At 39.7% G+C, this 72089-nt stretch overlaps 1 long non-coding RNA gene, 1 other non-coding gene and 1 pseudogene across 2 annotated transcripts; 2 read left to right on the top strand and 1 right to left on the bottom strand.

Annotated features, from left to right (window-relative positions):
- Positions 1-20295: 20295 nt before the first annotated feature.
- LOC112300138 (U6 spliceosomal RNA) lies at positions 20296-20402 on the top strand. Its single transcript, XR_002974362.1, has one exon. It is a non-coding gene; the product is annotated as a U6 spliceosomal RNA (small nuclear RNA).
- A 7473-nt stretch (positions 20403-27875) lies between these two features.
- On the bottom strand, positions 27876-28661 carry LOC112300023 (heterogeneous nuclear ribonucleoprotein A/B pseudogene; annotated as a pseudogene).
- A 3740-nt stretch (positions 28662-32401) lies between these two features.
- On the top strand, positions 32402-62226 carry LOC128780002 (uncharacterized). The gene is made up of 4 exons (XR_008426004.2): positions 32402-32528; positions 51850-51915; positions 53726-53861; positions 62122-62226. It is a non-coding gene; the product is annotated as an uncharacterized lncRNA (long non-coding RNA).
- Positions 62227-72089: the final 9863 nt, after the last annotated feature.

Raw genomic sequence — 72089 nt, 5'->3', positions numbered from 1 at the left:
TGTGAATCTAGGCTGGCTGTTGCTAGTGCCAGGCCTGAGACACACTGAGGCCAGCTGTTGCTTGTCTGAGAGGATTTAGGAAGTTGTGGAGCGTGATCCAAGACCAGCCATTAATATGGAAAAGCAGCTTGGGTGGGCTCGTACGTTGGGTGGAGCAGAGTCTCTGGGGATCTCTAACGTGGGTCAGAGTGTTAGCCAGGTTGATGGAATCTCAGATATGGCACCAGCTTGCTGGCTCTGTAGCCGTGGGGGGAGGGTTAGAAAAGGGACAATGGCCTCTGCTGGCCCTGATGCCAGACACTTCAGTCCCTCCCTATATGCCACTGGTGCCTTTCAAGGTGCTACCGTGGGGCTGGAGCTCAGAGGGAGTGAGTCTGAGTAGGTAAGTCCATGTGTGGGTTCTTTAAGAGGAACTGTTTGGGGCTCCAGCAGTTTCTTCCACTGACTCAATCCCCACTGGTGTTTGCAGCCAGAAGTTGTGGGGACTTACATTCCTGGCACTGAAACCCTGGGCTTGGGGCCTGGTATGGGGCTGGGACTCCTTGCTCCTGAGATATTCCTCCTGAATTTTCATCCACCACAAGTGGGTGTGGGACCACCCCATTCTGCATCTGTGCCCCTCCTACCAGTGTGGATGGATGTTGTTTCTTTAATTCTGTAGTTGTCAGAGTTCCATTCAACTCACTTTCTGCCAGTTCTGAGTGACGGTTGTTCTATATTAGTTGTAATTTTGATGTGGTTGTGTGAAGAGGCGAGCTATGTCTGCCTACGCAGCCATCTTGACTGGAAGTTCATTATTCATATTTTTAAACTTTTTTCCTTCCTGTTAAAGAATTTTCTTTAACATTTCTTTTAATACTGGCTTGGTGGTGATGAACTCTAGCTTTTTCTTTCCTATGAAGGTTTGCTTTTTTAAAAAATTTTACTTATTTATTTTTAAAGAGAGAGTGGAAGGGAGGGAGAAAGAGAGGGAGAGAAACATCAATTTGTGATTGCCTCTCACGCCCCCAACTGGGGACCTGGTCTGCAACCCAGGCATGTGCCCTGATGGGAATTGAACTGATGACCTTTTGGTTCATAGGCTTGCACTCAGTCCACTGAGCCACACCAGCCAGGGCTATTGTGTTTTTTTTAGAGAGAGGGAGGGAGAGAGAGAAAAAGCATCAATTTGTTTTTCCACCTATTTTTTAAAAAGATTTTACTTATTTATTTTTACATAGAGGGAAAGGGAGAGAAACATTTATGTGAGAGAGAAACATCGATTTGTTGCCTGTTGTATGCATCCTCACAACCCAAGCATGCACCCTTGACCAGTAATCAAACCTGGCAACCCTTTACTCAGGAGGTTGACATCCAACCAACTGTGACACACCAGTCAGGACTGCCATTCCACCTATTTATGCACTCACTGGTTGACTCCTACATGCTGGGGATTGAACCCACAACCTTGGAGCATTGGGAAGACACTGAAAGCAACTCAGCAATGCAGCTGGAACCTCTTAAAGATTATTTAATGTAGATTTTGAAACCATATCAACCAACTTTTCATATTTTGTTACATTAAAATCCATTGGTCTACCTTATATTTTAATAGATCTTTTACCTGCACATAATTTTATAACATCATGCATTGACAATTTGGAAAATACTGGTTCGCCGAGTTATTCGGGTCTTTCAAATGTTGACACAGTTCATTACATGATGTCAAAAAATTGCATTTGTTAATGTCACCACTGCTCTCATCAGAGGTCTTAAAAAGTGTCTGAAAGCTCCCAAGACTATGGTAGAGGTACAAGTTTTCCAAAATTCTAATTTTTACTTGAAAGCTCAACATTTTTAAATGATCTACAAATTTAATGAAGTTATAAATATTTTCCATAAGTCATTAAGAACTACCAAAGATAACATATTTAGCATCTTCTACATGTCAAGCCTAATGATAGGGAAAGCTCAAATTTTATGATTGGTGCCAGATACTGTCAGTTGGTTTCCTGAAGCGACAGTCTCACTTTGTCCATTTTCAAGAAAATGCCAGCCAAATACCCAAATCTGAATAGCCATAGTTTATGTCAGTCATTATTTCAAGAAAAATCCTGTTTCATGAAAAAAAAGCAACTAGTGCAGCTCACAACTCCATCTTGCATGTGCTTTTCTTTGGGACAATCACTGTATTTCGGTATGCAACAGAAACGCTTTATCTGTACTTCCTGTTTCATTATGGAGAATATTGGAAAGCCGTGTGCTCAAGGATGGAGATTTGATAATATTTACTGCTTTATCAAGGGCATTCTGAAGTGTGCGGTAGTGAAAAGACACAGTGACTGCTAGTACAGTTTGCTGCCGCTGCCACTGCCTCCATGAGCACTAAGGAACCAGCAGTTTTACCCACCCTCACTTTTTCTTTTCCTTCCACCTTTGCTTTTGCACTGACAGTACAAATGGCAACACAGTAAAAAGGGCAAACAATGTCTTAATATTATTATGAAAATAGTTTTGCATTTCATAGAGTCCCCGAAAGGGTCTTGGGAACCCTCTGGGATCTATGGACTACATTTCGAGAATATCCGAATGTCTTCTCCAAGGCACATACCTACGAGTGGTATCATAAATGATGTGTGTTTGTCATCTTAGTAGTTACTGCCAAATCTCTTCCAACATGGCTCTGCTAGTTGATGCTTTCTTTCCCTAGCAGAGTGTAAGAGGTCTCATTTTTCCTTATTCTTCCCAACACTGAGTATTATAAAACTTTAACTTTTTCCAGTATGATAGGTAGAAAATAGAATCTCATAGTTTAATTTTTAGTATTCTGATTAATAGGGAAGTTAGACATCCATTTATGTTTATCAGCCAGCTGTATTTTTTCTGTGATACACCTGCTCATATCTTTTACATGTTTTTCTATGTTCTCTGTTTTCTTCTTATCCAGGATAAAGAAAAACATTAGTGCTTTGATATATAGATATATAGATATATATATAAACACACACACATATATATGGCATATATGTTGATATATATCATATATATAATGTGAGGGATATATATATATCAATATATATGATATAGATATAGATAAAAAATTTTCTCCCAGTTGGTTGCTTGCATTTTAACTTTGTTTATGGTATCTGTTACTGACTAGAAGTATTAAAAATTTTGAAGTCAGATTTATCGATCTTTTCTGGCTTTTGATTTTTGTGTTTTGTTTAATAAGGTCTCCCATATGCCAAGGTCATAAACATTCTTCTGTCTTCTAAAACTCATATAGTGATTTCTGCGTGCTTGCTTACATCTTAAATCCACCTAGGATTTATTTTTGTGGATGGTATGAGAAACCTATATTTTTTTGTTTTTTGTTTCCAAAGAACTGTCTGTCTTGGAACATGGCCAAAAATAGAGGGATCTTAGAATTTTGAATCTCCAGGACTCCTCATTTGAAGTCTTGTCCATGATGTGCTCCAACCTCAGTAGTTGGTTGCATTCTGCAGGACACACCTGATGGGGGAGTGGCATTTCCTACAAAGAAGGATCTCATTCAGAGCCCAGCATTACCACACTCAGCTCTAATCCACTAATCAGCGAGAACTTCCTATATGGCACTGGCTCTTTCCTGACCTACCTCCTAATGCTCGGAAGAGGTGTATATACAGGGTCCAGCACAAATACGGCCCCTTTTTATTACAAAATCATAAGCATGTAATTCTGTACATAACAACATCACACTCAAGCACACCATATGATATTTTTGGTGAAATGTTCAAGTTAAAACTATACATTATTACACCCATATTACTACCCTACCAACCACACTCAAGCAGGTATTACTTCTGCCAGACCCTGTATGTGAACTTAATATCTTCCTAGAGAAATCCTCATCTGGATTTTTTTTGTTTGTTTTTTTCCTCATCTAGGTTGACCAAGGGGGAAGGGAAGGCCTAGTTCCAGGTATCTTCTGGAAGGTGGAAGTGGAAGAGTTGCCTGGCCCAGACAAACAGCCCTTAAGGCAAGATAGCAGAAAAATTACTGCTAGACAGGTGATCTGTCTAGACTTACTCTGGAGAAGAGTTTCTTTCAGCCTTTTCTTGTCATAGTGTGAAGTCCTAAGAGTTTTGTTGGGGCCAGCCATCTTTTCCTTAGGATCCAGTTTGTTCCCCAATTTTTTCCTTTTAAAGTGGGTATATTAATTTCCTGTTGCTGCTATAACAAATTACCACAAACTTAGTGGCTTAAAACAGCACAGATTTATTGTCAATAGCTCTGTGGTCAGAAGTTTAAAATAGCTATTTTTTTCATTATAATATATTGCTTGTGCTTTTCACGTGGCTTTTAACTTAATATTCAAATTTAAATTTATGAGCTTTGGCTCATTCATTGACTGAATCAACTACTTTTGAGGAAAAACAAGCTCTGCAATATTGCTACGACTTAGATCTGAGTGAGCCATGAAGGCTGTCTGTACACTTTGTATGGCTGATGCTGATATAACCCCTTCAGGTCTCACCAGGCCCAAGATGGTCAAAATAGGTATTTTTTTAGAAAAAAAGATTTTATTTATCTATTTTTGAGAGAGAGAGGAAGGGAGGGAGAAAGAGAGGGTGAGAAACATCAACGTGCAGTTGCCTTTCACACACCCCCCGCTGGATACCTGGCCTGCAACCCATGCATGTGCCCTGACCAGGAATCAAATGGATGACCCCTTGGTTTGCAGTCCAGCGCTCAGTCCACTGAGCCACACCAGCCAGGGCTAAAATAGGTCTATGGGACTAAAATCAAAGTGTCGCTAGGGCTGTGTTCCTTCTGGAGGCTGTAGGGGTGAATCTATGCCTTGCCTTCTCCAGCTTCCAGAGGTTCTCTGCATCCCTTTGCTCATGGTCCCCTTCCATCTTTCAAAGCCAAAAATGTCCACTCCAACTTCTACTTCTGTTTTCACATCTCCTTCTCTGACTCACCTGCCTCTCTCTTTCACTTATAAGGACCCTTGTGATTATGTTAAGGCCACCAGGATAATCTAGGAAAATCTCCCTATTTCAAAGTCTTTAACTTAATCACATCTTCAAATTTTTTTTTTTTCTCTGCAAAGTCCTTTTTGGCATATAAGGTAAAATATTCATAGGTTCTGGGGATTATGACATGGATGCTTTTTGCTATTTAGCCTACCACAGTGAGTTGCTTCAGCAGAAGACTATGCTTATTTGTTTGATATTGATTTATAGTAGGGAGAGAAATACCTTTGTTTTAGGCTTGCAGGATTTTCCATAATAGAATTTGTAACCCTCCCATAATAATGTTCCTAACATATTCTATCTGACTTTGGTTGGATATACAGCAGTAGGGGGTAGAAGAAGAGAAGCTCATAAAGGAAGTTGAGGAATAGGAAGAGATGTAGGGGGAAAATCAGGTGGGTGAGGCATCATGAAAGCCAAGGGAATAGAGTATTAACAGAAGGAAGGAAGGAGTACATTTAATACTGTATTAAATGCTGCCGAGGGACCAAAGTCAGCTGAGGACTGACAGGCATCTGTTAGATTTAGTTACCTTTGTAATAGCTATTTTTGTGGATTGACAGGAAGTGGGAAGAGCACTGAGTACACAGCTCATTCAAGAATATTCAAAATTTTTCTGTGAAGGAATAGAGAATGGCATGATAAAGTTGAGAAAAGGTTGTTTTCCCCCTTAAAATTGAGAGAGACTTGAATCTACTTAAATGATGATGGAAAGGAGCCAGTTGACAGGATGAGGTTTATGATATAGAAGAAACTTCGAATTTCCATGGGTTCAGTGACCTGATTCCTAAATCTGTGGTTCGAATCAGAGCTCTCTCCCAAGTCCCAGACCGGTGTAAGCTAACTCTCTATTAAACACATCCACTTGGAAATCCTTCTCAAACTTAAAATGTCCAATGGTTGCCAGATGGGAGGCGGGTTGGGGGGCTGGGTGAAAAAGGTGAAGGAATGAAGAAGTACAAATTGGTTGTTACAGAATAGTCACTGGATGTAAAGTATGGCATGGGGAATATAGTCAATAATATTGTAATTACTTTGTGGTGCCAGGTGGATACTAGACTTATCAGGAGGAACACTTTGTAAGTTATATAATGTCTAACCACTATGCTGTACACCTGAAACTAATATAATATTGAGTGTCAACTGTAATTGAAAAATTAAAACATTTTTAGAAAACCCCTCTGTTGTTTCTTGCCTGCCCCCTTTTTATCATTTCTCTTGTGGAGTACTAAAGTAACTTTCAAAGTGGCCTTTTATGCCCACATCTACTGTCCAATCAATTTTCTGCACAGCAGCTCAACTAATCTTTCTAAAACATACAGGTGGCTCTAAGCTTTAAACATTCCCTATTGTTTCATCTTTATTAATTCTGTGCTTCAACCCTGGTAAATGAGTTCCAGTTCCCAGAGAAAGTGATGTTCTTTCATAAGCCTGTGCCTTCACACATATAATTCCCTCTGCCTGCAATACCCTCTTCATCTTTTTGTTCCCACTCACATTTTTCTTGGCTAATTTCTACTCGCGTTTCAAAACTCATTTCGGGCTTTCCTTTCCACTTCCTCTGGGAAGCCTCCCTTGTTTCTCACAGGCTGGGACTAGGTACCCCTCTCTGTATGTTCACAGCACCAGTGCTTTCCGGTACGCCTCTGTATTCTCACAGCACCTCTTCCTTCTTTACTTACCATACTGTATATTTTCTGTAGATGACTCATTCTTTTTTTATTTTTCAACTACAATTGACATTCAATTTTATTCTGTATTAGTTTCAGATGTACAGCATCATGGTTAGACAGTCATACTTTACAAAGTGTTCCCCCTGATATTTCCAGTACCTACGTGGCACTGTACATAGTTATTACAATATTATTGTCTGTATTCCCTATGCTGTACTTTACATCCCCATGACTGTTTTCTAACTACCATTTGTACTTCTCAATCCCTTCACCTTTTCCACTCAGTCCCCTAATCCCTCTCCTTTCTGTCAACTGTCAGTCTGTGTCTATGGGTCTGTTTCTGTTTTGTTTGCTGGTTTATTTTGTTCTTTAGATTCCCCAGTCCAGAATACCTTCCAGGGTTATATATATGTTGAATTCATTTGTCTTGTCACTTTAGTCTCCTTTAATCTGGTATAGTTCCTCAATCTTTCTTTTTTTCTTTCACGATGTTGGCATTTTTGAAGAGTACAGGTCAGTTATTTTGGAGAATGTCCCTTAGTTTTGGTTTTTCTGATGTTTCCTTATTATTAGCTTCAGGTTTTGCATTTTTATGGGAATACCATACAAGTGATATGTTCTCAGTGCAACAGAATAGGAGGTACATGATTCTAGTTTGTCCCACAATCAGTGATGTTAAGTTTGACTATTTGATTAAAGTGGATTCCACTAGGTTTCTCCATTGTAAGTTTACAATTTTTTCCTTTTATAATTAATATACAATTTGTGAGGGGATACTTTCAGACTGTATAAATGTCTTGTTCCTTATCAAACTTTCATTCAATAGTTTAAAAACATTTTTAATTAGCCCTGACTGGCATGGCTCAGTGGATTGTGTGCCGGCCTGAGCACCAAAGAGTTGCTGGTTTGATTCTCAGTCAGGCCAGAGCCCAATCCGTTGAGCCACACAAGCCAAGGCCTGTGCCAAATTTTTAATTAGATTGATTTTTTTGTTGTTGAGTTTATGCATTCTTTATATACTTTGGATATTAACCCCTTAGTGGAGGTGTTGTTTGCAAGTATCTTTTCTCATTTCGTTGGTTGCCCTTTTATTTTTTACAAAGAACTCTTTATTCATTCATTTTATTTTCCCAGGAAAAAGAGAAGGGAAAAAGTCAGCATGTGTATTACAAAATTATACATAGCAAGTAGAAGTACCCAGCACAGCAAAATCACCTATCAAGTAAATAGTCCCCAGTAATGGAGGTCACCAGTGCCCAAGGGGGCTCAGTCTCCTGCAGTTCAGAAATGAGGGGAAGGAATCAGGGAAAGAACATGTTTTGTTGATGGTTTCTTTTGCTGTGCAGAAGCTATTTACTTTGTTATAGACCCATTCATTTATTTTTGCCTTTGTGGTCAAATTCATAAAATCCTCTAAAACCAATGTCCATAAGTTTAGTACTAATGTTTTCTTTTATGTAATTTATGTTTCAAATCTTATATTTGGGCCTTTGATCCATTTTGAGTTAACTTTTGTGTATTCACCCAATAGTCATTAACATTCATTGATGATTCTTGTCTGAATCAGCTATTGCTATGATATTTGAGAAATAGTGATTTTTCTGAGTACATTTCTAGTTCTTCACTCATTAGTTGCATTCTACTGTAATGAAGAGCTTTCCCTTTACCCCATACATTCATTGATTGATTATCAGAATGGACACATGGATTCTTATTTACTGCCTGGGTTGTAATGTTTTACTGTCATTATTCAGTTTAATGCTTAAATTGGCCCATATTTGGACAGTGGGAGCCCATTTAAGCTGATTTCCGTGTCCATTGACATGTCCGTACCATTCTTTAGCACTTCTTTATTTTCTGGGACAATAAGATTATTTCAGAGTTATCTTGTATTTTCCCTCCCCTAGCCCTTGAACCAACTATTTCTCCAAGGAGCACTGACTCCCTTAACTGAGGAATGGTATTTAGAAACTAAGATCTGGGTGCTATGTATACTTATTGCTACTGGAGTATCACACCTTTTGGACTTTTTAAGCAGAGAGACCTAGGAGTTATCCCAGGCTTTTGAATCTCTCTCAGTATCCCCACCAAATGATTATCTAGGTCTGTGCTTGAATACTTCATTATTTGAGAACATTTCTCCAAAGACAGCGTTTTCCATTATTGGGCAGCTCTGATACTTGATATATTTGAAAACAGTGGTGACTGGTTTCCTCTGCTAAGTTTTGTCTTCTCTGCACTGAACATCTGCAGTTCCTTTATTGCGTCATCATCATTCTGATTATTCTGTTCTGTTCATACTTCAGTTCATTAATATCTCTTTTTAAAGATTGGCATCTAGAATGAAATGTATTATTCCAGATACAGAGGAGTGGCTCAATGACTATTCTAGACCCCATGCTACTACTCATGCAGATCAAGATTAATTTAGCTTCCTTCCTTCCTTCCTTTCTTCTATCTTCTTTCATTCCGTCCTTCCTGACAGCCGCATCAATCACTCTGTTGACTTATGTTAAGTCTATATAGGTAGTTGAAATCCCTAATACTTGAACTCTGCTGCTGTGTTCATCCATTTGGTACTTTCACAGTTGTATTTTAGGACCTAGTATAAGTCTTTAAGTTGATTTCTTTCTTTTCAGCTTGTTAAATTTGGCCTATTATTCCTGCTTGTCAAGTTTATTTTGAGCTTTGAGTGTCACCCAATTGTACTACCTGTGTCTTAACAGCTTATCATCTGCAAACTTGATTAGTATGCCATTAGTTTTGTCAGACAAGTAACTGTTTAAAAATATCAAGAAGGGCAGGGTAGAACTCACATCTTTTCAGCCTGCCTACAGACTTTCTCTTATGCTGAAATCGGTCCATCAAATAAAGGCTGTTGCTGTTTATCTACCTTTAGCTTTTGTTGTATATAGGATCTGAGGCAACAGACCTGTTGTAATACACAAAACAGGTCCAATTTCTAGTTTTTTTTAACTTTAAAATATTTATTTATTTATTTATTTATTTCAAGGTGGATTTAAAAAAAATGTAATCTTTGTATTTTTTCCATTACCTTTTAGTCTCCTTATACCTTATACCCCCCTCCCCCCAGCAATCACCACACTGTTGTCCACATCCATGAGTCCTTTTTCCTTTTTCCTCAGTCCTTCTATCCCCTAACCTCCCCTGCCCTGGCTAGTTGTCATCCTGCTCTCTATCTATGAGTGTGTCCCCGTTTTCCTTGTTAGTTCAGTTTGTTCATTAGATCCCACATATGAGTGAGATTATATGGCATTTGTCTTTCTCTGACTGGCTTATTTCACTTAACATAATGTTTTCCAGGTCCATCCATGCTGTCACAAAGGGTAGGAGCCCCTTCTTTCTTTCTGCTGCATAGTATTCCATTGTGTAAATGTCCCATAGTTGTTTTATCCACTCATCTACTAATGGGCACTTGGGCTGATTCTATACCATGATGATTGTAAATAACACTGCAATGAACATAGGGGTGCTTGTGTCTACTTTTTTTCATAGGGTCAGTGCTTCAAGGTGATAAAGAGGCTTGTTTATTGTAAAGTGGGTACCTTTCTCATTGTCCAAACTTATTCTTGAGTGCAAATTGGCCTGGCCTGGCTCAGTCTTAGTCTTTGTTCGTACCAGAGGGCAAAGAGAAATGTTTCAGGGAACAGGGCATTCCCACCTAAATCAGCTCACCTAAGAAATTTTAGGGGTCATCTAGTTCAAGCTTCTGAAATTTGACTAAACCTCCTATTAATGTGCTCTTCTTTTTAAATCTGCTATACCAGTCAATAAGTACTTATACACCTTATTTAAAAAAGGGAAGTTGCCTTAATGAAGGATGTTCTCAGAATTTCAAATAAGGATGGGGAAGGTCTTTGTCTTAAAAGGAAGTAAAATTAAATATAATGGATAAAAGTAGCTATCTGAAAGCATACATCGACAGAATTAACCTACCTTAAGCAAGAGCATCTAAGTTTTCTTTTAATGAGACTAGGCTATTTTTCAAGTTTCCATGAAAGACCAGAGTATAGTCTCGGGAAGAAGAGAAAATGTAATAATGCAAAGAAACCCTCACTTACTTAACTGCATTGTAAGTTGGCTGTCTAAGATAGTGTTCTGTGAATAAAAGGATGAAGAGCAGTTGTCTGCAAGGAGCCTGGAAAGTGGAAGAATGATATTTTGTTTCTTTAGCCTTTTCTGGGAGTTCTTTTGATTTATTTTTCATTACTGAGGTAATATGTGAATATTTCTTATAAAAATATTAAAACATCACAGGTGAGAATAAGTTTCTTTTCATCAGTTGTCTTGCCCCCAGTTCTGGTTAAATAGGCTTTAAGTTTTTTAATTAAATTTATTAGGGTGACATTGGTTAATAAAATTATATAAGTTTCACATGTACAATTTTGCAATATATCATCTGGATATTGCATTGTGGTTTCATCATCCAAAGTCAAATCTCTTTCTGTCACCATGTATTTGACCCCCTTTACCTTTTACTACTACTTTCCCCACCCCTTTCTCCCTGGTAACCACCATATTGTTGCCTATATCTATGAGTTTTTGTTTGTTTGTTTTTCTTGTTAGTTTATTTGTTACTTTCAGTTTAATATCCCACATATGAGTGAAATCATATGGTTCTTAACTTTTTCTGTGTGACTTATTTTGCTTAGCATGATATATTCAAGATCCATCCATGTTGTTGCAAATGGCAGGATTTCATCTTTTCTTTAAGTATATTTATTGATTATGCTATTACAGTTGTCCCAATTTTTTCTCCCCTTTATGCTCCCTCCGCCCTGCATCCCTCCACCCTCCAGCATTGCCCACCCCACTTAGTTCGTGTCCATGGGTTGTACATATAAGTTCTTTGGCTTCTCCATTTCCTATACTATTCTTAACATCCTCCTGTCTATTTTATGCCTACCAATTATGTTTCTTATTCCTTGTACCTCCCCCCCCATTCTCACCCTCCCCAATGATAACACCCCATGTGATCTCCATTTTTGTGATTCTGTTCCTGTTCTGGTTGTTTGCTTAGTTTTTTTGTTTTTGTTTTTTAAGTTCAGTTGTTGATAGTTGTGAGTTCATTGTCATTTTACTGTTCATAGTTTTTGATCTTCTTTTTCTTAGATAAGTCCCTTTAACATTTCACATAACAAGGGCTTCATAATGATGAACTCCTTTAACTTGACCTTATCTGGAAAGCACTTTATCTTCCCTTTCATTCTAAATGATAGCTTTGCTGGATAGAGTCATCTTCGGTATGTGTCTTTGCCTTTCATGATTTCAAATACTTCTTTCCAGCCCCTTCTTGCCTGTAAGGTTTCTTCTGAGAAATCAGCCGATAGTCTTATGGGCATTCCTTTGTAGGCATTCCTTTGTAGTCTCTCCTTTCTTCTTGATGCTTTGAAGATTCTCTCCTTCTCTTTAATCTTAGGTAACTTAATGATGATGTGCCTTGGTGTGTTCCTCCTTGGGTACAATTTCTTTGGGACTCTCTGGGCTTCTTGGACTTCCTGGAATTCTATTTCCTTCGCCAGATTGGGGAAGTTCTCCTTCATTATTTGTTCAAATAAGTTTTCAATTTCTTGTTCTTCCTCTTCTTCTGGCACCCCTATGATTCAGATTTTGGAGTGCTTAAAATTGTCCCAGAGATTCGTAAGCCTCTCCTCATTTCTTTGAATTCTTGTTTCTTCACTCTGTTCCAGTTGGATGTTTATTTCTTCCTTTTGTTCCAAATCGTTGATTTGAGTTCCAGTTTCCTTCACTTCACTGTTGCTTCCCCTGTATATTTTCCTTTATTTCACTTTGTATAGCCTTCATTTCTTCCTTCATTTTGCAACTGAGCTTAATCAATTTTGTGAGCATCCTGATTACCAGTGTTTTGAATTCTGCATGAGATAGTTTGTATATCTCCTTGTCACTTAGTCCTTTTTCTGGAGTTTTGATCTGTTCTTTCATTTAGGCCACATTTCTTTATCTTGGGGCACCTGTTATATTGTAAGGGGACAGAGCCTTAGGTATTTGTGGGGGTGGGGCAATCCACATTACTGCCATTATGGTACTGTCTGTGGGGAAGGGGTCAGAGAGGGAACAATGGTGCTCACTCACTCTGCTCTAGTCCCACTTTCCCATGAACTCTCCTGTGAGACTGGGAGTTTCTCCTGCCTTCCCAACCCTCACAGAATTCCATAGCTAGAGGTTTTGAGTCCTTAGTTTCCCAGCCAGGCAGCCCCCGCCTCACCCATATGGTCTGCCGCCTTGCTGCAGGTCCTACCTCCCCCACCCCCGCCACCGGACTCCACTCTTCCTACTGACTGGACGAATGTTTCTATAACTCCTTGGTTGTCAGAGTTCCATGCAGTTTGATTTTTCTGGTGGTTCTGGTTATTTATTGTTTTTAAATTGGTTGTACCCTTCTTTTGGTCATGCAAGGATGCGAAACGTTTCTATCTATGCCTCCATCTTGGCTGGAACTCAGTATTTCATCTTTCTTATGGCTGAATAGTATTCCATAGTGTATATGTACCACATCTTCTCTATCCAATCATCTATCGGTGGTCACTTCGGTTGTTTCCATGTCTTAGCCACCATGCCTAATGCTGCAGTGAACATAGAGGTACATATATCTTTACAAATAAATGTTCTCAAAAATATTTTGGAAGATTAAATAGGCTTTTTACAGAAACATCTTGAGTAGAGAAAGATAGTCAGGTCATATAATTTAATGGGTATGTATTCCTTCTGGATACAAACTTGTTTTAAAAATGTGCTCATAAATCCACCTTTTAATATATAGTCTGGCTTGCTGAATATGCTTACCCCCCTAAAGGGACTGCCTTGTACCAGGTCCTGGTTCTTGAGATAAATCTGTTTCCCTTTGTTAATAAATACATTAGCATATAATCCGGCTAATTGTGGGATTGGCTAGTTTGGCTTGCCAAGCACCATACCCTTGACCACTGTGATGCCACAAAGATATGCCTACCTAGAGGTCATTCTTCTATAGCTAGCAACTAAGCCTCCTGATGTTAAACAGTGCTTTGACTTCTGTGTGTATAGTGGGAGATACAAAGGGAAAACAGCTTCATTAGGAGCCTATAGTTTTACTGGTAGACTAGACATGCATGTGAGGCATTTCTTGAAGAAGACAATATTATGTATATATTATAACATAGGACAATATATATACATAAGTAAAGGGTTAATTAGACAGCATAAATGAGTGGTATACAAAGTCACATTCTTCAGTTCCTCTCATCTCTCCTTCTTCCCCTTCATTCACCTTTTATCTCCTCACCTCCTACTTTTCAATTTATACTGATCGGACTTTTCTTCTGCCATTGGCCTGGAATTGTGAGAGGTGGAAGATATGGTGCTATGGGGAGCTGTGTTATCCTTTGCTGTTTTTTTCGTTTGGGTTATCTTGGCTTCAGCTTCTTACTACACACTCACTTCACACAAATGTATGTCTAACCCAGACCTTGTTCCTGAGCTTCAGACCCCATGTATCCATCTGCACACATAGATAGGCATCTCCAAGTCACTATCTCTTGTACTCTGTCTAAACCTGTTCCTCCTCATGTGTCCCTTATCTCAGTGAATGGCACTACCATAAAATCAGGGGCCCAAGCCTAGAACCTTCATACCACACTCCCTCTAGTTATTCTACCACCAAATCCCTTCAGGTCTATTTGTTAAATGTCCATTGTATCCATATTCTTCTCTCTATTCCTACTGTTACTAGCTTGGTGCAGGCCACTATCACCTCTCACCTGAACGATTGCAACTGTCTCCTAATTATTCATCTGCCCCCACTGTTTCTTACTTCCAAATTAGTCTCCACTTTACAGCCAGACAACACTTTCTAAAATACAACCCTTCAGTGACTTCCTAGTCCCCTTAAGAGAAAGTCCAAAATTCTTTGAGTAGCTTACAAAGCCCTGTATCTTGCTCCTGCATCAGCTTCATTTATCAAAACTCCCCATCTCAAACTCTATATCTGTCATTCTAAGCCCCATTTTCCATTCTTGGAGAATGTCATGCTCTCTTCCTGTAGAACCCAAACCTTCATATATATTCCTCCAGTGTCTGGTGGTTCTACTTTTAGTGGTGCTGTGATTGAGCAGCAAGTGTGGATCGGTGAAAGCTTGATCCTTGCATTGTAAAGTTCCTCATTTGTCTTTCTCCTGTTGCTTTTAGCATCCATTGATGATCATTATGTGAATCAGTTACTTCATAAGGTTTCAAACTGGTGATTTTTTCCAGTTCTGTCATTCCTTCTACATGCATTAGCTAGAATTCTTTTGTCAAGAATTTCCTCTTACCCACTAGGTTTATTTGGTATCCTAAAATACAGTTTGTACATGATTGGCGAGGTAAATGTTAAATTCTTTTGTGATTGTAGTTTTTAAAAGTTTATTTAAATAAGCGATTTGGAGTTTTGGACAATTTTATCAGAGACACCATTTAGAAGTAGTGGCTATGTTTCCAGAATAGCAGATAAAAGCCTACCTAAGTATAAATGAAACATTACATATAAGCAATGAAAAATAAAAAATATTTTTGTAATATTAGATATTAAACAAAAAAATCAAATGAATTTTTAAAGTTTAACTTGAGTGCTAGTACTTGACAGAAAGGCAGTCTTAATTAGAGGAAGAAAAGGTAGATGGATACTTATGGTGATTTGAAGGGATCTCCTGAGTACTTTCAAGAGCTTTTAGAATTTGTTGGCACTGGATCTAATGTTTAATTTCACTAAGGATTTAAGCAATTTCCATTTCTGTGACTGGTGTAATACCAACACTGCTCTTATACTCAGCAACCTGGGCCCACTCTCAGGGCAAATTTTCAGTTCACAAATCTCTGGAGAGAGGCAAATCTTTCAATATAACAAGCATTAGAGGTGAATTATAGAGTTTGATGTGGGTGACTGAAACTGAGTTGAGGAGAGTAAAAGATAATAGGAAGGACTTTCATGATAGGACTTTAACGTCTGAGGAGGGATGGGGGACAGGACTAGGGTGAGGCAAATGAGGTGCCTGTAGTGCTGAATAGTGTTTCTTGACCCAGAAAGTGAGCGCCTCTTTAAATGCTGTGCTGTGGGGCAGTAACTCTGAGGTCTGTCAGCCAGAAGCAGGGCAGTGAGAGCCATGAAAGGACTAGATATTAAGGCTCTAGGAATCCTATTATCAGAGGCCCTGGGTACAGGAGTTCAAAACTAAGCAAAGACTCTAAGGCTGCAGATAAGAAACCAGATATTATGTGATAGGAAACTAAGGCTCAAAACCAAAGTGGACTGAATATGGGAAGCCAAAAATGGCTTCAAAGAGGAGACCTTTACTGGAATTATAAAACTCTTGTCAGACCAGAGAAGTGTGGGGGTGAAGTGTGATAACAAAGACAGAGGAGTGGGGAGGGGACAGTGAGGAGAGGGGATTACAGGAACTACTATAAAGGACACATGGACAAAATCAAGGGGGAGGGTGGAGGTGGGGTAGGAGGTGGGTTCAGCTGGGGTGGGGTGGAGGGATGGGAAGAAAAGGCACACAACTGTAATCGAATAACAATAAAAATTAAAATAAAAAAAAAGACAGAGGAAACAGCAGATGCAGAGGCATGGAGGTGTGATAGCTTTAATGGATGGAATTTAGGGTGTGGTCAGAGATGAGGCTGGGAAACATGTTGTGGAGGGCTACATATACCATGCTGTAGATTTTAACTTTATTTCTGTGGACCTTGGGGAACCATTGAAGGTATTTTATGGTTGGAAGTTACCTGGTCAGATTTGTAAATTTAAAAATTATTAAATATGCCCTGACTGGTGTGGCTGGACATCTTTGCACAAAGTGAAAGGTTACCAGTTTGATTCCCAGTTAGAACACATATCTATATTACAGGTTTGGTCCCTGGTTGCAGAGCACATGAGAGGCAACCGGTCAACGTTTCTCTCTCACATTGATGTTTCTTTCCTTCTCTTTCTCCTTCCCTTTCCCTCTCTCTAAAAAAATTATGAAAATATTTTGAAATTTACTCATAAGTAAATAGCATAATGAACCCTCATATACCCATTAATCACCTTCAATTAACAAGATTTTTCCAGTTTTGTTTCAGTTACCTTTTTTCTTCCTCTTTCCATTCTTTTAAAAAATTTAGTGAAATATTTTAAAGCCAATCCCAGACATCATGCTATTTCACCCCTATTTATCTTCAGTATGCATGTCTAAAAATTACAGATACTTTCTTCTATAACCATGCTGTCATTATGTTATCTTACAACATTAATAATTACTTAATAGCATCTAATACCCAGCCCATTATAAAATTTCTCAGATTATCTCAAAAGATTGTCCAACAGTTGGTTTGTTCATATAAGGGTCCAAACAAGGACTCTACATTACATTTGATTATCTCTTTTTTTCCAGCTTTATTGAAGTTGCTATAGACTAAATGTTTGTGCCCCCCCCAAATTAATATGTTGGAACCTAATCCCCAATGTGATGGTATTTGGAGGTGGGCCCTTTGGGAGGGAATTAGTTTATGAAGGCAGAACCTTCATGAATTGGATTAGTGCCTTTATGAAAGGGACTCCACACAGATCCCTTGCCCATTCCACAATGTGAGGGCACAGTGAAAAGAGGGCAGGCTATGTACTACCAAGCAGGGTCTCAACAGACGCTTCATCTGCCAGTGCCTTAATCTTGTACTTTCCTTTCTCTAGAGCTGTGAGAAATAAATTTCTGTTGTTTACAAGCCACGTAGTGGACAGTGTTTTTTAAAGCAGCCCAGACAGACTAAGGCAAAGTGTAAATGATAATTAAAAATTGGATATGACTTGATGATTTGATATAGATATACTTTGTGAAGTATTTACCACAATCAAGGGGGGAAGGAGGTAATCCGGGAAATGTTGGTCAAGGGCTACAAAGTTTCAGTTATACAAATGGTTATTATCTCTAAATCTCTCTCAATCTAGACCAGTGTGTGCCTCACTTTTTCTTTTTCAAGCCATTGACTTATTGTACAAAGTGGGCTAGTCGTCCTATGGAAAATCCCACATTTTGGATTTGTCTGTTTTCTGTCTTGTGTTGTCATTTACTTTATTCCTCTGTACCCCAACCCATATATTTCTATAATGGAAGTTAGCTTTAGAGGCTGGATGATATTCAGGTTCAACTTTTTTTTTTTTGGTCAAGAGTACTTCACAGTAGTTGCCATGTAATTCACTTTGAGTCACATTTGGAGACACATGTCTAGTCCACCTTAAATGAACAGGTAACAGATTTATTCAACTTTTCATCTAATGGTATAATTCCTTGATGATCATTGGCAGAATTATTTCACTAGCAGTTTCAAAATGGTGATTTCCTAATTTTATCTTCTACATTAATTAGCTGAAATTCTTCTGAAAGTAAACTCCCTCATCAACTAGGACTATTGGGTTACCTGTACAAGGAAGGCAGGAGAGATGCTTAATTCTTGATCTTGGACTTGATTACCAATTTTCACAATAAAGACTTGGTGCCATAGTTACTTCCAATGATAGCCAACGAATTGTATGTATTTGTTCTTTCTCTATCATGAAATCATATTTTTCAAAAATGTATTCAATGGGTTTCAGTTAATTGCATTCATCATTCTTGTTAATGCTCAAATTGTCCCATCTTTTACCAAAGTGTTGCCTCCCATATCCCTCTGACACTACTCATTGGGGTTCCATAGCTTGCTTGATTTCTGGCATAATGTTTATATTTCCTTCCCCACACCTGCTGTTTCTCTAAGGTGCCCTAGTTTATATACATAAAAATTTTTAAAGGCTTAATTTATTCTCATTCAAGAGAGAGGGGAAGGGAGAGACAGAGAAACATCGATCGGTTTCTTCCTGTATGCACCACAACTGGGGAATCAAACTTACCACCGAGGCATATACCCTGACTGGGAATTGAAACAGCAACCTTTTGTTTACAGGATGATGCTCCAACCAACTGAGCCATGCTAGCCAGGATGAAAAAGTTTACTTCGAAAGTTACAGAGACAGAAGAATGGCCCTTGGAGCTTAGGAGAGAGAAAGGCAAAGGTCATGAACCTGGGGGAGAAAAAGAAGAAGAGGGGAAAGGCTCAGGTGTGCTTCTGGGGTGGAAAGTGAGCCCATTTTCTTTTTTTAACAATAGCTTTATTGAGGTATAATTTACACAGTATAAAATTCACCTATTTAAAGTATGCAATTTAATGATTTTTAGTAGATTTATAGAGTTGTGCAACCATGGCCACCATCTGATTTTAGAACCTTTCCATAAGACTATAAGATCTCTTGTACCCTTTGTCAGTCAATGTCCTTTCCCTCCTCTAGCTGCAGGCAGCCACTAACCTGCATCTGCAAATCTACCTCTGTAGATTTGCCTTTTCTAGAGATTTCATGTAAATGGAATCATACACTCTATAGCCTTTGTATCTGCCTGCTTTCTCTTAGCATTGGTTTTTTTATTTTAATTGAGATGTAATTCACATACCGTAAAATTCACCATTTCAAAGTATATAACTCAGTGGTGTTTAGCATATTCACAAAGTTGTTTAACAATCACTACTATCCGATTCCCGAATATTTTCATCACACCAGAAAGAAACTATACTGGTTGGCAGTCACTTCCCTTCCCCCGCAATCCCCCTCCAGACCCTGGCAAACAATAATCTACCTTCTTTCCCTATGAATTTGCACACTCTGGACATTTCATATAAATGGAATCATACAGCATATGGACTTTTGGTCTGGCTTCTTCACTTAGCATATTGTTTTCAAGGCTCATCTGTGTTATCCATTATATGAATATACCATATTTTGTTTGTCCATTCATCAGCTGATGGACATTTTGGGTTATTTCGACTTTTGGGATAACGTCAACGTAAGAAATTTACTCATTTCAAACGTGTTTAAACCTGTTCAAAAGTTCAAACCTGTAGAGAATTTTTATGAGTTTATTTGAGTTAAATTGATGACATCACGGGAAGCAAACTCTTGAATGTTCTGAAGGATGACACTTTTGCAGTTCCTTTTATACCTTTGGAATTAAGGATGAACCTTAAGAAAGATAAATATGGGAGAAAGCTAGGCAGGAAAAGCTCTATGGTCAGAATACAGGAAAAATAACAACAGTATGTGTTCTCTTGAGGGTGGTTACCCTTCCAAGGGGTCTGAAAAGAGGAATTTCAAAGGTGTGTTAACCTACTGCACAACAACAATGGATAGGGCTTGCTTATGTTGAAGATAAACCTTTTATGTGCCTGGGGCTTGACTACCCACCATTACCTGTCCGGTTAGGAATTTATGATTGGATCACTCTGTGAGGTTACTTTTGGTGAGATTCATCATAGAACCCTCTTTTTTTGTTTATAGTGATATGGTAGTTAAGTCTGTGTTTAACCTTTGAGAAATTGTCCTGCTGTCTTCCAAAGCAGCTGCACCATTTTACATTCCCTCCAGGAGTGGATGAGGGTTCTAGTTTTCTCCACATCTTTGTCAACACTTGTTTACTGTCTATCATTTTTTTTAAATCATAGCCATCCTAGTGGGTATACCACTTCGGAAAGCAGTCAGTAGTTCCTCAAAAGGTTAAGCTTAGGTGCTTGCTTTGGCAGCACGTGTACTAAAATTGAAACAATACAGAGAAGATTAGCGTGGTCCCTGTGCAAGGATGACACCCAAATTTGTGGGGGGAAAAGGTTAAGCTCAGGTTCTGATCCCCACCCTCCCACTCCCAGAGATTCTTGTAGTTTTCTTGCTTTTTAAAATTTGTTTAGTGACTTGCCTGGATTAATTCTACAGATTCTGTCTCTTCTTCAGTGTGTAGCCCATTGAAGTTTCTGCTCTGCTTTTTAGAAATTCTTTTTATTTCTGGAAAGCCTTGCTTCCTAGGTATCACACCTGGGTCAGGATAGCTCAGTGAACAGCCAGTCATTTGGTAGAGGTTGTCCTTTAAGGGACACCTTGGGCCAGTGTTGTCTTCCATCTTTTGTTGATGGAATTGTGTGTGAGTTGGGAAGCATATTCAAAAAGTTCAGGGAGTTTACAAGTTTCTCCTGATTTTTACTTTCTGCTAGGCCTTCTCATGTCTCCTCTATATCTGTGTAGGTCTTTAAGTTCAGCCAGGGAAATGGAGGTGGCTAGGGTACTCTCCAGTACCCCGTGATTGACTGCAGCCTTGCGTGTACGCATAGTCTTCTAGACCACCAAGGATAAGGATGGAGCTGATCAAGTCCCCCTAGGCCTGTCTTGTTTTCTTGATCTCTCTGCTAAATTTTAGCAAGCTTGTTGTTCTGTTGCTTGCCCCCAGTATTATTGTGACCTCAGGTAACTGATGTTGGTTTTCCCTGATCTAAGGAGTTTGCTGTTATTTTCAACACCCCTGGGCATGGGACTTTTTGTGCTCATTCCTAAGCAAGTAATTCCAGTCCAGCAGCCAAGTTGTTGGTTTTTAGGACTTTGCCCTGCCCTGTCCTAGTAAAATCAGCTCCAGGGGACGTGAATTCAGAAGGGACATGAACAGCCCCAAGCTAAAACACCATAGATATCCACTGTTCTTACCCAAGGTTCAGTAGGTTTTCTTAAACACTTCTTAATGCATTGTTTAATTTTGGTTTATTTCCATAGACTTGCTGAGACCCTCATGCTGCCCTTCCTAAAGTCCTGCTTAATTTATGTTTTAAAAGATCGTTCTGGTAGCGGTGGAAGATCAGTTGGGTGGAGGGGAAGCTGGTGGGATAGGGTAGGGTAGGATTTTACTCAGTAGTACTTTGTAATTTATAAATAGGAGTGGAAAAATAGAAAGAGTTGGGTTGATTTGCAGGTGGGGATTGGCAGTATAAGGATGGCAGAAAATCAAGGGGATAGGAGATTGAAGAGCACTGGCTACTATCATTGAAGTCTTACTGTCCATGGAACTTTTCCTGGGTAGAGGAAGAGGTGAAGGGGACAGGGACATGGTGCTCTTGGGAAATAGGTGAGGCCTTGAGGAAGTTGAAGGTGAAATTCAAGACCTTGAGGAAGTTGAAGGGGAAATTCAAGGAATGTAAGGTGTAGGAGGTGTAGAAAAACTAGTAGTTCAGAGAGTGGGTTCTGTGTTTGGTTTTGGAGGTAGAGCCATTACAGTTGTCACTATAGAAAGGGACAGTTGAAATGGAGTTGAGATGAAATTCAAATCAGAGTTGTCAAGGAGCTGTGAGGTTTGGGTGGTAGATCATTAAGGGGGATGATGAAAGCTTTCAGGATGAAACGAAAAGGGCAAACAGTTGTTCCCAAAGTCTTCAGTGAAGGTAGGGGAGAAACCTGACGTTGATGTGAAACACTGAGAGGGTGGTGAAATTGAATAGCATGAACTTTGAAGAAAGGCAGGCTGTTGAGGGAAGATGGTAAAATAATACTTTGAGGATCCAATGGAGAAGATGCTAATGTAATCTTGATTTATGGGGAAAGGTAAGTAAAGGAAATAAGCAAACATCAGTTAAGAGCTCTGCAAAGGAAACAGTAGAATTTGGGACATGCAGTGTTAAGGAGAGGTGATAGAGGCTGAATGGATGAGCAATACCAAAAGCAGGAAAGTTTTGTGAAATGGTGGATAGTTTTTTTTTTTCACTTAACCATAGGGTGCAATTAGAGGTATAATAGATTATTGGAATCTGTGTGGTTAGTTTGAAACTGGAATATAACTAGAGCCATTATTTTAAAAAATATTGTTAGTTAGATGATATGCTAAGGAAACTGAACTGATTTTGTTTAGATTTTAGGGAAATTTTGGAACTGGTATTGGTAACTGGGAAACAATTTGACAGTTTTGGAATACTTTGACTATGACAAATGTGAGATTGGTGTATAATTAGTAAGTTATTAATGACACCATTGAAATTGAAGTTACCTATAGGTCATCATTTTGATGGGAATATATTCAGTAGACTGGATGAATTTTGGTCTTTCTGTAATTAGAAAATTGAAGCTTTAAAAATCTATTGACTTTTGGGAATAATATTTTTCTATTCTTTTCCAAAACCATCTGCAACCTACAATATATAGAGGACTGCCTAGGATCTGCTTCAGTGTGAGGGTTTTGATCTCAATCGCCCTGACTCTATTTGACATGATTCTGTCTATGTATAAGTAAGATATATGTAGCTAGAAGAATAGGAGAAGAGAAAAGGTAAAGCAAAAATAAGGCTGAATTAGAGATGTAAAGCTCTGTCTTGAAAACCTGAAGATTAGCTACTGTGACAGTAATGTGGCATATTTTCAGTTCTAGCTATCATTTGTTGTAAACTGAAAGAACATTGACATAATTGGATACAGAGGTGCGTAAGTGCTGGCAATGGGATGGAGGTAGGAAGTCGGTTAGCTGGCAAGGAACCTGAGAGCTAGCAGTTTTTATATTAATACTGTCCTTTTGGTATTGGTTGATAACAGCAGAAAAATATTTGTGATCACTCTGGGGACTTATTATATTGATTTCTACTGTTATAATATGGATGTGCATAATGGTTACTCTTATAAATGTAATATTTCTTTTTTGGCATTCTAGCAGCCATCAGAAAAAAGATCACACAAAAGCTATTGCCTGTACAGTCCTCTCAATCCTTTGTGACATGGGATATTGAGCTTTCAGGCTGTTAGAATTCCAGTTCATGGGACAATCTGTATCATTCTGGTCTAGCCAGGTAAGTAGTCCCTATGGACTACTTTCTTGTTCTCTACCAAAGGACAAGAAAGAAAAAAAGCAAAGAAGGTGAATATAGAAAAATATAGATATGAAAAAAAGAAAAATATAGATATGATTCTTAGACCCTGGAGGAGAAGTTCAGACCTGAGCCTTAAGCAGTAAAACGGGGGTGAAGAGAACCTCAGGGGTTACATTCAATCTCAGTAGAATGGTATCCATGAAATATAAACACTGGAAGAATGAAGTCTGTTTTGTGACCTGGCTTGACTTCAAGAATGAAGAAACTTAGACTGAACTGCAATAAAAATATCTGTGAAGGCAAGATTAAAAGGAAGGAAGTATGCTTTGAAGTTAAAATAGATAGAAATTTAAGTGTAATGAAGTATCTTTTATGAATGAAATATTACCTGTATCTACATGATAGTCATATTTTAAATATTTCTTTAATATTTAATAGTTAAGAGAATGAACACTGGCTTTCACTTGCTAGCTGTGTGATCAATGGGGAAATTACTTACCTGCCCCAAACCTCAGTTTCTTTATCCACCAAATAAATTAATGAGACTTTTATGGTTATTTAAGAATTAAATGAAAACCATATCTAAAGCATATAGCATGATGCCTGGCATATACGTAGAGCTCAATATATAGTCACTGTTATTAGGCGGTGGAAGGGAGAGTTAATGAGATGGATGTTCAATAATGTGATGAATTATTCTTCACAGGTAGGTATGCAATTAGCTATTTCTTGTCAGAGCAGCTTGCAGCTTGGAGTTTCAGGATCAGAACCTCTTGGAGATCAGGCTACAATGAGTGCTAATTAGGCCATTTTGAAGGAGGGTAATTTCCATTGTTCCCTGAGTTTGTAACAAATTAGATCTTTCTATACACTTTCCTGCCAGAATAGTACTTTTTAAAAGATTTTATTTATTTATTTTTAGAGCGCAGAGAAGGGAGGGAGAAGGAGAGGGGGAGAAACTTCAATGTGAGAGAAAAAATCGATCAGTTGCTTCTCGGTCACCCCAACCGGTGGCCTGGCCAGAATAATGCTTTTAACATTAGTATTTTTAGTTCAAGTTACCAGGAGTGCCTGTAATATTTTTGTTCCTTTGACTTGGATCTTGAATTTGGAGAAGATGGTGAAATGATGGACAGGTCAGGTAGACAGGCCATACTAGGTGAAAATAGAGGATGGTAAGAGGATCAAAGGTAAAGATTCCTCCATAGTCAGTGCAGATCACCTTTTGAATCTAATTCATTTAGGTCACTTGTCTGCATAGAGCGAAGCAGAGTGCCTGCAGTTGAAGTGTCACAGGGATCCTAAAATAGAGGTCCTAATGAGGCTCTCTTGCCCTCCGATTTAAGTTAAGGAGGACGAGATAAGCTTCTCAGTCGGGATAGCTTTTTATATGGACCTAGTTTTGTTAGGCTTCAAAAGGAGCCATGGAAGAGAAAGGTTAAAGGTACAGGATTTTTTGTTGTTGTTATTTCACATTCTGCTTGAAGAGTCTCTGATTTAAGACATGTTTTTTCCTTTTAAATACTTTATTTTTTAGAGCAGTTCACAGCAAAATTGAACGGAAAGTACATAGTGTTCTGGTACACGCATTGACCCCACACATGCACTGCCTCCCCCACGATGAAAATCCTGCACCATCCTGTACATTTGATATAACTGATGAGCTTATATCAACAGATCACAACCACCCAAAATCCAAAGTTTATGTTAGGGTTCACTCTTGGTGGTGTACATTCTGTAGGTTTTTATGAATGTATAATGACATCTATCCACCATTATAGTATCATACAGAATAATTTTGCCACCCTAAAAATCTGTGCTTTGCCTATTTATTCCCCTCTAATCCCTAGCTCCTAGTAACCACAGATCTTTTTACTGTTAATATAATTTTGATCTGATTTTCAAAAACAGATTTATTGAAGTGTAACTCACACACCCCACAATTCACCCACTTAAAGTGTACAATTCAATTGTATAATTCAATATATTGATCTTTTCAAGGAAGCAGGTTTTGGTTTCATTGATTTTTTCTACCAATTTCCTGTCTTCAGTTTCACTGATTTCTGCTCTAATTCTTATTATTTTTATTAAAATTTTAAGTTAAGTTTATTGAGAGGATATTGGTTAGTAGGATTGTATATTTCTTCTACTTACTTTGGATTTAATTTATTTTTTTCTTGTTTTCTAAGTTGAAAACTTAGATTATTGGTTTTAGATCTTCTTTTCTAACGTAAGCATTCAATGCTATGAACTTCCCTCTAAGCAGTGCTTCCGTTGCATCCCACAAATTTTTGAGAAGTTGCGTTACCGTTTTCATTTAGTCAAAATGTTTAAATTTTTAAATTTCTCTTGAGATTTCTTCTTTGACGTGTGTGTTATTTAGAGGTGTGTTGTTTCATCTTCATATATTTTGAGATTTTCCAGTTAACTGTTTGTTATTGATTTCTGGTTTAATTTCATTGTGGTCTGACAGCAGAAATTATATTGTTTCTATTCTTTCTTTTTTATGTCTTTTTCTTTAAACATTTTATGTATTTATTTTTAGACTGAGGGGAAGGGAGGGAGAAAGAGAGGGAGTGAAACATCAATGTGTGGATGACTCTTGTACTGGCCTGCAACCCAGGCATGTGGCCTGACCCAGAAATTGAACCAACCAGGGCTATTCTTTTTTTCTTTTTTAATGCTCACCCAAGGACATGCTTATTGGTTTTAGAGAGAAGGGAAGGGAGAGAGCGAAAAAGGGAGAGAAACCTCGATGTGACAGAGGAACATCGATCAATTGGTTGCCTCTCGTTTGTGCCCCAACTGAGGGCCAAACCTGCAACCTAGGCATGTGCCTTGACCAGAAATTGAACCCGCAACCTTTTGGTTGATGGGACAATGCTCCAACCAACTGTGCCACACTGGCCAGGGTTCATTTCTGTTGTTTAAAATAGTATTGTTAAGGTGTGTTTTATGGCCCATAATTTGATCATTTCTGGTGAATGTTCCATATGAGCTTGAGAAGAATGTGTATTTTTGCAATGGTTAGATGTAGTAAACTATAGATGTCAATTACATCCAGTTGGTGGTAAGTTCAACTATGAATGTACTGGTTTTCTTTCTTTTTAAAAAAGATGTTATTTATTTTTAGAGAAGGGGAAGGGAGGGAGAAAGAGAAGGAGAGAAATCAGTATGTGTTTGCCTCTTGCACACCACCTACCAGGGACCTGGCCCACAACCCAGGCATGTGCCCTGACTGGGAATCAAACTGGCGATCCCTTGGTTTGCAGGCCAGTGCTCAATCCACTCAGCCACACCAGCCAGGGCTCCTTACTGATTTCTGACTGCTGGATATATCCACTTTAGATAGAGGCATGTTGAAATCTCCAGCTAAGATACTGGATTCATCTATTTCTCTATGTAGACTTCAAAGCAAGGAAAGTTATCAAGGATAAAGACGAGCACTCTGTAATGATAAAAGGGTCACTTCTCCAACAAGACATAATAATACTTAACATGTGCATGCCTAAAACAAAGCATCAAATTATTTTATTTATTTCAGTGAGCATAATACCATCTAGGTCTATCCTCACTGTCACAAATGGTAAGATTTCATTCTTTTTATGGTTGAGTAATATTCCATTGTGTAAATGTGTCACAGCTTTTTATCCATTCATCTACTGATGGACACTTGGGTTCCTTCTATATCTTAACTATTGTAAATTATGCTGCAGTGACCATATGGGGTGCATATATTCTTTCAAATTAGTGTTTTGGGTTTGTCTGGATGGGGGGTGTTATGTTTTTATTTCAAATCTTGGACTGGTTCAATATTCATGTTGTGGCAAAACCCAGATACTTTATAATACATTAAATTCTCAAAGGTACAAAAAAGTAAAGTAAAATGAACACTTCCTCCATTATAGGAAATGTATGACAAAGATAATATAAAAATAAAAGGTGGAAAAAAATTGACACAGATTTTCTAAGATAGACCTCTTTACAACCAGGGTCCACAGGTCCAATCTCCAAGGAGGCAGCAAAAAGCAGACCTTGCCATCTGGTTCTGGGTAACCCCATAATAAAATCAGTGCACAGTGCTGCTCTGGCTGCTGAGACATCACACGTTGCCTAAAAGAATTAGAGCTCTGGAAACAGTAAACAAAAGAGTGATTTCTGGGGTGGGGGGTAAATAAATGCATTTGGGAGAGGCCATAGGAAGTATACCAAGTGAACCATGGCTGGTGTGGCTGAGAGTGGATTGAGTATGGGCCTGCGAACCAAAGGATCGCTGGTTTGATTCCCAGTCAGGGCACATGCCTGGGTTGCGGTCCAGGTCCCCAATGGCGGGTGCATGAGGGGCAACCACACACTGATGTTTCTCTCCCTCTCTTTCTCCTTCCCTTCCCCTCTCTAAAAACAAATAAATAAATTCTTTATTTAAAAGAAAAAAGAAAGTATACCAAGTTAAATTCACTACATAATTGTCTGTACGTGTTCACTCGATATCCAGACAAAATGTGTGCTCAGTGCAGGACTCCCTCAGTAACTTGTAGTTATTGTAATGGCCACCGTGTTGCTGACTTTTCCCAGAAATTTGTGCTACCCTGACTGTACTTGTAGCCTGAGCCATAGCCATAATAGCTACAGGGTGAGTAGTCATAGCCACTATCATCCTCCTGGGGAGTGGGAGCCTTGATTCCAACTCTGACTCTCACCTCCTCCACTTTGGCACCCAGCACTGCTACCTCTGTTCCCTACTTGCAGCTCCTGCAGTCTCCAGAGACATACTGGTGCTGTTGATAGACCTCTTTGTCCTGGGGCACTTTGATTTCAAACTTATCTCCACTGATGGCATGGAACTTTTTCTCTAGGGCCTTCTTCACAGGTTCTTCTTCTTTAAAGGTGAAGAAAATAAAGTCTTGTCTTTTGTTTGACTTTAGATCCATTGGAAGCTCAATGGCCTTCTCCCCAAACTTGACTAAGTATTCTCTGATCCTCTCAGTGGCTTTGGGATTCAGACACCGCAGACAAAAATTGTCTTTACTAGGTCCTTCTTCATGGTCATGTCCTTTTTGTGGTGAATGACATGGCCATCCAGCTTGTGCTCCTTCTGGTCTAGGACCTTCTCCACACTGGCTGCATCTTTGAACAGGGTAAACCCAAACCCTCTTAATGGGCCAGTGTTGGGACTTATTGTACAGTCAGTGACCTCTCCAACTTTGGCAAAATAATCCCTTACGTCCTTTGTACTGGTAACCCAGCTCAGGCCAACAAAGAACATTTTTCCTATATCCTCCCACATTGTTCCTGATGTTGATCTGGCTGCCCTTGGTGCCTTTCTGGTCGCCTGCATGGATAGTTACTTGTCTGCCTTCCTCAGGGGAAGCCTCATGCCCATTGGTGCCTATCACCTCCATAGGATGCTTATTTGTTTTTCTAAAATAATTTTATTTATTCATAGAAAGAGGGGAAGGGAGGGAGAAAGAGGAAGAGAAACATCGATGTGTGAAACATCAATGGGTCGCCTCTTGTGCACCCCCAACTGGGAACCTGGCCTGCAACACAGGCATGTGCCCTGACTGGGAATCTTACCTGCAACCTTTTGGTTTGTAGGCTGGCACTTGAGTCATACCAGTCAGGGTGGGATGCTCCTCATTTGTTTCCCACATGCCAGGCCAGATGTGGGGAGGCTCCTGGCCGGGAGTCCTCCTCGTCCCTACCTGCCTGGAAGATGCCCAGGGTCCACTGCTACGCCCAGGCTCGAGCTACCTGGCTTCGCCACCATCCCCTGACACGCGCTGTGACCAGGTGTGCTCCACCGTATTACTGCCATGAGTACACAACTGAACCCACTGACCAACAGTCTCCCTGGAATGTCTGTCTTTAATTGTGTGGTTTTAATTGAGTTTTATGTGATTGCATTTTGTCTCTTTCTTAGCATATTGATTATAGTCCTTTTTTTTGGTCTTTTCCTAGTGATTTTCAATATACATTTACAGCTAATCCAAGTCCACATTTCAGGTAAAATTATACTGCTTCCCCAGTAGTGTGAGTGCCTTATAATAACAAAATAGTCCTGACTCCTCCCTTCCATCATTCGTTTCATATCCAGACATACACACACATAAGTGTACATAATTGAATTCATTGTTGCTGTTATTATCTTGAACAAATTGTTATCTGTTAGCTCAATTAAAAATAAGAAAAATTTATCTATTTCCATGTCTCTGGTTCTCTTTTGCTCATTTGTTTTGTTGATTAGGTTGCTCTTATAGGTGAGATCATAGGGAATATTGGGGGAAAGGAGAGGAAGAGTCAAGTCAAGGAACATGTATAAAGGACCCATGGACAAAGCCAAAGGGGGAGAGAATTGAGGGTAGGAGGTGGGGGTGGGTAGGGCAGGGGAGAGCAATGGGGGAAAATGGGGACCATTATAATTGAACAATAAAAATTTTTAAAAATACATTAAAAAATAAGAAAAATTTCTTCTGTTCCTTTTCTTCTCCTTCTGGTATTCCCATTATGCATATGTTACACTTTTTTTGACCCACAGTTATTACATAGGCTGTTCTGGCTTGTTTTTTCAGTCTTTTCCACTTTGTATTTCATTTTTTGAGGTATCTATTGATATTTCCTTAAGGTGAGAGATTCTTTCCTTACCAATGTGCAGTGTACTAATGAGCCTGTCAAAGACATTCTTAATTTGTTACTGTTTTTTATCTCTAGCAATTCTTTCTGATTCTTTCTTAGAATCTCCATGTCTCTGATTAAATTATTCATCTGTTCTTGCATATTACCTACTTTTTTACATTAGAACCCCTAAATGTTGATCATAGTTGTTTTATTTTTTTATCCTCACCCGAGGACATTTTCTTCATTGCTTTTAGAGTGAGAGGAAGGGAGAGAGAGAAAAATATCCATGGGAGAGAAAAGTATCAATTGGTTGCCTCCTACACACGCCTAGATTGGGGATCTGCACCTGGATGGGGTGGGGGGTAGTTGCATGTGCCCATCCCCAGACCAGAGATCTAACCCGCAACCTAGGTATGTGCCTTGACTGGGAATCGAACCCACAACCATTCGAATACAGGAAGATACTCCAACCAACTGAGCTATACCAACCAGGGCAATCATAGTTGTTTTAAACTCATCGTCTGATAATTCCAACATCTGGCATATCTGGGTCCGGTTCTGATGTTTGCATTATCTCTTCAAACTGTATTTTTTGTCTTTTGGTATGCCCTGTTTTTTTTAATTTTCACCTAAGGACTTTTTTTTTCCATTGTTTTTAGAGAGAGAGGAAGGGAGAGAGAGAAACATCACTGCAAGAGAGAAGCATTGAAAAGCATCTATTGGTTGCCACCACTACCCCCACCCCCGTACATACCCATGCTGGGGATTGTATGCGCCCAGACCAGGAATCTAACCCACATCCTAAGTATGTGCCCTGACCAGGAACCAAACTTGTAGCCAATGACACTCCAACGAACTGAGCTACACCGGCCAGGGCGGTGTGCCTTGTAGTATTTTCATGGAAACCAGATAGGATGTACTAGGTAAAAGGAACTTTGATAAATTGACCTATAATAATGTATTGGTAAAGTGTGGCAGGAGGGGAAGCCTTTTATATGATTAGGTATTAGTGAGTCTGTGACCCTAGGCCATGAACTTCAAAAGCATCTCTCAGTTTTTTTCTCCCTCCTTAGCTGGTTCAGTGTGGCTAGAAGGGGAAGGACTTGGGTATTTTCCTTCTCCCAAGTTGCTTAGGCTCTGATAAAACCCCAATAGGTTAGGCTCTGGTAAAATACTTTCTCTTGGGGATGGCTTGTTGGGTAGAATAGAATGGTCTGACATATTCCAAAATGATTACTTTCCCCTCTTCCTACTGGAATTCTGAGGAGAATTTTTTAAATCAGTCTTCTCTGTGATAACCTGGAGGTGAAACTCACAAAAGTGTGGGGGTCCTCCATGACTGGGTCTCCCTGGATTTTTACTCTCTCAGACTTGTCCACCCTGAGCCTCTGGCATTTCATCAATTACAGTTCAGGTTTTTCTGCCCCAGTACTAATTCTCGTGGAGATGTCTGCTTGTGGTTTTCTGCTCCAGTAAATTGTGATTATCTGTATCTGCCTGGCTGTCTCTCCAGTTTTGGGAACAGAGGTTTGCCTTGTGACCTCACTTCTCTGAAAAACCTAGGAAGAAGTGTTGATTTTTCAATTTGTTAAGCTTTTTACTTGTTATGATGGATTGGTAACTTACAAGCTCCTTATATGCCAGACAGGAAACTAGAAGTGTCCTTTGTCAGTTTTTAAATTGGATTATTTGTCTTATTATTAAGTTGTAAGAATTTATATATTTTAAATACAAGTCCCTTAACATATATTACAATATTTTCTCCCATCCTGTGAGTTGGTTTTTCACTTTCTTTTTTTTTCTTACTCCCTGGAAGTCTAGTACCTTCTTTCCTCACTGTCCTGGTGAAGCTCAACTATCTCCTCCAAATTTGAGTCATTTCCCCCCTGTATCCTTGAACCACTTTCAATACCAACACTTGTTGATGCACCACCATCTCTTAAACAAGACCTGATAGCGGGAACTGCGGGGGGGGGGGGGGGTTGTGTTCCAAGTGTTTGGTAACTTTTTACTTTAGGTTCTGTCACATAACAGTCATTCAGGTCCTTGGATTAGGGAGCCTAGATTCTGGGCACATGATGTGGCCACTAGTTTAGAATGCAGAAAATAAACTACAAATTATTGTCTAAATAAATCATCCTCTGAATTCTGCTCCCCAAGGAAATTTTTTTCTCTTTTCTTTTAAACTTATTATCTTATTTTTTCTTTCTTTTTTACCAAGTAAAATTTTGTGCTTTTGAAATAGTTCCTCACTGAATTGCCTTTTTAGAAGTGTGGCTCAGGCCTTGATATACCACAAATTTGAAGAAATACCCTAAGAATCCTGAAGGACATTTTTTTCATTGCTTTTATAGAGAGAAGAAGGGAGAGAGAGAAGCATCGATCAATTGCCTCCTGTGTACGCCCTGACCAGGCATCAATCCTGCAACCAAGGCATGAGCCCTGACCGGGAATCAAACCCACAACTTTTCGGTTATAGGATGACGCTCCAACCCACTGAGCCATACTAGCCAGGGTGAGAGCTTTCTTTTCTTTCTTTTTTTTTTTTTTAAGATTTTATTTATTTATTTTTAGAGAGAAGGGATGGAAGAGAGAAAGAGAGGGAGAGAAACATCAATATGTGGTTGCCTCTAATTCACCCCATACTGGGGACCTGGCCTGCAACCCAGGCATGTGCCCTGACTGGGAATCAAACTGGCGACCCTTTGGTTTTCAGGCCGGTGCTCAATCCACTGAGCCATACAAGCCAGGGCAGATCTTTCTTTTCTAAATATAGGCATTTATATCTATACAGTTCCTTGACATCCTATTTCTGGTCCTGAACATTACACACACTTATTTTGCCTCTTCTCTAGCCTCTTTTTAATTTAAACCCTTATGTACTCTTACTTAGACTATTACAATACCCACCTCTGTGATCTTCCTGCCTCCTATCTCTTCCCTATTCCAGTTTTCTCCTACACTTTGTTGTAGTTAATATCCTACTGATCATTTCTTTGCTTAAAAGTCTCTGTTAGGGTTCCTGAAAAAGTTAAACACAGAATGACCACATGACTCAACACTTCTACTCCTAGGTATACATCCAAGACAATTAAAATCAGGTTTTCAAATGGAAACTCATATAGGAATGTTCATAGCAGCATTATTCATAATAGCCAAAAAGTGGAAACAACCCTAGTGCCCACCAACTGATGACTGGTTAAACAAAATGTGGTATATCCATACAATGGAATACTATTCAGCAAAACAAGGATGAATGAAGTGCTGATGCATGCTATAGCATGGGTGAACTGAACATAATCCTAAGTGAAAGATGCCAGACACAAAAAGCATCATACTGTATGATTCCATTTATATGAAATGTCCAGAGTGGACAAATCCTTAGAGGTTGAAAGCAGATTAGTGGTTGCCTGGGGCTTGTGACTGCTTAATGGGTACATGGTTTCTTTTTGAGTGATGAAGTGTTCTGGAATTGGATAGTGGTGATGGTTGCACAACAGTGTGAATGTACTGAAAGCCACTGAATTACACACCTTAAAATGGCTAAAATGGTAAATTTTATCTTTTGTGAATTTTATTTCAATGGAAAAAAATGCTGTTTCTCTGTTACTTACAAGATAAAGTTCAAATTCTTTAGCTTGGAATGAGAGATCTCTAGTCTTATAATACACATATACTTCCTCTCACAAATATTCTAAATATATTGATTATACAGCTTCCCTTTTGTATCCCTGTGTCTTTATATATGCTCTCCCCTCTGCCTAGAATACTAGTATTATTCTATTCCACTTAGCAAACTTGTTTTCACTTTGGAAGTTCCTGCTAAAATGTTATCCTCAAGTAAAGCTTTCCCTCGCTACCCCAGGCACACTTAGTTGCTTCCTGATCTATGTTCCCATATCACTTTATTTATATTTCTGTTCCAGCACTTAGCTTAGTTGTTTTGTAACTAGTCAGTTAATATATCTGTTTCCCATTTGATCAGCGAGTTTTAAACTTGTTTTTGGAGGCCATAGATGATATAATATAAACTGTGGACTCTTTCTAGGCAAATGCATATATGCATATATTTACATAGTTTTCATGTAATTTCATGGGGTCCATGGACTGCCTAAGAGGCAGGTATAGACCCACACATATGCATTAGAATCACCTGGAATGCTTGTTTCAAAAGCCAATATTCTGGTCCCACTCCTAGTTACTGAATCAGGGTCTTTGGAGTTGAATCCCAAATATTTTGAAAAATCCCCCTACATGATACTTTTATTAACTAGACTTTGAGAACCACTGTTCTAGGTTAAGGACCCCCCTCAGGAGACAGACAGTTATTAAGGGCAAGAGTAGATCTCATTGATCTTTGAATCTTATTGATCCTAAAATTTCATGTTATAATAGAGAACAGGACAAGAAACAGATCCTTTCCAGTCATGGTGATGAGGAAAGGTAGCAACAGCAAATGAAAACGATCTGGCCCTTGGCAAATAGGTAAGTTTTCAGTAGGCTGAGATAAGGTGGTAAACACTGCAGGCAAGGAGATTGGCAGAAGAAAGGCGGAGAGGCTAGGAAGTGCAATGTGTGTTGATAGGACTGGCAGGATAGTAGGAAGTATGGCTGGAGAAGAGTTTTATTTCGTCATTAAATAGCTATTGCCCTCTTACTACATGTACTAGATACTATGTGACACATCGAGAATAAAAATATGAACAGGATGTGGCTTCTGCTCTTAAGGAATAAACATAATCTAGTAGTAGGGGAAATATAAACAGAGAAAATGTGATAATAGAGAGTCCAGAAATAACCCCACATTTTTATAGTCAATTAATATTTGACAGAGGAAGCAAGCATACACAATGGGCTAAAGATAGTTTATTCAATAAATAGTGATGGGAAAATTGAACAGGTACATGCATAAAATGAAACTAGACCACCTCCTTACACCACAGACAAGAATAAATTTGAAATGGATTAAGGACTTAAATATTAGATCCAAAACTATAAAAGTCCTAGAAGAAAACATAGGCAGTAAAATCTTGGACTTTACTCATAGCAAAATTTTATCTGACATATCTCCCCAGTCAAGGGAAACAAAATAAAAAATAACAAATGAGACTACATCAGACTAAAAAGGTTTTGCACAGCAAAGAAAACCATCACCAAAATAAAAGACAACTCATGGAAGGGAGAACATATTCACCAAAACATCGGATATGGGGTTAATATACAAAACTTATAAAGAACTTACAAAACTCAACACCAAAAGTAACAAACAACCTAATTTAAAATGGGCAAAGGACCTGAATAGACACTCTCCAAAGAGGACATACAGATGGCCAATAGACATATGAAAAGATGCTTGATGTCACTAATTATCAGAGGAATGCAAATTAAACCCACAATGAGATATCACCTCACACTTGTCAGAATGGCTATCATCAGTAAATCAACAAACAAGTGCTGGCAAGGATGTGGAGGAAGGGGAACCCTAGTGCACTGTTGGTGGGAATGCAGCCTGATGCAGCCACTGTGGAAAACAGTATGGAATTTCCTCGGAAAACTAGGATCTGCTTTTTGACCCAGCAATTCCACTTCTGGGAATATATCCAAAGGAGCCCAAAACACTAATTCAAAAGGACATAAGCATCCCTATGTTCACTGCAGCATTATTTACAGTCACCAAGATATGGAAGCAGCCCAAGTGCCCATCAGTAGATGAGTGGATGAAACAACTATGGGACGTTTACACAATCAAATACTACTTTGCCATGAAAAAGAAGAAAATTTTACCGTTTGCCACAGTATGGATGGACCTGGAGAACATTATGCTAAGTGAAATAAGTCAGTCAGAGAAAGACAAATACCATACATTTTCACTCATACGTGGAATGTAATAAACAAACTGAACTAACAAGCAAAATGGGGACAGACTCATAGATGGAGAGATGACAGCTAGTTGGGGGGAGGGTAGGGCATGAAGGGGTCCAACAAAAAGGATAAAGGACTCGTGGACATGGACAACATGGTAGTGATTGGGGGGGCAGGTATAGGGGACTAAAGGGTAAGGGAAAAATACAATAATATTTTTTAAAAATGAATATGTATTAAAATATAAGAAAGGAGAGTGAGATTAGACATATCTTCACAGAGGAGGTAATTAAATAGAGACAGAGAATGAATAAGCATTTACTAAGTGGTCAAGGTTATGAAGGGCATTTCAGGAAAATATTAAATTACCCAGACATGTTGTAGTCAAATAGTATGGCTCATTCTTGACTGAAAATAGACTGGTATAGCTGAACTATAGGGAGAGAATAAGGAACTGATAGAAGATAAAGTTGGATAGGTAGGCAGGGGTCAGAGCACAAACAGGCCTTGCATGCCAGACTGTGTTGTATGATTGGTAGCCACTGAAGAGTTTTAAAGGGGAAAGTGAACTGTATTTAAACAGCTGATTACAGTGTGAAGAATAGGCTGGAAGAGGAAAAGACCAGTGGAAGAGAGACTAGTCTAGAAGTCTGTTGGAAATGTCTCAAGGGAAAAATGAAGTCTGGACAAACGAGAGGAAGTGATAGATTCAGAGACGTATTTCTGAAAAATAGGTAGGCCTTTGCTGACTTAGTGACTATGGTGAGAAAAACAGGAGTTAAGAAGCGCTTCAAGCCTTAAAGGGCCCTGGTTTAGGAACCCAGGTGAATGGCGAGAGAACATTAACCTACAATGAGCTTATTGGCAATTAAACCAGTTTGGAGAGTGGCGACTGTGACATAACAATTGCTAACCTTTACTGAGGGCCCACTGTGTGGCAGGTACTATACTGAGTGCTTTATGTGTACTTGTTTATTTAATTCTCACAACAACCTTAAATGAGGTAGGTCGTACTGTAGTCACCATGATTGAGATTACATTCCATATATATCATGATTTTTTTTTCTTGTTAAGTTGTATACTCATCACTTGAAGAAAGTACTCATCTGGGTTCTTTATGCCTAGTGCTATGTGAGGTGCATTGGGAACTATCTACAGTGGGAGATACCTTGTGTGCTTAATGTTATAGCAGTTGAAAAAAAAACATTGCTGAAGAGTGAGACTAGGGTTGGTTATTAAACTTATTAAACAAGAGGAGGATTAAGATACAGAGAGAGGTGATGGGAGGGCATTCTAAAAGGAAACAGCATGAATAAAGGTATGGAAATGGGAATATACCTGGTGTGATCCATGAAGAGTGAAGAAGAAATTGGTGTAACTGTAGTGGCAGTTACAGGTGTGAGAGTAACAGGAAACAGGGTAGTACTGTGTTGACAGAAAGAGAGCAGAAAATAGAACCCTTTGAAAATCAAGCTGAAGAGTATGACTTGGTGCAGTCAGAGCACTGTTGAGGTTCCTTGAGCAAGAGAGTGGCATGATGAAAACTGTGCTTTAGGAAGATTTTCCCAACAGCTATGTGTAAGATATACTGGGAAACAGTAAAGGGAGACCAGCTAGGAATCTGTCATAGTAATTCATGTGTGAAGCAGTGAGATCCTGGATGGTAGTGCTCCCAATAACATTGAAGAAGGGTGTGTAAACAAAATACATTGTAACGAAATAAATGAGAGTTGTTTTTGAACCTGTATCCAAAGATGAGGGCAAGACTTTTACTGAAAGACTGGAAGAACTGTGGTACCACTAATAGGAATGGGATATTTGAGAAGAGGAACCAATTGTTAGGGTCAGTAATCTATTCTAAATGATTAAAAATTCAAATTAGCTGTGGCTCAGTGTAAGATGCTAATTCCCTGAATTTGTCCTCTTCCTAAGATACAATCAAGAACTAGAAAATACTGGAATTGTGTGTGGGGGGGGTGGGGTGGGTGTGGGTGTATATAAATTAATGTCATTTATTTGTTCACTCAACACTTATTTACTTGTAGTCTGGTGAGATTACAGAGTGAGAGTTTGGCAGGGTAGGGGTTCAGTTGCACATGGGCTAGAAAGAATGAGTAGAAGTTCATCAAGGAGGACCGTGCATGATGTACTAAGTTTTGAGTGTATTTTGTAAATAATGAGGAGACATCAAAACTTATTTGAGCCAATAGAGTAATGTCATCAGATCTTTTTTCAGCATTAGATTATTAGTTTCTTGTGGACAGTGACCGTGTGTTATGTTTGAACAAGTCACTGGGTGTACTATATGGCCTTTTGTTTATTAAACATCTACTATGGACCAGTTACTGTGCTAAAAGTTTAGTGGTAACAGACCCACTGGCTACTCTCAAGCAACAAACAAAAATGCACCCAGAGTCTATTTTTTTCCATTTCCAACTGCTACCATGTTAGTCCAAGTTGATAAATTCTACTTGGATTATTGTGATAGCCTAGTCTCCCTGCTTCCACTTTTGCCCTTCTACAATCCATTTTCTTGAGAGTACATGTAGTGATCTTTTCAAAAGGGTAATGACTTATGCTTCTGGTTGTGATGGAGTAGCAAGGACTGGATTTACCCCTTGGCCTTAAAAAACTACAAAAGTGCCTGGCTGGTGTAGCTCAGTGGATTGAGCGTGGGCTATAAACCAAAAGGGTTGTATGCTCAATTCCCAGTCAAGGCATATGCCTGGGTTATGGGACAGGCCCCCAGTAGTGACCACATGAGAGGCAACCACACATCGATGTTTCTCTCCCTCTCAATCTCCCTCCCTTCCCCTCTCTCTAAAATAAGAAAATAAAAAGAAAATCTGTAAAAAAGAAAACTACAATCTGGACTTTTCCCCTGGTCTCCTTGCTAGCCTGTTAGTGGGAGATCCTTGTCACCATCCCCTCAGCTCCTCCAGCCTCCAGAGTTCCACAAGTCTCAGTCATGCATGAGTGCATCTCTGTCCACATTGGCCAGGCTGATGTCCAGATGGGCACTGCCTGTTGGGAGCTCTACTACCTGGAACACTGCATCCAGCCAGATGCCAAGTGACAAGACCATTGTGGGGGAAGATGACTCCTTCAACACCTTCTAGGGGAGAAATGAAAAGATTATCCGTGTGCTGTGGGATAACTTCTAGCAATCTGAATTTGGGAGAAATATTAAAAGTAGAGATAGAGATCATCAGTTATAACAGGTAGTATTTGAAGCCATACAAAAGGGGGAAATAGTAAAGGGAAAACAGAAGATAACCAGTGACAGAATATTGGGAGAATGGCTTTGTATAAGTAGGGGATCCCTTTCTAGCAGTGTATGTTAGCAGACTCCAGAATATCTGATTTCAGAATTTGTAACTGGCAAAAGATCCTCAGCCTTCACAACCAGTTTTCTTTTTTTAAAGAGATTTTATTTATTCCTTTCCACATAGAGGGAAAGGGAGGGAGAGAAACATTGATATATGACAGAAACATCAATTGGTTGCCTCTCGCACACCCCCAACTGGGAACCTGGCCCACAACCCAGGCATGTGCCCTGACTGGGAATCAAACTGGTGACCCTTCAATTCACAGGCTGGTGCTCAACCCACTGAGTCACACCAGTCAAGGCTCAACCAGATTTCTTTCTTTCTTTCTTTCTTTCTTCTTTTATTGTTGTTCAAGTACAGTTTTCTGCCTTTTCCCCCCACCCCAGCCCAACACCCCAGCTCTCCCAACCTCCCTCCCCTGTTTCTACCCCTGCTTGTTATTGTCCATGTGTCTTTATAATTTCAACAAGATTTCTTGAAAAATCATTTGATATTCACAATGCCACTCCTTGCATACTAGGGTGTGAAGATATAGAGAAGAAAAATTTGATGGTGTGGAGAGTATGTTCCAGGCAGAGGGAGCAGTGTGTAGATAAGCACAATAGTGTGCATGAGTATAGTATTTGGGGAGACCCTCAAGTAGTATGTTGTTAATGTGTAAGGATTATGTAATGGAGTAGCAAGAGATGTCGCTGCGAAAATCAGTATGGACCAGTGCAGAATCATGACAGGTTTTGAAGCAGAGAAGTGATATGATTACATGTATATTTGAGAAAGTGCTATCCTGGTGGCAGTGTAGAAAATGAATTGGAAGGAAACAAGCCAAGGTAAGGAGTTAGATCTTAAATAGAGCACTCATGGTCAAATTTTCATTTTAGAGAATTCACTCTGGTGGCCATGTGAAAGCTGGATTGGTAGAAGAGACAAAACTGGAAGCCTGAAGACCAGCTAGAATAATTCAGTTAAAAAATATTTCAGAGCTTGGATCTATGCAATGTCAGTGAATGCCACTAAATACTCCTAAACCTACCAAAACAAACATCATAGCTTAGCCTCGCCTACCTTAAATGTGCTCAGGACACTTATATTAGCCTTGAGTTGGGCAAAAGCATCTAACGCAGAGCCTTTTTCATAGTAAAGTTTTGAACATCTCATGTAAATTATCATGCATATCATTTTTACTCCTTGTAAAATCAAAAAATTGTAAGTTGAACCATTGTAAGTCAGGGACTGTCTGTAGATGTAATTACCTTATATTTTCGCCCAAATTTCCCAAATGCAAAATTTTACCACATTTGCTTTATTATCCCCGCATTCTCTTCTTCCTCTTTTTTCCTCCTCTCTTCTCTCCCTCCTTTTCCCCATTTATTTCTGAATTACACAAATTGTAGACATAATGCCCTTCTACCCCTAAACATTACAGAATATTTTTCCTGAAAACAAGGACATTCTCTTATATAACTACAGTATGACGATCAAAATCAGGAAATTAATATCAATGTAATATTACTATTTAGCCAACAGGTCTTATTCAAATTTTACCATTTATCTTACTAATGCCCTTTATAGCAAACAATAAAATGTCTAGTTCAGGATAATAGGTTGCACTGAGTTTACATGTCTCATTTGGTTGCCTTTTTAAAAAATTGAGGTGCAATTCACATAACACTATTTTAAAGTGAATGATCCAATGGCATTTAGTACATTCACAATGCTATGCAACTACCACTTCCATCAAATTCCAAAACATTTTCATTAGCCCTAAGTAAAACCCCATATACCTTAGGCAGTGTCTTTTCCCTACTCTCAATGCTTAGCCCCTGACAAACACCTGTCTACTGTCTGTGTCTGCAGATTTGCCTATTCCAGATATTTCATAGAAACGGAATCATACGATATGTAACATTTTGTGTGTGGCTTCTTCCACTTACCATGATTTTTTTAGCATGATGTTTTCAAGATCCATCCATATTGTAGCATATATCAGTACTTCATTCCTTTTTATGTTGAATAATACTCTATTGTATGGATATACCATATTTTGTTTTTCTTTCATTGGCTGAGGGACATTTGGGTTGTTTCCACCTTTTAGTTATTGTGACTAGTGCTGCTTTGAACATACACACTCAAGGTTTTGTTTGAATACCTGTTTTCAGTTCTTTTGGTTATATACCTAGAAGTGCTTTTGCTGGGTCATACAATAATTCTAGGTTTAAATTTGTGAGGGATCATCAAGTTTAGTTTCTTTTAATCTGGAACAGTTTGCCAGCCTTTCTTTGTCATTCATGACATTGGTATTTTTTTACTTTATTGATTTAAGAGAGAGGAAGCCGAGAGGAAGAGAGAGGGGGGAGAGAGAGAGAGAGAGAGAGAAACAGTGATTTGTTGTTCCACTTAGTTATACATTCATTGGGTGATTCTTGTATGCGGCCTGACTGGGGATTGAATATGCAACCTTCGTGTGTCAGGACGATGCTCTAACCAACTGAGCAACCTGGCTGGGGCAACATTGGTATTTTTTTAAGGGTACAGACCAGTTATTTTGTAGAATGCCCCTCATTTTGAATTTCTCTGCTGTTTCCACATTATTAGATTCCAGTTATGCATTTTGGAAAGGAATACCGCAGAAGTAATTTGTTTCCTTCGTACATCATATCAGAAGGCCCATGCTATCTATTTGTGCCATTACTGGTGATGTTAACTTTTATCACTTGGTTAAAGTCAAGTCGACCAGGTTTCTCTACTGTAAAGTCACTATTCTTCTTTTTGTAACTAATAATTCATAGAGGGATATTTTGAAACTATCTTGTTTCTCATCATACTTTCACCCACTAGTTTTAAAACTGATGATTCTTGCCTAAAACACTACACGAACCTTTTTTTCAGTGCCTGACTTTTATTTTGTGTTGATACTGTGACTGCTATGACGAAGTTGACCGTCTTGAGACGGTACACCTTAATCAGCAGATAACTCTATGCTAGTGTAAGGAACATTTAGGGACTTGGAGGAAAAAAGGTAACAATTTTAGGAAGCAGATACCTAATTTATCTCCTAAGTTCATTGGCGTTCATGCCATATCACTGTTGTATAGAATCCATTTGGAATTTACTCATTAATGTTACTGCACAGTAACTTTTTAGTGATACATCATACCTACTATACATAGCACAAATTATAGAGATGCACATAAGGGAACCCAGGCTCCTGGTAATTTTGATTAAAACTCTGAGTCCTACTACACGCCCTGTATCCCACTAATGGTGTATAGATTGCCGGTTGAGAGGGAGATTCAGAGAGATAAGAAGATAGTGGTATGAAAGAAGTTAAGGGAGGTGAAATTTCTGAGGTAGAAAAGATGAATATCAAATGCAGAAGTCAACTAGTTATTCAGCTGTATTAGAAAATGTTTGTGAGATTTGACTTTTAAGAAATAAAATCAAACCTCAGTTCTCCAGCGTCTTCCCTCTCAAACAATTTGGTTCTCGACCAAGTTGTTCATGGAAAAAATGTCCCAGTTATGGAATACAACTTTGGTTCACAACCCAATAATCCTTTCATTCTGATGCCTATATGATCAGTCATGCATGTCTCAGGCGTGATTCAGTTTTTGAGCAAGTTGCTTCTTGAACAGCCTTCCAGAATGAATTAAGTTTAAGAACCAAGGTTCCACTGTAGTTGGTGACCTTATTGAACAGTGTTATTGGAGTGGTACGGTTTAGAAGCCAGTCTATATTGGGCTGAGTAGTAAGGTACAGGACAACCACAAAGGAAATGATTGATAACCTTGACTACATTCAAATGAAAAACTTGTAAATAACAGAATGTACTAAAATATCATGAACAAAGTGAAAAGGCCAACTTATGAGAAATAATTTTGTTTTTAGAGAATTTTCCCCAAAACACTACAGATAAGGGATTAAGGACCTGTACAACCTCTTTGGAAAGCAATTTGGCAATATACAAGGGGGGACCCCCCAAAACTGGAATGTTTAAAAAGATTTTATTTATTTACTTTTAGAGAGAGGAGAAGGGAGGGAGAAAGAGAAAGAGAGAAACATCAATGTGTGGTTGCCTCTTGCATACCCACCACTTGGGGACCTGGCCCACAACCCAGGCATGTGCCCTGACTGGGAATCGAACCAGTGACCCTTTGGCTCGCAGGTTGGCACTCAACCCACTGAGCCACCAGCCAGGGCAAAAACTAGAATTTATTTATAAAAAATTGTGTTTTTATTCTTACACGTTTAAATTTCAGTCACCTTCAAAGTACTCTCCATTTGATGCAATACACCTATCGAGATGTTTATTCCACTGCTCAAAACAGTTTTTGAACTTGTCAATTTTGATGCCTTTTAGTGCTTCTGCTGTTTTTTGTTTCACCTCTTCCATATTGGCAAAATGTTTCCCTTTGAGGACTTTTTCTTTAATCCAGGAAAACAAAAAAAATTGATCAAGATCAGGTGAATAGGGAGGGTGGGGCACGGGGGTCATGCCATTTCTTGGTCAAAAACTGCTGAGCACTCAATGGTGTGGGCAGTTGCGCTCGTAAATCACCCATGATGAAATGGGCAAATGTGTTGAAAGAGACTTCAAACCAAATTCACTGAAGCTGAACACAGCCTCTCACAACAACACCAGCTGGTACACTGATACAGATGGGTTCCTAGAACACTCACCTAATCGGTGAAACCTGTACTACAAAGGACCACCCTCCAGAAGATAATTCTGTTTCTTTTGGGCACCCCCTCATACGGTAAAGTTGAAAATGTCCTCAACTTTCAACCCAGTAATTCCACCCCTAGTGCGAAAGGACTCATACAGGAATGTTCATTGCAGTATTGTGTATAGTAGTGAAAAACTAGAAGTATAATGTCTATGAGTAAGTGAATAGATAACTAAGTTATGGTATATTGATATAAAAGAATTCTTTACTCAAGTTAGTTAAAACTGAATGAACTATATGTATAAACATGGAAAAATCTCAATATGACGAAGCAAAAAAGCAAATTGTGATATGTGCTTGTGATATGCCACATATAATGTGATACCTTCATCATAAATCTAAACCATCCCAAAACTTAGTCACTTAAAACATTAATTTGCTCAAAAGTCTGTGGACAATTTGGACTAGACTTAGTTGGTCATTTCTTCTGCTGCTCTTGCCTAGGCTGCCTCCTGTTTTGGCAGTCAGCTGGCAGCGTGGTGGCGGCTGGGTGATTTAAGATCACCTTACTGGTGTCTGGCAGTTGGCAAGCTATCAGCCAGGGTGCCTAGATTTTCTTCCATGTGTTCTCTCCAGAAGGTTTGAACCTGTTTGGATGGTGGCAAATGCCGAGGTACAAGTGTTTTTCAAGTTTCTGCCTGCATCACTTTTGTAGATATTACATTGGCCAAAGCAAATCACATGGCCAAGTCCAGAGTCAGTGTGGAAGGAGACTACCCATGGGTGTGGATTCAAGGAGACATGATTCACTGGGGGCTCTTGAGCCCACATTCCCATGACTGTGTATTTTTAGGGAAACACATATGTAATATAAATATCCAAACATATGTGCAAGTAAGAGATATCAAAGTCTGAATAGTGGTTACCTCTGGGGAAGTAGGAAGAGGAATGGGGAAGTGATAGGTAATGCATGATACTTAAAATATAGCAGTAATATTTTATTCATTTCTTTTTTCCTCACCTGGGGACATTTTTTCATTGCTTTGAGAGAGAGAGACAGAGAGAGAGAGAGAGAGAGAGAGAGAGAGAGAGAGAGAAACATCAATGTGACAGACAAACATTGATGCACATGACCCGCACCTTCATTTTGTCCAGGTTGTCCAATTTCTTGGCATATAGTTGTTCATAGTAATTTCTTACAATCCTTTGTATTTCTGTGGTATCAGTTGTAATTTCTCCTCTTTCACTTCTGATTGTGTTTATTTGGGTCCTCTCTCTTTTTTTCTTGATGAGTCTTGTTAAAGGTTGTCAATTTTGTTTATCTTTTCAAAGAACCAGCTCCTGGATTTATTGATTCTTTGAATTCTTCTTTTAGTCTCTGCGTCATTTAATTCTCTGATCTTGATTATTCCTTTCTTCCACTGCTCTGGGCTTTGTTTGTTGTTGTTCCTCCAGTTCTTGTAGATGCAAGATTAGGTTGTTTATTTGAAATATTTTTATCCTCTTTAGGTAGGCTTGTATTGCTTTGAACTTCCCTCTCCGGACTGCCTTCGCTGAGTCCCATAAGTTCTGGGCTGTTGTGTGTTCATTTTCATTTGTTTCCAGAAACTTTGGTTTCTTCTTTGATCTTGTTGTGTACCCATTCATTGTTTAATAACACGTTATTCAGTCTCTATGGATTTGATTGTTTTTGAGTTTTTTCCTTGAGGTTGGTTTCTAGTTTCAAGCCATTGTGATCTGAGAAGATGCTTGATATGATTTCAACTTTCTTGACTGGAGCACTAACTTTTTAAGACAGGCAAAAGCTTGAGAACATTAATAAGTTGAAGAGAAGGTGTCAATGGACTAGGCTGCTAAAAGAGAAAGTTAATTTAATAACTACTCCTGACTTTTCTCAAAAAGCAAGAGATAACTAGAGGCAAGGATGTGAACAAAAGGGAACCCTTGTACACTGTTGATGGGAATGTAAACTACTGTGAAAAACGATATGGAGTTTCCACAAAAAAAATTAAAATTAGAACTACCATACAATCCAGGAATCCCTCTCCTGGAAGGAAGTGAAATATATGTGAAGGAAGTGAAATCAGTATCCCAAAGAAATATCTGCACACCTATGTTCATTGCAGCCTTATTCACAGTAGCCAAGATATGGTAACAACCCAAGTATCTATTGACACATGAATGGATAAAAAAGATGTAATATACACATACACAATGAAATATTCAGGTATGAGAAAGGAAATCCTACCATTTGTGACATTATGCTAAGTATGATCCAGACAGGAGAAAGACAAATACTGTAGGATCTCACTTATATGTGGGATATTAAAAAATAAAACCACCCTCAAACTCATAGAAACACAGCAGAATGCTAGTTACCGGAGGCTGGGAGGTGGGGGAGATGGGAGATGTTGGTCAAAGGATACAAGCCTTCAGTTATTCAATTATAAGATGAATAAGTTCTGGGGATATAATGTATAACATGGTAATTATAGTTATTAATACTGTATTGTGTACTTGAAATTTGCTGAGAGTAGATCTTAAATGTTCTCACCACACGAAAAACAAAGAGGCAGCCCTGGCTGCTGTGGCTCAGTGGATTGAGTGCCAGCCTGTGAACCAAAGTGTTGCTGGTTCGATTCCCAGTCAGGGCACCTGCCTGGGTTGCAGACGAGCTCCTTCCAGTAAGGGGTACGTGAGAGACAACCACATATTGATGTTTCTCTCTCTCTTTTTCCCTCCCTTCCCCTCTCTCTAAAGAGGAATAAATAAATCTTTTTTTAAAAGGCAACTATATGAAGTGATAGATGTGTTAACTAGCCTGATTGTGGTAATCATTTCAAAAATATACATATATCTGTGGAGGGATGGGGAGAAAAGGCATACAACTGTAATTCAATAACAATAAAAATTTAAAATATATATACATATATCAAATCATCATGTTGGACACTTTAAATATATACAGTTTGTCAATTGTACTTCAATAAAGCTGAATTAAAAAAGAATAATTTAGTAAGATTTTACCTTAAAATAAAAATTTAAATTGCTCAAACATTTCAGATTGGTTACAAAGATGTCATTTTACCAGAACAGCTCAAGTGGTAAATATATAAAACATCAAAAATGCAAAGTTACCCTTTAACACAGAAGGTATTCATATGATGGGTCTCTTAAATATTTCTCTGCTAGTTGTAAAGCTTCCCACGTTAAAAGACATTTACCTATCTCAAAAAAGCAGTTACAATACCAGTTAACTGTAGCTGTTTACTAGCAGACACTGGTGCTGAGAGACTGAGATATCTTGTTTCAGAGCCCCATGGGCCATACTGAACTCCGTATATGATTATGTTAATTATTCCTTCACTTCAAGGCAGGAATAACTGGGTGAAATGATATGATATCTGGGATTGTCTTTAAAATACTCCAGAGAAAAAAGTAAAAGGAACATATAAATATATGCCTAAAAAGATAAATAGGGGAGTGATCACCTAGCATACTTCATTGGATTCTATTTTTTTTTCTTTTTAAAAAAATTATTTAATTTTTTATTTATTTTAAACATTTTTTAATTGTTGTTCAAGTACAGTTTTCTGCCTTTTCCCCCCACCTCTTCCTACCACCCCACCCCTCCCCACCTCCCTCCCCTGTTTTATTTATTTATTTTTAGACAGGGGAAGGGAGAAAGAGAAAAACATCAATGTGTGGTTGCCTCTCATATGCCCCCGGGTGGAGACCTGGCCCACAACCCAGGCATGTGCCCTGACTTGGAAACAAACTGGTGACCCTTTGGTTTACAGGCCAGTGCTCAATTCACTGAGCCACACCAGCCAGGGTGGATTCTATGTTTTTCTTTCTTTTTCCTAAGGGCCAAAAGAGCCATTGCCAATGATCCAAGTAGGCAGATTTAGTTAGACATTATACAGGTAACTCTAATTAAGACATCAATCTAGTTCAATTTGCAGATTTCTATTTAAAATGAGGTGTTATTTGACTATAAATAAATATGTAGTTTACTGTGTCTTGCCATTGTGGAAGCTGAGGACCTACTAACAGTGTCAAAAATGACCATTTAAGCTTGATTTTTTCTTCAAGGTCCAATTATGTAAATGGATTATTACCAAGTTCTTTTTGTTCCTTATCCCTGCTGCTGCTCAGCTGAGCCTGCTTCACAGTTCATTAGCCCCATAACTAGAAGGTACAAATGAGACAAGGTAAAGCTCACATCTGTCTGCCTTGCAGCAGATCTGTAAACAGTTTTGTGAGGAAGATACTGAAACTATTGGCTAAAGCAGATGTTTGTGTTTCCCGTGGATTAAATTTTCTTTTGATTTCCCTAGATCTGCAATACTGGAAAGAACAAATAATTGGATGAACTGACTATTTCTTGATAGTGTAAAAAGTAAAGTCAGCAGGATCCTGCTTTATAGGACATTAAATTTGTCACATTAAGGAAAAACACTGATAAACCCAACAAATTAGTGAAGCTTATTAACACTACACATGGTTTATACAGTGATTACACTCATCAAGATAATTTTTATTTAACTCTGTAAATGCTGTAATAAAGATCCTGCATTTTTCTAGAGCACATTATTTTTTAATTAATCTTTATTGGATTTTTCAATTACCATTTAGTCCCCTTATACCCCTGCTTCCCCCAGCAATCACCACAGTGTTGTCCATGTCCATGAGTCCTTTTTCCTTTTTTGCTCAATCCCTCCACCCCCTAACCTTCCCCCACCCAGCTGTCACCTTGGATTCTATTTTCATGTTATATATTTTTTTCTCTCTAAAAATCTACAGCTTCTATCCAACTTGACCAATTGATTGAGCTTCTGAAGATATAGCCCTGGCTGGTGTAGCTCAGTGGTTTGAGTGCCAGTCTGAGAACCAAAGGGTCGCTCATTCGATTCCCAGTCTAGGACATGTGCCTGGGTTGCAGGCCAGGTCCCCAGTAGAGGGTGTGCAAGAGGCAACCACACATTGATGTTTCTCTCCCTTTCCTTCTCCTTCCTTTCACCTCTCTCTAAAAATAAATAAATAAAATTTTAAAAAAGAAATCTTAAGATATATATATAAATATCTTAAGATATGTAAATGTCTTTGCATTAATAAGTACAGATATGTAAACATCTCTAGAGACTTTTTTTTTGCCACTAAAAAACCTTTATTTTTATTTTGTTTTTTACAAAACAGTACCCCTGCTTGGGGTGAAAATACATCTAGTTAAGTAGAAAATATAGTTTATCATACAAAAAGATATACAATTTAAAACAATTAAACCCTCTTCAGTCCACATACCTTCTCAGAAAAGGGTGGAGCTCCGTGCTCTAACGCAGGACGGGGAACAAAGTGCTAAAGGCTGCAGTGAGACAGGGGCTGTCAACATCCCGCATCTCCTACACTGGTTAGGAAAGGGGGGCCCTGGGGCCTTTTGTGAAGACCTCCAGTGTCTGGAGGCTGTAATCAGTGTTGGGTCTCTAGAGATTCTTAAACTTGATGTTGCGTAGTCATGTCCTTTGCATTTTCTTTGAAGACATAAGGCCTGATGGAATTGTGAATTCTTTCATATTCATAGATGCTAAGGATCCTTAAAACTAGATTCATTTGGATGTTGGATATTTCACATGGTTTCCTCTGACTCAAGTTCAGAACTTACAGGTCCATTCTACTAATATTCCCCTTGAGTTGGAAAATGTCTCCTAAATGTTGTCTTTTAAAACAGTTTCTATATTCTTCATGATACCAATAAGAGAGTTAATATCAACATGATTAACATGCTTAACAGTAATGCTTAATGATGTTCCTAAATTCTTGATTCTGTGATTGTACTTCCTTTTCTTTTATACTATAACCCTTGATTCCTAAAATAATACATATCATGAGTTCTATGCTTATTAAATACAAGAAATGGTTTAATGCAATATTAAATGGTCAATAATGCTACAGAAAAAAGTTTCCCCCCAAAATAAAGAAGCACTCCTGATCTATTCCGCCACTGATTACTTCATACAAATTCACTTAGCATGTGAAAAGCGGTCCTTCTTAAATACTGCCAAATTGCCAGCATTTAGCTTGTAATTGAATGAATAGTGAAAGGATACAGCAAGAAGAAAACCAAGGCAGCAACCAAAAGGCTAGTGTGAGAGAGAGGTTTTAGATTTCGTATACACAATGAACATTTACTGAACACAGAACATGCTGAACACATGGGGGATACAAACACTCGTGAGACTTTGTTGTTATCACTGTGGATCTTACAGTCCAGTGGGGATAATGTGTAAACGTAAATATTGCATTCTCCCGTGATAACTGCCATTACAGAGAAGTGAAGAGAGTGCTTTGGGAACATAGAGGACACAACCATCATCTGTGTGGAATACACATTGTCTGGGCACAGTGGTTATAGGTTCTTCCAGCTTTGAAGACTTGCATTTAAATCCCACCATTTATAAGATTAAAAAGTGATTTAACCCCTCCAAATCTCAAGGTTTTTTAACTCTGTAAAATGATGATAATAGTACTTACCTCATAGAATTGATTGAGGATTACAATAAGCTAATGAACATAAATTGCTTAGCAAAACTGCTCAATACATAATAGCTTGTTTCTTTTTCCTGAGAAGTCACATAGGCATTTTCCCCCCTGAGATTTAGAAGGGTCAGGGTGTGCAAAGAAATGGAGATAATAGAGATTGAAATTGTGTGGCTAAAAGTGAAGTGTGGGGGAAGGTTAAGGGATGAAATCTCTCTTATTCAATCATGGCATATTCAATTCATGTGTCAGACACATGGAGGATGCTACAGGGGAAAAAAAGCATTTGTTACATTTGTTAAAGTTTCTCATGATATTATGCACATGAATGTGTGAGAGAGCCTGCTTTAGAGATTGGGTATAGACAGAGTCATCTAGAAGACTTTGTTTTCCATATTTTCATAATAAACATGTATCATTTTACATTGAAAACATCTTCTAAAATGTTAGATATCGATGTTTAGTAAACTCAGGTTCATTGTTTCCTATACATGCCATACACCTCTACATTCCTTTTCTTTATGATCCATCTTGCCTTCCCCCAGTGCCCCTGAATCTGCCTAATCCTATTTGGCTTTCACAATCAAGTAGCTAAAGGAGGAAACGCTTAATAAAGGGACTTCAGGTCTCTTTTTATCTACTGCTTCTTTATTGGTACCATTTCCCCATTCCCCAAACAATAACTAAAAATCAAAAACTAATTTTCAGTACAAACCATTTTATTTAACACTTTCATGGCAAATCAATGCCATATGGCCTGTTCATAGATTGTTGGAGCTGTTGCCATGGGTTTCCCAAGACATAGAGCCTCTAGTCAGCTGGAAACATTCAGCCTTTATGCACTTAGTGCACATTCCCTTACAAGGGAATATGGAGGGAAAGTTCTGAGTCTGTCAGATAAGGCACTAGCAACCTTTTTCTAATTCTCTCTGCCTGCCCAGTGAGCATTCCTAAAGAAAATGGGGCTATCATCAGGGCTGACCTTAAACCAAAATGTTTGAATATTTTCCATGTAAGATTCGTATGATAGTCAATCTAGGTCTCCCTCTCTCCCCTCACCTACATCTCTCCCCCACCACCATGAACAAGTTTTCACAACTTAGTGTGCCTTATCTAGAAGTGAAATACCAGTCTATAGAGCTCCAAACTCCAACAGAGAAATGAAACCTCAGCAGAACAGTGTCCATTCTGTTACCTCATGTCCAGGACACTTTTTCGCTGATCCCAGAAGTAGGCCGAAGCCATAATTCTTCTGTTTACTCACCCCAGAAAGTCAGAAACCAAATAGGGAAGATGGGAAGACTTTGTCCACAGAGACTCAAGTAGTTGGGCAGAACAGTCAACTTAGTGCCAGTTGGGGGAACCTTGACCTCACCTTAAACCCTTCTATTCTGTTTTCTACCCCTGAAACCTCCATGACTCTGACCTTTGTGTTCTTTTCCAGGTAACAGGGCAGTGTCTGAAAGAGGACAGAAAGCTGCAGTAACACAAAAAGCTGATTAGCCTTCAGGTAATGCAGACCTTGACTCTAGACTCCAGACTTCAATTTTTTCACTGAACTTACATTTTATGAGTACTTACTTATGCCAGGCATTTTGTGAGATAAGAAGTTGGGTAAGATTTTGTCCCTGTCCAGGAAGAGGTCATAATGTGATGGGGAGCACAAAAATATGGGCAAACAGTCACCATATTATGAAGTACAAGTACTGTACAATAGAGATGCTATGGGAGCGCTGTCACAAAAAAGATCCTCATGCCAGTCTGGTTTCTAGGTCAGACTCAGCCTGACTCTGGCCGGTTTCAGACCTACTCTGAAGAAATCAGTGTTCAGGTGGAGTCTGAAAGTTTGTAATACAAAGGCTGAGGAGCTGAGGTGCATTGGTGAGGTGCATTCCACCTCTGGAAGCAGTGAGGGGGCTCAGTAGGTGGCTTTGCCTGGTCACTCCTTGATCCTGGGAGCTGTAGGGGTCTCCTTCACTTTCCTCTTCTCACACCTGGCTGTTGGAAGATGAACTAAGGCATACCAAAATCTGGGGTGGTTGTTTTTGAGCAAAACCCTACTCCAATCAGGTAGTGCCGGGGGAGAGGCTTTTGTGGAGAAAAGGCGGAAGCGAAGTAAAGAAATTATTTGGTATACCTTAAAGCCTAGTTGGCTGCTTGTTCTTGTTTGTTCCTAGAATTGTGATTTCATAACATTGACGCATTTAAGGCCTTAGATTCTGGCTCGCTTCCATAGCCACTGTCACATTAAAGCCACAGCAGTCTAATAGCCTCCTTGTTTACTCAATTTAACAACATATGTATACATATTTATAAATATATCTGCATTAAGCTAAACATAAGTGTATACTGATGTCTCCAATTCTTAATTCCTACCACATGGATTATTTTGGCCTCTTCCCCTCATCGAAATGTACCTTCCCAGGTTTCCAACAGTGAGAAACCTGGCTCTGCAACCCACCATCTGGTCCCTTAATTGTTCCATTCCAGTGTACACATTCCAGTGTACATGTATAGGAGTTTCAGAATCGTTTAGCCATTGACTTACTGCAAGACATCTTAGTGGCTTCTAGTTTTCAGTAATTACGAGCAAAGCTGCTATAAACATGTGCGTGCCAAAAAATTTGTAATGAAGTCTGAAATCAAGGTATTGGCAGGGCTCTGCTCCCTCCAAAGCCCCTAGAGGAGGATCCTTCTTTGCCTCTTCCAACTCCCGGTGGCCTCATGCATCCCTTGACTTGTAGCCGCATAACTCCAATCTCTGCTTCACATGGCCCTCTTCCCTCCGTGTCTATGTTTATGTGTCGTGGTATTCTCCTTTCTCTTTGTGTCTGTGTCCACGTTTCAGTCTTGTTACAAGGGTACCATCACATTGTATTAGAGTCCACCCTAATGGCCTCATCTTACCTTGACTATTCTTTATTGCTACAAAGACAGTTGGTATACACTGAATGTGTTACCCCCAAATTCCTATGGTGAGACCTAGTTTCTAATGTGATGGTTTTTGGAGGCGGGGCCTTTGCGAGGTAGAGTCCTCTGGAATGGGGGGGGCGGAGATTAGTGCCTCTTTTTTCAGAGTGGTAATAAAACTAAATAATAGGGTTAATATTAATACTAATGGCACTAACAATAATGAGCAACAACATTGCCATTTGCTTTTTCTTTTTGTTTCCATGCCCTTTGGATATACAGACTACATGGGTTATATCTGTCCTTTTATTGTATTGTTTCCCATTACCATTTACCCCCCACATTCTCCCTCCCCCCCGCTATCACCACACTCTTGCCATGTCCATGAGTCCCTTTTCCTTTTAAAACAGGCCCCAGAGAGCTTCCTTGCCCTTTCTGCCATGTGAGGACTCAACGAGAAGTCAGCAGTCTGCAACCTGGACAAGGGCTCTGAACAGAACTCCACCGTGCTGGCACCCTTATCTTGGACTTTTGGCCTCCTGAAATGTGAGAAATAAATTTCTGTTGTTTATAAGCCACCCACATTATAGTACTTTGTAATAGCAGCCAAAACTGACTAGCACAACCCTATTTCCAAATAAAGTCAATTCACTGGTACCAGAGGTTAGGACTTCAATATATCTTTTGGAGGGCTGACCATTCACCCTATAACAGTAATTATTGATATGTTAAGGCTTGAGTCTGCCATTCTATTATTTGTTTTCTGTTTGTTTCCTCTGTCTCTTGTTCTCTTTCTCTTTTCTTGCCTTCCTGTGATAATTTAAACAATTTTTAGGATTATATCTTGATTTATTTATAGTAGTTTTGAACACTGCTTTATATAGCTTTCTTAGTTGCTCTGGGAGGTATTACAATATAAATATGTTACTTATTACAATCTACTGGTATTGATGTTCTCCCACTTCAAGTGAAGTGTAGAGATCTTCCTTACATTTAGATCCCTTTACCTCCCCCACTTTAAAAATATATGTCTCAAGTATTTACTCTACATATGGTGAGCCACCACATCAGATGGTGGTATAATTTATTTTAATCCTCACCCAAGAATATGTTCATTGATTTTAAAGAGACAAGAAAGGGGAGAGAGTGAGACAGAAATATTGATCTGTTGCCTCTAGAACGTGCTCTGACTGGGGATCTAACCCTCAACCTTGGTGTGTGCCCTGACCAGGGATCAAGTCTTTTTAGAGTAAGGGATGACACTCCAACCAACTAAGCCACCTGGCCAGGGCAAATGAAGGTATCATTTTTGCTTTAACCATCAAATATGATTTAAGAAATTCATGAAGAGGACAGTATACACCTATGTTGGCTCATTCTGATGTTCTTTCCTTTCTGAAGTTCTAGGCTTTCTTATATCATTTCCTTTCTAGTTAGAGACCTTGCTTTAACCATTCTTTAACAGCAGGTTAGCTAGCAACCTATTCTCTCAATTTTCCTCTATCTGAAGGCTAGCTTGCCAAATAGAATATGTTGTTCACAGTTTTTTAAAAAATTAATCTTTATTTCTAGAACAGTTTTAGATCGATAGCAAAATGGAGTAGGTAAGTACAGAGTTCCCATAGACCCCACACCCACTTTCCCCTATTGTTTGTTACAATTAATGAAGCAATACTGACACCTTATTATTAAATTTCATATTTTATTCAGGTTTCCTTACTTTTTACCTAATGTCTTTTGTGAGTTTCAGGATCATCCAGGACATCACATCACATTTAGTCATCAAGTCTCCTTAGGCTGTTTCTCAGAATTTTACTGCTTTTGATGACCTTGATAGTTTTGAGAAATGCTGGTCACCTACTTTGCAAAATGGCCCTCTGTTGGATTTGTCTGATATGATTAAACTGGGGTAATGGGTTTCAGGGAGGAAGACCACAGTACCATTTCATCACATCCTATCAAAGGTACATATTATTAAAATGACGGCAACTCTTAAAAATTTTTTCTTGTATTTTTTCCATTACTATTTAACTCCCGATCCCCCCACCCTGAAATCACCACGCTGTTGTCCATGTCTATGAGCTCTTTTTCCTTTTTGTTCAATCCCTCCACCTCCTAACCTCCCCCACCCACCCAGCTATCATCCTGCTCTCCCTCTATGAATCTGTCCCATTTCCCTTGTTAGTCCACTTTGTTCATTAGATTCACATATGAGTGAGATCATATGGTATTTGTCTTTCTCTGACTGGCTTGTTTCACTTCGCATAATGTTCTCCAGGTCTAACCATACTGTTGCAAAGGGTAAAATTTTCTTCTTTTTTTACTGAATGTCTGAATGGTATTCCAATGGGTAAATGTCCCATAGTTGTTTTATCCACTCATGTACTGATGGACACTTGGGCTGCTTCTATATCTTGGGGTTTGTAAATAACACTGCAACATCAACTTTTGATTTTCACCTTGAATACCTGGTTGAGGTGTGTTTGTCAGGTTTCTCCACTGGAAAGTTATTCCTTTATCCCATACCCTTTCCGTATTGTACTCTTGGAAATCACTATGTGCACCCAAACTTAAGGAATAGAGTTGTGTTCCACCTCCTTGAGAGCAAAGTATCCATATAAAATTATTTAGAATTTTGCAGGGGTGAAGATCTGTCTCTTTTCCCCCATGTATGTATGGATGGATGAATGTCTGTCTGTATGTATGTATATACCTACCCAATCAATTATTTATTTATATCAATATAGACTCATGGATATTTATTTTCTATTTCAGGTTATAACGCAGTATCACTTCATTGTGTTGCTCAAATTGCTCTAGCTTTGGCCACTGGGAAGTCTTTTAGTTGGCTTCTGTATCCCCTTGACATTTGCTCATCATTGTGCTTTCCTTTCCCTTCCTTCCTTCCTTCCTTCCTTCCTTCCTTTCCTTCTTTCCCTTCCTTCCTTCCTTCCTTTTTGACCCTACCAGATGATCCAGCCTCATCTTGTATATCCCTGCCCTAATCTGACAGTTGATTTCTTTCTGTACTTAAGTAATATTGAGCCTCTTCTTTCTGGCCTGCATGGTTTCAGATAAGAAATCTGCTATCACCGTGGCCAGGAGGCTCAGTTGGTTGGAGTGTTGTCCCGTTCACCAGAAGGCTGCAGGTTTGACTTTCGGTCAGGGTACATACCTAGGTTCAATACCCAGCTGGGGTGCATATGGGAGGCTACCGATTGATGTTTCTCTCTCACACCGATGTGTCTCTCTCTTTCTGTTTCCCTTCCTCTCTCTTTAAAACAATAAAAACATATCTTCAGGTGATAATTAAAAAAAAAAAGAAATATGCTATCATTCAAATTGATGTTCCCCTATAAATAATGCATCTTTTCACTTTTGCTGACTTCAACATTTTTCCTATCATTTTCAGAAGTTTAATTATGATGTGTCTTGGCATAGATTTCTTTGTCACTCATCCTTTCTAATAACTGTATAATATTCCATATGTGGAGCTATCACAATTAAAAATGTATGCTATAAAAATATAATCACCAATATAAAAATATACATATAAAGAATATTTATTGCAGCATTATTGTTAGTTGCAAAAGATGAGAACAGACTGTAGGATCACACAATGTGTTATTATGAATTTAGGGGAAATCCTCAGAGTTGTGGGTTGAGTCAATCATATTCTTCAGTGTGTAGCACATTATCACCACTGGCCCATGTAAGATTCCCTGCTAGTTTGTTTGTATATTCTCTTTTAGCCCCATTTCCCACTCCCATGCCCTCTTTACCTCACAGGCAACCCTTCCTTAATGTATATATCCTTCTGTTCTAATGTATTCTTATAAAATGCAATTTGTTGTTTTATTCATGCATTATTTAAATTACATAAACTGTATTATGTTAGGCATTCCAATGGCTTATTGTTCACTCAGCAGCACCCTGTTGGAAAAACCATTCCTGTTGCTATGTATATACATCAAAGGCATTCCTTCTATCTTTGCATAGCACTACCGCACTGTTCCCATCCAATTTTCCAGGGGGGAGTAAGCAGATTACCTCCAACTATAACACAAACAAAAATGTGATAAACATCCTCATACATGCAACCTATGGACCTGTGTGGCAAATTCTTTGGCATATAGGGGACATATAAATATTTTATATATTAATAGATATTGCTACATTACTTTCCTAAAAGGTTATAACAAATCATACTTCTGTTTTCTTTAAGATTTTACTTATTTATGTTTTACACAGCAGATGGAGGAAGAGAGGAAAACATCAAAGCGTGGTTGCCTCTCCTGCACCCCCTACTGGGGACTGGTCCCACAACAGGCATGTGCCCTGATTGGGAATACAAGCAGCTACGCTTTGGTTCACAGGCCGACACTCAATGCACTGAGCTACACCAGCCAGGGCTAACAAGTCATACTTGTATGAGCATTGTACCAAAGTGCCTCTTTACCCTAATCTTCACCAGTACTGGATGTTATCCTTCTCATTAATTCTTGCCAATCTGTATGAGAAACGTTGCGTTTTCCTGGTGGCTACATGAGTTTGGGCTTCTTTTCATATGTTTGTGGCAACCTGAATTTCTTCTGTAGATCACCTTGTTTGGAACTGAATTCAGAACTTGTTCAGTTTGGGACATGTAGCAGCGTCTAGATGACCCACCTAGTAGGCACCTCAACATATGAGCCTTAGTTCCAAGGACAGTTAGAGTCAGGGAATGGCAGCATGGGAGCTCACAGCTTAGAGATGATAGGCAGCATCATCTGCGTGGAATCTACGTAGAAATGGGATCATTCTTGACAATGGTGTGAAGTGAAAGAAGAGCTGAACAGAACCCCTGCAAATGCAGCATTTAAGCAGCAGACAGAGGAGTATAGGGGCTCAATAAATGTTTGCATGTAAACTGTGAAATTACTTCATTGAACCCCTGCAAGAGCCCTGGCTGGTGTGACTGACTTGGTTGGGCATCGTCCCACAAAGCGAAGAGTCACCAGTTTGGTTCCCGGTGAGGGCACATGCCTGGGATGGGAGTGTGGTCCCAGGTATAAGAGGCAAGGGATCGACCTTCCTTTCCCTCTCTTCCCCTCCTCCTAATAAATAAGTAAGTAACATTTTAAAGCAAGAATTTGTTTAAAACTCCCTGCAATAACCATAGGAGGTAAAAAATCTTACCCAAATTGTACAGGTTAGGATACAAAAGCCTGGAGAATTTCGTAGCTTAGCCAAGTGCAGACTTAGGAAATGTTTACACATAAAATCTGTAACACAGTGTAAAGGCCTCCTTCTAGAACACGGTCACAGGTTGAGGGTTAAGGGTGAGGCTGTGGTGAAGAGAGAAGCCCCTTCTCCGAAATGACGTGCTTTCCAGCAGGGTTTCTCAGTCTCGGAACTTGATGTTTGCAGATAGATAATTCCTGGTTGTGCAGATGAGGGAGACTGCCTTGTGCTCTGTACCACCTTTCCCAGTACCTCGGGATTCCACTCAGTAGCACACCTTCCCGGTAGCCCACCATGTTGTGACGACCAGAATGTCTCCAGCCATGGCGGGGGGTGGGAATTAGCCCTGGTTTAGAACCACGGCGTCGGGTCTCACAGAACAGTACCCCACGGGCACTAGAGCAGTGGTCACACAGGGTGCTTGAAGTTCCTGGTAAAACGCAGGCTCTTTCTGCTACGAAACTTTACTCTACACCCTTAGGCTCTTTGGCTCACCCCTCTTAGTCTCCTTTGTCCTATGGAGATGCCAGTCATATCTGTGGGATTCCATCCATAGCTTAAACCGGTGCGCAGTCAGATCTATCCCCATCCAGGCGCCATCCTCTCAACTTCAAGCCCGTTGTTTACGAACTTTAGCTTAGATCAGGGTCACTTGGACGGCAGGTCGCCAGGTTCAGGAAAAATGCAATAAATCAAAAAACCCGATCAGCGAAAAACAGAGAACCCCCCACCCCAGATGCCCAGTGAAACTTGAATTTGAATGTACGTCCCAATATTGCACACACTTATACTAACAAGTACTGGTTATGTGTCTGAAATTCAAATGTAACTGGACCATCCCGTGTTTTATCTGGCAACCCTGCCTAGACGGCTTTCCTGAAACACGCATGGCTGGACCCTGTCCCCCAGAGATTCTGCTCCAGTGGGACTGGATGGGGGCCTGAGAGTTGGCGTGCTCCTCTGCCAGCCACACTGCAGATTCACGGCCTGCAGGTTCAATGGTGAAAGATCAGAGTGATCCCTCTGGGCAGCCTTCTTCCCCTCTGATCCTTGCACCCCAGCAAAGCAGAGGGCAAGAAAATGGGTCACCTTAAAACATGCTTCCACTTTTCTTTTTCTGATGTACTGAACCGTGTGTGGAGATTCGTGAAGTTTTATTACTAACAACAGCCTGCTAGCTATTCAACACTATGAGTTTTGAGCAGTAATTCAAAAGCAGTCTCACAGTCAGTTTAGGAAACTTTATCCTGATCATTTAGCAAAGTCTAGGGTTAGTCATTGCTCCATTTTGATTCAGTCAGTGAGAATGCCTCATTTTATAAACTTACTCGTGAGAACTATGCTATTAACACAGTTCTTTCTCTTCTCGGTATTTTAAAGATTTTGTGTATTTATTTTTAGGGAGAAGGCAAGAGAGGGAGAAGGAGAGGGAGAGAAACATCAACGTGTGATAGACTCCCGCACGCCCTCTACTGGGGACCTGGCCTGTAACCCAGGCATGTGCCCTGACTAGGAATCATACTGGCGACCCTTTAGTTCACAGGCTGGCGCGCAATCCACTGAGTCACACCAACCAGGGCTCTCCTTTTGATTTTTTTAATCACCATTTTTGCTAAGTCCAAAATTAACATACACTTATTTAATTCTAAACAATCTAGAAAGTTGCGACTTTGAAAGAAAAATGCTCCATAATCCTAGTCCCAAAACATAAACTGTCAACTCTTTGATGTATAATTTCATTCGCCCTTTGCATAGTCCTAATATGTATAGTTTTATTTATTTTTTAACAGAGATCGAATCCTTATTCACTCATGGATTTGAACACATTTCATATTTCACACTCATCTTGTACATTTCCTTCCCCAGACCTGGAATCAGCCACTTTTCCAAAAACCCCTGGATTCTTTTTAATGGGAAATGGCATTTCAAGACAACGGTTTGGATGCTAGCAATGCCCATGGTTACTGGTACATCCATTCAGCCTACAGAGTTTTCCTAAACTTCTATCCTACATCTGAATCTCCTTTCTTTTATACTTGAAATCATGGTTCCAAAAAAGAGAGGATGATATTGGGTTCACCAAAAAGTTCACCTTTCCCCCAGAAGATGGCGCTAGTAGCACTTAGTTGTCTTCAAGTTCATTCAAAATAATATTATTAGATTGTATTGTGACAGCTGTCCTATCAGTGTGCAGTTTTAAAAATTTATCAAAATTGCCTAGTTTTTGTAGCCATTTTAATATTGAAGATGGAAGAAAATATGGAACATTTTAGCATATTATGCTTTATTATTTCAGGAAAGATAAAAATGCAGCTGAAATGCAAAAAAAAAAAAAAAAGATTTGTGTAGTATATGGAGTAGGTGCTGTGAATGATGAAATGTGTCAGAAGTGATTTGTGAAGTTTTGTATCGGAGAGTTCTCATTGGACGATGCTCCACGGTCGGGGGGACCAGTTGAAGTTGATAGCTATCAAATTGAGACATTAACTGAGAACAGTCAACATTACAGAATGTGGGAGAGAGCCGATATACTCCAAATATCCAAATCAAGAAAGTTATTGCTGGAAATGAAAAATCTGTCTTTTATTTTACAGAAAAATCTAAACGGATTTGTTGGCCAACCCAGTAGAATTAGAATACCACGTCATGACTCATTTGCTTTATCCCATTGACAGGCACAGCTGTCTCAGAAAAGGGATAATGCCTCCCCCAGCATGATTACAAATACCAAAAAGTGTATTTTGCATATCCCCTCTCCATTTCTCCCTCCAGTAGCAACGGTACACTGTACTCTCTTAGTTAGAACCACCGTCGATGCTTAGTTCTACGAGTTACTGTGTGTGCTCATGTTTATCTAATGCTCACTACCGGTCCTTATGTCAATGTCTTTCTAGTTATTTTGGCTTTTGAAAATTTATTCTCTAGTCCATTCCTCAGCAAGGCATCATGAGAACAATCTTCCTGAATGATTACACGTTGATAGTAGTTTGTATCCTCTGTTCTAGAAGGTCAGTATGATTCCTTCTGAGGCCTCTGTCCTTGGCTTGCCAATGGTCACCTCCTCACTGACTCTGTCCTCGTGTAGTGATTTCTATGTGCGTGGACATTCCTGGTATCTCTCCATGTACCCAAATTTTATGTTATAAGGACATCCATCACCTTGGATTCTGGCTCGTCCTACTGGCCTCAGTTAACATCATCACCTTTTAAAGGCCCAGTATTTTAATATGGTCACATTCTGAGGTACTGGGCGTTAGGGCTTCAGCATATGAATCTGGTGGGAGGGAACACATTTCAGCCCATACCAGTCAGTTTGGCTGGATATAAAATCTTTGGCTAACATCTTTCTTTGTGGATTTTGAAAATGTTTATAATCTTCTGGCGGAAACCATTACTGTCAATATATATTGGATGGATGGCTGATTTTCTTTCCCTTCTTGTTTTTGCCTGGATACATAATATCCTTTCTTTAATGTCCAGTAATTTTATTATGATATGGTCATTTGGGGTTGATTTTCTCAGTTACAAAAAGTTGCCTTAAATGTTTCTTTTCTCTTTAAAGATTTTATTTATTTATTTTCAGTGAGAAGAGAAGGGAAGGAGAAAGAGAGGGAGAGAAACATCCATGTGTGGTTGCCTCTTGTGCATCCACAGCTGAGGACCTTGCCTGCAACCCAGGTATGTGCCCTGACTGGGAATCGAACCAGCAGCTCTTTGGATTGCAGGCCAGCGCTCAATCCCCTGAGCCACCCCAGACAGGGCTCAAGTCTTTTTTTAAAAACGTTATTTCAAGACAACTTTCTTATAGTCTTTCTTATTTGTTCTGTTCCCTTGCTTTGGTTTTCTTCTATGTAAATTGGATTTTCCTTACCCACCTTATCATTTTTTTCTGAAATCCAAATTCTTTCCTCCCATTTTCTGTTTCTCTTAAGACATCCATTATATGTTGAGTTTATTTGCTCCTCTGCTACTTCTGGTTTAGAATTCATACCAGATATTGCTTTTATTTCCAATTCTTTCTGTAGCCCTACCAGTATAAATTTTGAGTTTTCTTTTTATTTATAAGAGAGGAAGAGAAACATCAATGTGTGCTTGACTCTCTCATGCACTCCCCAACCGGGGACCTGGCCCACAACCCAGGCGTGTGCCCTGACTGGGAATTGAACCTGTGACCCCCGGGTTCACAGGCCAGCACTCAATGCACTGAGCTACACCAGCCAGGGCTAACAAGTCATACTTGTATGAGCATTGTACCAAAGTGCCTCTTTACCCTAATCTTCACCAGTACTGGATGTTATCCTTCTCATTAATTCTTGCCAATCTGTATGAGAAACGTTGCGTTTTCCTGGTGGCTACATGAGTTTGGGCTTCTTTTCATATGTTTGTGGCAACCTGAATTTCTTCTGTAGATCACCTTGTTTGGAACTGAATTCAGAACTTGTTCAGTTTGGGACATGTAGCAGCGTCTAGATGACCCACCTAGTAGGCACCTCAACATATGAGCCTTAGTTCCAAGGACAGTTAGAGTCAGGGAATGGCAGCATGGGAGCTCACAGCTTAGAGATGATAGGCAGCATCATCTGCGTGGAATCTACGTAGAAATGGGATCATTCTTGACAATGGTGTGAAGTGAAAGAAGAGCTGAACAGAACCCCTGCAAATGCAGCATTTAAGCAGCAGACAGAGGAGTATAGGGGCTCAATAAATGTTTGCATGTAAACTGTGAAATTACTTCATTGAACCCCTGCAAGAGCCCTGGCTGGTGTGACTGACTTGGTTGGGCATCGTCCCACAAAGCGAAGAGTCACCAGTTTGGTTCCCGGTGAGGGCACATGCCTGGGATGGGAGTGTGGTCCCAGGTATAAGAGGCAAGGGATCGACCTTCCTTTCCCTCTCTTCCCCTCCTCCTAATAAATAAGTAAGTAACATTTTAAAGCAAGAATTTGTTTAAAACTCCCTGCAATAACCATAGGAGGTAAAAAATCTTACCCAAATTGTACAGGTTAGGATACAAAAGCCTGGAGAATTTCGTAGCTTAGCCAAGTGCAGACTTAGGAAATGTTTACACATAAAATCTGTAACACAGTGTAAAGGCCTCCTTCTAGAACACGGTCACAGGTTGAGGGTTAAGGGTGAGGCTGTGGTGAAGAGAGAAGCCCCTTCTCCGAAATGACGTGCTTTCCAGCAGGGTTTCTCAGTCTCGGAACTTGATGTTTGCAGATAGATAATTCCTGGTTGTGCAGATGAGGGAGACTGCCTTGTGCTCTGTACCACCTTTCCCAGTACCTCGGGATTCCACTCAGTAGCACACCTTCCCGGTAGCCCACCATGTTGTGACGACCAGAATGTCTCCAGCCATGGCGGGGGGTGGGAATTAGCCCTGGTTTAGAACCACGGCGTCGGGTCTCACAGAACAGTACCCCACGGGCACTAGAGCAGTGGTCACACAGGGTGCTTGAAGTTCCTGGTAAAACGCAGGCTCTTTCTGCTACGAAACTTTACTCTACACCCTTAGGCTCTTTGGCTCACCCCTCTTAGTCTCCTTTGTCCTATGGAGATGCCAGTCATATCTGTGGGATTCCATCCATAGCTTAAACCGGTGCGCAGTCAGATCTATCCCCATCCAGGCGCCATCCTCTCAACTTCAAGCCCGTTGTTTACGAACTTTAGCTTAGATCAGGGTCACTTGGACGGCAGGTCGCCAGGTTCAGGAAAAATGCAATAAATCAAAAAACCCGATCAGCGAAAAACAGAGAACCCCCCACCCCAGATGCCCAGTGAAACTTGAATTTGAATGTACGTCCCAATATTGCACACACTTATACTAACAAGTACTGGTTATGTGTCTGAAATTCAAATGTAACTGGACCATCCCGTGTTTTATCTGGCAACCCTGCCTAGACGGCTTTCCTGAAACACGCATGGCTGGACCCTGTCCCCCAGAGATTCTGCTCCAGTGGGACTGGATGGGGGCCTGAGAGTTGGCGTGCTCCTCTGCCAGCCACACTGCAGATTCACGGCCTGCAGGTTCAATGGTGAAAGATCAGAGTGATCCCTCTGGGCAGCCTTCTTCCCCTCTGATCCTTGCACCCCAGCAAAGCAGAGGGCAAGAAAATGGGTCACCTTAAAACATGCTTCCACTTTTCTTTTTCTGATGTACTGAACCGTGTGTGGAGATTCGTGAAGTTTTATTACTAACAACAGCCTGCTAGCTATTCAACACTATGAGTTTTGAGCAGTAATTCAAAAGCAGTCTCACAGTCAGTTTAGGAAACTTTATCCTGATCATTTAGCAAAGTCTAGGGTTAGTCATTGCTCCATTTTGATTCAGTCAGTGAGAATGCCTCATTTTATAAACTTACTCGTGAGAACTATGCTATTAACACAGTTCTTTCTCTTCTCGGTATTTTAAAGATTTTGTGTATTTATTTTTAGGGAGAAGGCAAGAGAGGGAGAAGGAGAGGGAGAGAAACATCAACGTGTGATAGACTCCCGCACTCCCTCTACTGGGGACCTGGCCTGTAACCCAGGCATGTGCCCTGACTAGGAATCATACTGGCGACCCTTTAGTTCACAGGCTGGCGCGCAATCCACTGAGTCACACCAACCAGGGCTCTCCTTTTGATTTTTTTAATCACCATTTTTGCTAAGTCCAAAATTAACATACACTTATTTAATTCTAAACAATCTAGAAAGTTGCGACTTTGAAAGAAAAATGCTCCATAATCCTAGTCCCAAAACATAAACTGTCAACTCTTTGATGTATAATTTCATTCGCCCTTTGCATAGTCCTAATATGTATAGTTTTATTTATTTTTTAACAGAGATCGAATCCTTATTCACTCATGGATTTGAACACATTTCATATTTCACACTCATCTTGTACATTTCCTTCCCCAGACCTGGAATCAGCCACTTTTCCAAAAACCCCTGGATTCTTTTTAATGGGAAATGGCATTTCAAGACAACGGTTTGGATGCTAGCAATGCCCATGGTTACTGGTACATCCATTCAGCCTACAGAGTTTTCCTAAACTTCTATCCTACATCTGAATCTCCTTTCTTTTATACTTGAAATCATGGTTCCAAAAAAGAGAGGATGATATTGGGTTCACCAAAAAGTTCACCTTTCCCCCAGAAGATGGCGCTAGTAGCACTTAGTTGTCTTCAAGTTCATTCAAAATAATATTATTAGATTGTATTGTGACAGCTGTCCTATCAGTGTGCAGTTTTAAAAATTTATCAAAATTGCCTAGTTTTTGTAGCCATTTTAATATTGAAGATGGAAGAAAATATGGAACATTTTAGCATATTATGCTTTATTATTTCAGGAAAGATAAAAATGCAGCTGAAATGCAAAAAAAAAAAAAAAAAAGATTTGTGTAGTATATGGAGTAGGTGCTGTGAATGATGAAATGTGTCAGAAGTGATTTGTGAAGTTTTGTATCGGAGAGTTCTCATTGGACGATGCTCCACGGTCGGGGGGACCAGTTGAAGTTGATAGCTATCAAATTGAGACATTAACTGAGAACAGTCAACATTACAGAATGTGGGAGAGAGCCGATATACTCCAAATATCCAAATCAAGAAAGTTATTGCTGGAAATGAAAAATCTGTCTTTTATTTTACAGAAAAATCTAAACGGATTTGTTGGCCAACCCAGTAGAATTAGAATACCACGTCATGACTCATTTGCTTTATCCCATTGACAGGCACAGCTGTCTCAGAAAAGGGATAATGCCTCCCCCAGCATGATTACAAATACCAAAAAGTGTATTTTGCATATCCCCTCTCCATTTCTCCCTCCAGTAGCAACGGTACACTGTACTCTCTTAGTTAGAACCACCGTCGATGCTTAGTTCTACGAGTTACTGTGTGTGCTCATGTTTATCTAATGCTCACTACCGGTCCTTATGTCAATGTCTTTCTAGTTATTTTGGCTTTTGAAAATTTATTCTCTAGTCCATTCCTCAGCAAGGCATCATGAGAACAATCTTCCTGAATGATTACACGTTGATAGTAGTTTGTATCCTCTGTTCTAGAAGGTCAGTATGATTCCTTCTGAGGCCTCTGTCCTTGGCTTGCCAATGGTCACCTCCTCACTGACTCTGTCCTCGTGTAGTGATTTCTATGTGCGTGGACATTCCTGGTATCTCTCCATGTACCCAAATTTTATGTTATAAGGACATCCATCACCTTGGATTCTGGCTCGTCCTACTGGCCTCAGTTAACATCATCACCTTTTAAAGGCCCAGTATTTTAATATGGTCACATTCTGAGGTACTGGGCGTTAGGGCTTCAGCATATGAATCTGGTGGGAGGGAACACATTTCAGCCCATACCAGTCAGTTTGGCTGGATATAAAATCTTTGGCTAACATCTTTCTTTGTGGATTTTGAAAATGTTTATAATCTTCTGGCGGAAACCATTACTGTCAATATATATTGGATGGATGGCTGATTTTCTTTCCCTTCTTGTTTTTGCCTGGATACATAATATCCTTTCTTTAATGTCCAGTAATTTTATTATGATATGGTCATTTGGGGTTGATTTTCTCAGTTACAAAAAGTTGCCTTAAATGTTTCTTTTCTCTTTAAAGATTTTATTTATTTATTTTCAGTGAGAAGAGAAGGGAAGGAGAAAGAGAGGGAGAGAAACATCCATGTGTGGTTGCCTCTTGTGCATCCACAGCTGAGGACCTTGCCTGCAACCCAGGTATGTGCCCTGACTGGGAATCGAACCAGCAGCTCTTTGGATTGCAGGCCAGCGCTCAATCCCCTGAGCCACCCCAGACAGGGCTCAAGTCTTTTTTTAAAAACGTTATTTCAAGACAACTTTCTTATAGTCTTTCTTATTTGTTCTGTTCCCTTGCTTTGGTTTTCTTCTATGTAAATTGGATTTTCCTTACCCACCTTATCATTTTTTTCTGAAATCCAAATTCTTTCCTCCCATTTTCTGTTTCTCTTAAGACATCCATTATATGTTGAGTTTATTTGCTCCTCTGCTACTTCTGGTTTAGAATTCATACCAGATATTGCTTTTATTTCCAATTCTTTCTGTAGCCCTACCAGTATAAATTTTGAGTTTTCTTTTTATTTATAAGAGAGGAAGAGAAACATCAATGTGTGCTTGACTCTCTCATGCACTCCCCAACCGGGGACCTGGCCCACAACCCAGGCGTGTGCCCTGACTGGGAATTGAACCTGTGACCCCCGGGTTCACAGGCCAGCACTCAATGCACTGAGCTACACCAGCCAGGGCTAACAAGTCATACTTGTATGAGCATTGTACCAAAGTGCCTCTTTACCCTAATCTTCACCAGTACTGGATGTTATCCTTCTCATTAATTCTTGCCAATCTGTATGAGAAACGTTGCGTTTTCCTGGTGGCTACATGAGTTTGGGCTTCTTTTCATATGTTTGTGGCAACCTGAATTTCTTCTGTAGATCACCTTGTTTGGAACTGAATTCAGAACTTGTTCAGTTTGGGACATGTAGCAGCGTCTAGATGACCCACCTAGTAGGCACCTCAACATATGAGCCTTAGTTCCAAGGACAGTTAGAGTCAGGGAATGGCAGCATGGGAGCTCACAGCTTAGAGATGATAGGCAGCATCATCTGCGTGGAATCTACGTAGAAATGGGATCATTCTTGACAATGGTGTGAAGTGAAAGAAGAGCTGAACAGAACCCCTGCAAATGCAGCATTTAAGCAGCAGACAGAGGAGTATAGGGGCTCAATAAATGTTTGCATGTAAACTGTGAAATTACTTCATTGAACCCCTGCAAGAGCCCTGGCTGGTGTGACTGACTTGGTTGGGCATCGTCCCACAAAGCGAAGAGTCACCAGTTTGGTTCCCGGTGAGGGCACATGCCTGGGATGGGAGTGTGGTCCCAGGTATAAGAGGCAAGGGATCGACCTTCCTTTCCCTCTCTTCCCCTCCTCCTAATAAATAAGTAAGTAACATTTTAAAGCAAGAATTTGTTTAAAACTCCCTGCAATAACCATAGGAGGTAAAAAATCTTACCCAAATTGTACAGGTTAGGATACAAAAGCCTGGAGAATTTCGTAGCTTAGCCAAGTGCAGACTTAGGAAATGTTTACACATAAAATCTGTAACACAGTGTAAAGGCCTCCTTCTAGAACACGGTCACAGGTTGAGGGTTAAGGGTGAGGCTGTGGTGAAGAGAGAAGCCCCTTCTCCGAAATGACGTGCTTTCCAGCAGGGTTTCTCAGTCTCGGAACTTGATGTTTGCAGATAGATAATTCCTGGTTGTGCGGGTGAGGGAGACTGCCTTGTGCTCTGTACCACCTTTCCCAGTACCTCGGGATTCCACTCAGTAGCACACCTTCCCGGTAGCCCACCATGTTGTGACGACCAGAATGTCTCCAGCCATGGCGGGGGGTGGGAATTAGCCCTGGTTTAGAACCACGGCGTCGGGTCTCACAGAACAGTACCCCACGGGCACTAGAGCAGTGGTCACACAGGGTGCTTGAAGTTCCTGGTAAAACGCAGGCTCTTTCTGCTACGAAACTTTACTCTACACCCTTAGGCTCTTTGGCTCACCCCTCTTAGTCTCCTTTGTCCTATGGAGATGCCAGTCATATCTGTGGGATTCCATCCATAGCTTAAACCGGTGCGCAGTCAGATCTATCCCCATCCAGGCGCCATCCTCTCAACTTCAAGCCCGTTGTTTACGAACTTTAGCTTAGATCAGGGTCACTTGGACGGCAGGTCGCCAGGTTCAGGAAAAATGCAATAAATCAAAAAACCCGATCAGCGAAAAACAGAGAACCCCCCACCCCAGATGCCCAGTGAAACTTGAATTTGAATGTACGTCCCAATATTGCACACACTTATACTAACAAGTACTGGTTATGTGTCTGAAATTCAAATGTAACTGGACCATCCCGTGTTTTATCTGGCAACCCTGCCTAGACGGCTTTCCTGAAACACGCATGGCTGGACCCTGTCCCCCAGAGATTCTGCTCCAGTGGGACTGGGTGGGGGCCTGAGAGTTGGCGTGCTCCTCTGCCAGCCACACTGCAGATTCACGGCCTGCAGGTTCAATGGTGAAAGATCAGAGTGATCCCTCTGGGCAGCCTTCTTCCCCTCTGATCCTTGCACCCCAGCAAAGCAGAGGGCAAGAAAATGGGTCACCTTAAAACATGCTTCCACTTTTCTTTTTCTGATGTACTGAACCGTGTGTGGAGATTCGTGAAGTTTTATTACTAACAACAGCCTGCTAGCTATTCAACACTATGAGTTTTGAGCAGTAATTCAAAAGCAGTCTCACAGTCAGTTTAGGAAACTTTATCCTGATCATTTAGCAAAGTCTAGGGTTAGTCATTGCTCCATTTTGATTCAGTCAGTGAGAATGCCTCATTTTATAAACTTACTCGTGAGAACTATGCTATTAACACAGTTCTTTCTCTTCTCGGTATTTTAAAGATTTTGTGTATTTATTTTTAGGGAGAAGGCAAGAGAGGGAGAAGGAGAGGGAGAGAAACATCAACGTGTGATAGACTCCCGCACGCCCTCTACTGGGGACCTGGCCTGTAACCCAGGCATGTGCCCTGACTAGGAATCATACTGGCGACCCTTTAGTTCACAGGCTGGCGCGCAATCCACTGAGTCACACCAACCAGGGCTCTCCTTTTGATTTTTTTAATCACCATTTTTGCTAAGTCCAAAATTAACATACACTTATTTAATTCTAAACAATCTAGAAAGTTGCGACTTTGAAAGAAAAATGCTCCATAATCCTAGTCCCAAAACATAAACTGTCAACTCTTTGATGTATAATTTCATTCGCCCTTTGCATAGTCCTAATATGTATAGTTTTATTTATTTTTTAACAGAGATCGAATCCTTATTCACTCATGGATTTGAACACATTTCATATTTCACACTCATCTTGTACATTTCCTTCCCCAGACCTGGAATCAGCCACTTTTCCAAAAACCCCTGGATTCTTTTTAATGGGAAATGGCATTTCAAGACAACGGTTTGGATGCTAGCAATGCCCATGGTTACTGGTACATCCATTCAGCCTACAGAGTTTTCCTAAACTTCTATCCTACATCTGAATCTCCTTTCTTTTATACTTGAAATCATGGTTCCAAAAAAGAGAGGATGATATTGGGTTCACCAAAAAGTTCACCTTTCCCCCAGAAGATGGCGCTAGTAGCACTTAGTTGTCTTCAAGTTCATTCAAAATAATATTATTAGATTGTATTGTGACAGCTGTCCTATCAGTGTGCAGTTTTAAAAATTTATCAAAATTGCCTAGTTTTTGTAGCCATTTTAATATTGAAGATGGAAGAAAATATGGAACATTTTAGCATATTATGCTTTATTATTTCAGGAAAGATAAAAATGCAGCTGAAATGCAAAAAAAAAAAAAAAAGATTTGTGTAGTATATGGAGTAGGTGCTGTGAATGATGAAATGTGTCAGAAGTGATTTGTGAAGTTTTGTATCGGAGAGTTCTCATTGGACGATGCTCCACGGTCGGGGGGACCAGTTGAAGTTGATAGCTATCAAATTGAGACATTAACTGAGAACAGTCAACATTACAGAATGTGGGAGAGAGCCGATATACTCCAAATATCCAAATCAAGAAAGTTATTGCTGGAAATGAAAAATCTGTCTTTTATTTTACAGAAAAATCTAAACGGATTTGTTGGCCAACCCAGTAGAATTAGAATACCACGTCATGACTCATTTGCTTTATCCCATTGACAGGCACAGCTGTCTCAGAAAAGGGATAATGCCTCCCCCAGCATGATTACAAATACCAAAAAGTGTATTTTGCATATCCCCTCTCCATTTCTCCCTCCAGTAGCAACGGTACACTGTACTCTCTTAGTTAGAACCACCGTCGATGCTTAGTTCTACGAGTTACTGTGTGTGCTCATGTTTATCTAATGCTCACTACCGGTCCTTATGTCAATGTCTTTCTAGTTATTTTGGCTTTTGAAAATTTATTCTCTAGTCCATTCCTCAGCAAGGCATCATGAGAACAATCTTCCTGAATGATTACACGTTGATAGTAGTTTGTATCCTCTGTTCTAGAAGGTCAGTATGATTCCTTCTGAGGCCTCTGTCCTTGGCTTGCCAATGGTCACCTCCTCACTGACTCTGTCCTCGTGTAGTGATTTCTATGTGCGTGGACATTCCTGGTATCTCTCCATGTACCCAAATTTTATGTTATAAGGACATCCATCACCTTGGATTCTGGCTCGTCCTACTGGCCTCAGTTAACATCATCACCTTTTAAAGGCCCAGTATTTTAATATGGTCACCATTCTGAGGTACTGGGCGTTAGGGCTTCAGCATATGAATCTGGTGGGAGGGAACACATTTCAGCCCATACCAGTCAGTTTGGCTGGATATAAAATCTTTGGCTAACATCTTTCTTTGTGGATTTTGAAAATGTTTATAATCTTCTGCGGAAACCATTACTGTCAATATATATTGGATGGATGGCTGATTTTCTTTCCCTTCTTGTTTTTGCCTGGATACATAATATCCTTTCTTTAATGTCCAGT

This window comes from Desmodus rotundus, chromosome X, assembly GCF_022682495.2.
Source record: "Desmodus rotundus isolate HL8 chromosome X, HLdesRot8A.1, whole genome shotgun sequence".
NCBI lineage: Eukaryota > Metazoa > Chordata > Mammalia > Chiroptera > Phyllostomidae > Desmodus > Desmodus rotundus.
The sequence above is the reverse complement of the archived record's forward strand: the minus strand, read 5'-3'. Positions and strand labels throughout refer to the sequence as shown.